Genomic DNA, 68273 nt, shown 5'->3' with positions numbered 1-68273 from the left:
ACCAAAGTTCATGCAATTCGATGGAAAGGGAAACCCGAAACAGCACGTTGCCCACTTCGTTGAAACTTGCAACAACGCAGGAACCGAAGGGGATTACCTCGCCAAGCAGTTTGTGCGCTCGCTGAAAGGAAACGCCTTTGAGTGGTACACGGATCTAGAGCCTGAGTCCATCAACAGTTGGGAGCAATTAGAGCGGGAATTCCTCAACCGCTTCTATAGTACCCGCCGCACTGTGAGCATGCTAGAGCTAACGAGCACAAAGCAGTGGAAGGACGAACCAGTCATTGACTACATCAACAGATGGCGCACTCTAAGCCTCGACTGTAAAGACAGGCTCTCGGAAACCTCTTCAATTGAGATGTGCATCCAAGGCATGCAATGGGGTTTGCAATACATCCTTCAAGGCATTAAACCGCGGACCTTTGAGGAATTGGCCACTCGCGCCCATGACATGGAGTTGAGCATCGCCCATCATGGGAAGAAAGAACCGATCGCCGACTACAAGAACGACAAAGTTCTTGGGACAAAGGTGGAAAAGGCTGCATGGAAACCCACCAAGGAAGCGATGACGGTCAACACATCTCCCGTCAAAATATCCACACGAGGCAAGGCGATTCAAACCGAAGCTTTTCGTGATCAAGAGATGCGTAGACGCACTTTGAAGGAGCTTGAAGAGAAGACTTATCCATTCCCCGACTCTGATGTGGTTGCCATGCTAGATGACCTGTTGGACAAGAAGGTGATCAGTTTGCCTGAGTGCAGACGGCCGGAAGAGATGAATCGTACCGACAGTCCAAGATACTGTAAATTCCACCGCTTCATCAGTCATCCAACGGAAAAGTGCTTCGTACTGAAAGATCTCATCCTGAAGCTAGCACAACAAGGGGAAATCGAGCTTGACCTCGAAGACACGGTGGCGGCACACACTACTACTATCGTGTTTGAATCACTCAATCCTGTGCATCTCCGAAGCATGCATGACCATTCCCGTCAATGTTCAAGTCACATGGCACCTCCTACACAACCATCACCGGGGGCAAACAACCAAGATGCATCTACTGGTGATAAGAAAGGGTGGACATCGGTGACCTACAAAAAAACGAGGAAGCCAAGACCACAAGCCATAAGGCCAAAAGAGGAGCCTAAACCAGCCCCTCGAACTTCAGTCTTCGAAAGGCTAAATTATTCAAAACCTAGAATTGCAGCACTTGATCGCATCAGTGGTCGAGACCAAACTTCTGTCTTCAAAAGGCTTGAGACGCCAACACCGCAAAGATCAGTCTTTGAAAGGTTATCAAAACCCAAGAAACAAAGCGGCACAACTAGATTTCTTCCGCAACGGTCGGCTTTGGACAGACTTGAAGAAACTAAGAAGCCTTCTAGAAACAGGAAGACAACGCCAATGGGAGAGAAACTCGACAGTCTAGCAGGAAAAGACGATGTTCAAAGCTTGATTCCTTCAAGGATGAAGCGCCAAGCAACTTTGGAAGTCGACACAAAAGGACCACTGAAGGTAAGGAGGCGCACCATCATCTACACCGGCCAATCTTCACGGCAACAAACCAAGAGGACCGCACTGAAGAGAAGGCCCAAGAAGACAAAGAAGACGAAATCCTGGAAAAAGACGTCACTTCCGGCTCTGTCAACTCAAAATTTTCACCTCAATCGCTGGGGGCATGCTCCAAAAACATGCCAGTCAAGCCGAGTGAATTCGAAGGATGGACTTATGTCACTCCAAAGAAATTGCACAAGAAGCATATGTCTTCTCCACAAGCTCACCAATGGGAAAGGGGGCAAAACAGCTCCTGTTTACCTCTAGAACAATGTGAAAGTGTTGGAGATAATGAAACTTTGACACGAAGATCATCCATCCCCATCACGATGCGTGACATCTTCCCAGAAGACTTCTTCAACTACTCGGTCAAGGCTCCTTGCTACGAAGATTGCGAGGAACGACTCTCTCAGATTGCTTGACGAACAAATGCTCCTTGTTCGCACGAGCCTAAACTGCATGGCACAACGCTCCTGGTCTGCACGAGCATAAAAGGCAACACCAAAGCTCCTTGTCTGTAAGAGCCTAAACTGCAAGACACAAGGCTCCTTGCCTGCACAAGCACAAAAGACGGCACCAAATCACTCCTTGCCTGCATGAGTTAAAACTGCAAACGGCACAAAAAAAAAACCAAAAAATATGTATGTATTTGAACTACGTTACGACTTGATCTCTTCTTTGGAGGGGTACGTAGGCAGCTCGAATGTTCAATTTTTCGAGTTCAGTCACATCAAAATAAAAGAAAAAAATGTTTTATTAAAGAAAATCAATTTTATTACAAATAAATACATATGTTACTATGTATTTACAAAAAAAAAAAAAAAAAAAACATATATATATATATATATATATATATGTCTTGGTCCAGCTACAAATCAGGCTTCCTTCATTTCACAGGCCCAGTCCACTCAAACTTGCAGCATGCCTCAAGCCTGCCCTCCAAAACATGGGTCACAGCCCATTCTTCCAGCCCACGTTCCTTGTCAACAAAAAGAAGACCTCATTCTCACCGCCCACTCCCTCTCCATTCTCCAGACCTCGTATCCGCCGTCCGCCGGCGCTTTCCGCCGAGATCTGACCGGCTGCATCACTCCGATCCTCAATTTCCACGCCAAAACCGGATCGCCGTTCCTGATCAATGCCTACCCTTACTTCGCTTACAAATCGAACCCTAAGCAAGTGCCGCTCGAGTACGTCATCTTCCAGCCGAACTCCGGCTCCCTTGATCCTGCCACCAATCTCCACTACGACAACATGCTGTTTGCCCAGATCGACGCCGTGTACTCCGCCCTGGGCTTCCTCGGTTTCAAGAAGCTCCCGGTCCACATCTCCGAGACCGGGTGGCCGTCAAAGGGCGACGAGGACGAGGTCGATGCGACGCCGGAGAACGCGAAGAAGTACAACGGTAATCTGATCAAGCTCATTTGCCAGAAGAAGGGCACGCCGCTCAGGCCCGGGTCGGATCTCAACATCTACGTGTTCGCCCTGTTCAATGAGAACATGAAACCCGCCCCGAGTTCAGAGAGGAACTTCGGGCTGTTTAAACCCGACGGGTCGCCCGCGTACTCAATCGGGCTGTCGACGGGCAACATTTCCTTTGGAAACTCTAATTCAAGTTTGGGTTCGGGTTCGGGCCAGGGACAGGTGAATCCGATTAGTAATGGTGGGTCTCCATCGGGTTCTTCCGGCACGCCATACTTGTCCATTTCCTCCGCCCCCGCCACGGAGAGATTCCATGTGATTGGTTGGATTTGAACAGCAACAGACTCACCAGAGAGATCCCACCTCGACTTGGGAGGCAGATTGGAGCTTGTGACCGGAAAAACGCCCAACAGACAAGGAAGATTTTGAGGACACCAACTTGGTCGATCGTGCTCTTCCTCAGCCTCCTTTTCACCCGGGACGTGCAGGAAGAAGCTCAGGCTCTTCAAGGATCAATCTCCGCTGTCTCTGCGACATCCAGCCCAACCCCTCTTCACCATTAGAGCTCCACATTCGAGATGCTGGAAGGTGGTGCCAACTCTGTCGCCGCGTCGTCTAAATCTCCACCAAACCCCACCTGCTGCACATGGTGCGCACACCCGGAGCAAGTTGGGCTGCGCTCTCGGCATCGACTCCTTCCACCGCAGCGCCTGGCCTCCCTCGAGCTCGTCACTATGACCACCATGATAGCAAAGAACTTCAAACGACCGCCGTCAAACGACTAGCCGGTCGTGAAGCTCGAAGCACCATCTTCTCCGTCCGCCTTCGTCCTTCCCTGCAAATCCCTCAACCTGTCATCCAAATTTATACAAAAAAAAAATATAATAAAAAAAGGGATGGTGAGCAAAGTGGTGCTGCCACCATGTGAAAAAAAAATGGGTGCATCAGGCACCATGTGCAAAGAAAAAATAATAATAATAATAAAAAAAAAATATATATATATAATAATATATATACATATAATGGTGCATCTGGCACCATGTGCCAGCCAAAACAAAAAGAAAAAAAGAAAGAAAAAAAAAATTTATGCTTTTGGCACTAAATATATATATATATATATATATATATATATATATATATATAATTTTTAAAATAATAATAATAATAATAATTAAAAATTAAAAAAAAAAATATATATATATATAATAAAAAATGTTTTATCTCTGGTGCGTCTGACACCATGATTAAAGAAAAAAAATGTTTGATGTTTGGTGCTCTGGCACCATGTGCAAAAAAAAAAAAAAGCATTAAGAGAAATAAAAGTTCATTTTATTTATTTTTCTGGAAATTTTACATAAATTTGCATTATACATACCTTAAAAAAAATAAAAATAAAAAAATAAAAAAAAATAAAAAAATCAAATCAAATCAAATCAAATTTACAAGAGGGGATCTTCAAGGACGATCAGGTGCCGCCTCACCACTCGGCAGAGCTCCAGAAATGAGAGGCGCCGGAGGTTGACTGTTTGAAGCCACACCACTCGGCGGAACTCCAGGAAGAGGAGGCACCAAAGGTTGATCATTTGGAGCTTCATTACGCGGTACAGCCCCAGAAGACGAAGTCAAATGCTGCTGGAACAAACCCACAAACCTCCAATGATCAAGTAAAATCTGACCATCAGATTCTTGCATCTGGTCAATCTTCCTCTTCATGTTTGTCGCATAGCTATGTGCGAGCTTATGCAATTGTTTATTCTCCTGCTTGAGCCCTCTAATCTCCTGTTTGAGACTCATCACTTCCGCCGCCAATGATTCAACTTGACGGGTTCGAGCAAATAGGCGTTGGGCCATATTAGACACAGAACCTGCACACTGCACACTGAGAGCCAGAGAATCCTTAACAGCCAACTCATCAGACCGTTTGGAAAGTAGTCTGTTATCTCTGGGAGTGACAAGGTTTCGGGCCACCACCGCAGCGGTCATATCATTCTTCACCACCGAATCCCCAACGGTAAGAGGACCAGTAGGGGATATGAAGGATGGGCGCCATATGTTGTCTGGAGAAGGCGGGACTGCCTCTTCACCAAGATTCAAGTCAAAACGACGATCGGAGGGTCCTGACATTTTCAAAGTGTTGAAGAAAGAAGAGGTCGGACGAATCAAGATCTTAGAAGTGCAAGAAGGGAGTTTTCACAAGTAAAATTCAAGTGTGCTTTGAAACGAACAGCGTGCCTCTATAAAAAATCAGCACTCGACGGGATTTCAGAGATCGAAGAGGCGAGCTCAGAATTCGAATAGGCCATTCAAAAATCGAAGAGGCAAGCTCAGAAATCGGAGAAGCATCTTGCTTTTCCAGACGCGTCGGCACCCGTCACACGCAAACTCAGCTTTGCGAAAATCACGGGCAATTTGTCGAAGCGCCGATCCCAGATATCGAAGAGGCGCCAGTCTTTTTCAGCCACGTCAGCACCCATCACACGCAAACTCAGCTTTGCGTAAATCACGGGTAATTTGTCGAAGCGCCGATCCCAGTTATCGAAGAGGCGCTAGTCTTTTTCAGCCGCGTCAACACCTGTCACATGCACACTCAGCTTGGCGGAAATTACAGACAATTTGTCGAAGATTTCTGATAAAGAAGAAAGCACGTGAAGCCATATAGATCAATCACGCATTGGTTGCCGACACGAGTGAAAGAATAGTACCTCTACAGGTATCAAAGAACTTCCTATAATTGTCTACATTCGCCTTCAATAGCAAGGCAGACATACAGAGCCTTTCTTCATCTCCAAAAAATGCTTTCCCAACGAAGCCTCTCGAGTCATTCAATGTTCCTTATTCCTTGGGGTACATCTGCAAGCCAATGACTTCAAAGCAAAAGTATCTCATATCACCAGGGTAGAAAGTAAGAGTATCTAATATCATGCGTTCTCCCTGTCATTTCCTTTGTCCTTGTTCTTACCTACAAAGACAAGGATAAAGAAAACAATATGCCGGAACTTCCACTCAAACTCGGGTAAGGAACCGACTGCTTGGAACCCTTCCTTGATTGCCTACCTAGCACTGCTCTCGAGTACATGTTTCCCACTGCTGCTGTACTTCCAAAGAAGCTGCCACATCTGCCTGGAGAACAGATAAGGCAAGTGAAAATGATACCTTGCAGCATGTGGAGACAAGGTGCAGAAGGAACAAGCAGAGAAGAATGCAGTCTGCACAGTCAACTCAGCAGAAGGAGTCCGAGCTGAAGAACTCAAGAAGCTGCCATATCTGCCTGAAGAAACAAGCAGAGAAGAATGCAGCATGCACAGTCAACTCGGCAGAAAGAGTCTGAGATGAAGAACTCGTTTTGACCCTCAAATTCTTGGGTCGACTTACTAGGCGTTGTGGGCTGCACGTGCCGATTCACCACCCTTGAATCAAATCCTTAAAGACCAAGTCACCAACTGGAAGAAGAGCCCATCAATCTTGAATATCATACCGTTGACCAAACTGCTCAGGTGTGAATTAGAAAGATTGAACAAAGCAACAAGTCGTCACCTTCACCTCGTGCCTGCTTGCCATGTGTTCGAGTCAACCTTCAAGAATCAAGCCTCAACGGCCCTTGAAGAAGCTTCCAGCCAAATTCAAAATCAAGCCTCGACGGCCCTGGAAGAAATCACAAGTCCGATTCAAGATTAAGTGTCTACCACCCTTGAATCAAAACCTAGTTCAAGAATAAGCTGTGGAAAATCAACAATTGAAGGAATCCAGAAAATCCTTCAACCCAGTTCAAGATCAAAGCTGTGGAAAGTCAACAAGTGCAACAAAATACGTGCCGATTCACCCACTACCAAAGCCAAAGATCATCTACCACATGAAGCTCCTTGTGGTCCAATTTCAACCTTTTTTTTATTATTATTTTTTATTTATTGCTTTCGGTGGTGTTCACACTCACCACCACTCATACCGCACCATTACTATTATTATATATATGTGTTTGCTGTAGCGGATGAATGGGAGAGCTGCAGGGAGCATCGACGGAGATGGACGGAGAAAGAAAGCCGGAGGTGTGGAGTTCGTGGCTGATCATCCTTGCTGGGCAGAAGGAAAGGTCTTGCAGAGGAGGACGAGGACGAGTCGGTGACGTGGCTGCTGCTCGTTGCTGCTCATTATAAGGGACACCGTTTGCTGCGAAGGGGAGTGCTGCTCATTGTTGATGGGCCCATTCATGTCGTCTGAAACAACACCAGCTTGCCCGTGAACACTGTTTTGATGAGCCACCTCAAGCCCGTATGTGCTTCAGCCCAACCGCAGAGACGGCTTGAAGGATCTGAGCGCTGGGAGGGGGAGAGTACGGCAAGCGAGGTGTCACTAGCAAAAATGATCCACGATCGCTGCATGTACACCCCTAACATCCGGATTTGACCGGCACCGTATGCTTGACTGAAAGTCAGTGATTGTGGCTCAACCGATATCTTCACTGATGGCGCCTGTGAAGTTATCGTGACCTTGTATGTTCCTGGGGTACCCATATTGGTCAGTGTCCTTGTGTATTTTACAGTTGTTGAAGCACCTGTTCCACCCCCTCTGCCAGAAGATGTTTCTAGGGGAGCAGCAAAAGACGGGTAGTTGAAATCTCCAAGCCTGTATTTCTTGCTTGTATCGTAAGTGAAGTCTCTGTGAGTGGTTAGTTTGATCTCAGTTGAGCTATAATTCAAGGCACAGAGGAAGCTGAAGTAGTCCTCGACCGCATTATCATAAACGAGGCCAGGGTCGAGGGCTGCCATCGGATCCACATGCCCAGCACCATAATCAAACGGCGTTGCAGGATTTCCAGATGCTACATCTATGATGGTTTCTCCAGTTTTGTATGCTGTGTAGGATGTAGTCATGAGGGGGCAACTGCTGTGAATCCCTAAGAGGACGGTTGTTCCGCTCCTCAACATGACCATCTACTGCATAGTCATGGCTGACGATGGATCTCAGACCGTTTACCATCCTATGCTTAGATAAACGATGTCGCAGATCTAATTCATCCATGTTCTCCGGACTCTCAGATTTGCGATAACCCCTCATCTTAAGACGAGCAGGACCCACTAACTGTTTCTCAGATGAAGCCCTGTGCTGGTCCCATGCGTATTGCCCTTGCATGCGATCATAAGGGTCATAGCCTCGTGGGTCACAAAACCTTTCTCGATCGACATGAGCCATTGAAGTGTAATCAACAGGACGGTCCAAATCATATTCGTTCATAGAATTCAAGTTCCTTCCCTCATGACCTCTTGTTCTTCCGAACGGATCTTCACCGTGGTAGTAATCAGAATCTCCGAGCTCATCATCTACAAGAACATCAAATCCAGGGGAAAGACTCCCTCAAATGCTCATCAACATCCTTCACATTTTGAAAACCATGATAGTCTGAAACATGAACCTGAGGTAAATGATTGGCCTGACTTGTTGAGCCTCCATTGATAACAGGGGGAACACTTGTTGCCTTGTATCTGAGAGCCCCATCATCCAATGCTTTTGTTGACTGCACATTCCTCTCAATGCTAACTCCATTTCTAATTGGTGCAGTCAGAATTTTTGGAGCAGATGAACAGTTTTAATGGAGGAGATGGTGACTTGGGGAGCTGCAGATGGACTCGGAGATGAAGATGAGGGAGATCTGGAGAGGATGATAGCCTGGTGGACGTGGGCATCGCACCCAACAATCTAATGGCGGCGCCGATCTGAGCACTCAGCAGCAACAGGTGATGGTGAAGATGGCCACGGGAGTCACATCTAGAACCATGTTGGTGACTCGGGACGAGCCAACTCCGGTGTGGAGAGTGACCTGGTCTTGCGGTGTGGACTGATATGGGCTATTTTCCTGGGCCGGGCCTTGAACTTTAAAAGGTGGGCCACGGGTTAGGATTTGATGGTGTGGATCTGGGAAGAGGAAGCAGCTGTGAAAATGGAGGAAGGCTTAGGCCTGCTGGAATTGCAGATGTTATTTGATCTGCTTCTGAGGCATATATATATATATATATATATATATATATATATATATTTTTTTTTTTAAGCTGTAGTATTTTTTTTTTTGACAAAATAATATTGTAATAACATCAAACTTTAATAAAATTTCTTATTCTTTATTTTGATGTGACTGCACTCAAAGTTGAACGTTCGAGTTGCCTACGTACCCTTCCAAAGAAGAGATCAAGTCGTAACGTAGTTCAAATACATACATATATTTTTTTTTGGTATTTTCTTTTGGTGCCGTTTGCAGTTTTAACTCATGCAGACAAGGAGTGTTGGTGTCGTTTGCAGTTTCAACTCGTGCAGACAAGGAGCATTTGGTGCCGTGCAGTTTCAACTCGTGCAGGCAAGGAGCGTTTGGTGCCGTGTTGCAGTTTCAGCTCATGCAGGCAAGGAGCGTTTGGTTTGTCGCCTTTTATGCTCGTGCAGACCAGGAGCTTAGTGCCATGCAGTTTAGGCTCGTGCAGGCAATGAGCTTTGTGTCTTGCAGTTTAGGCTCTTACAGACAAGGAGCTTTGGTGAATTTGTCCAGCAATTTTGGAAAGGCGTTCCTCACAATCTTTATAGCAAGGAACCTTGACCGAGTGATTGAAGAAGTCTTCGGGCAAGAAATCACGCATCGTGATGGCAACGGACGATCTTTGTGTCGCAATTTTATCATCTTCAACATGTTCACGTTGCTTTGAAGGTTGACAAGAGATGTTTTGCCCCCTTTCCGATTGGCAGACTTGTGGAGGAGACGTATGCTTCTTGTGCAATTTCTTAGGAGTGACTTGAGTCCATCCTTCAACTTTGCTTGTCTTGGAGGATGCCCCCAGCGGTTGAGGTGAAAACTTTGAGTCGGAGGAGCCAGAAGTGAAGGTGGTATAGTTTGACTTCACCACATCGTCAAGATCTAGCTCGATGATTCCTTTCTGAGCCAGCTTTATGATGAGATCTTTCAGCACGAAACATTTTTCTGTCGGATGACTGATGAAGCGGTGGAATTTACAGTACCTTGGACTATCAGTGCGATTCATCTCTTCTGGCCGTTTGCACTCAGGCAAACTAATCACCTTCTTTTCCAACAAGTCTTCTAACATGGCAACCACATCAGAGTCGGGGAACGGATAAGTCCTCTCCTCAAGCTCCTTCAAAGTGCGTCTACGCATCTCTTGATCACGAAAAGCTTCGGTTTGAATCGCCCTGCCTCGTGTGGAGATTTTGACGGGAGCTGTGTTGACCGTCATTGCTTCTTTGGTGGGTTTCCACGCAGTCTTCTCCAACTTTGGCCCAAGAACTTTGTCGTTCTTGTAGTCGGCGACCGGTTCTTTCTTCCCATGATGGGCGATGCTCAACTCCATGTCATGGGCGCGAGTGGCCAATTCCTCGAAAGTCCGTGGTTTAATGCCTTGAAGGATGTATTGCAAACCCCATTGCATGCCTTGGATGCACATCTCGATTGAAGAGGTTTCCGAGATCCTGTCTTTACAGTCGAGGCTTAGAGTGCGCCATCTGTTGATGTAGTCAATGACTGGCTCGTCCTTCCACTGCTTTGTGCTCGTTAGCTCTAGCATGCTCACAGTGCGGCGGGTGCTATAGAAGCGGTTGAGGAATTCCCGCTCTAATTGTTCCCAGCTGTTTATGGACTCAGGTTCTAGGTCTGTGTACCACTCAAAGGCGTTTCCTTTCAGCGAGCGCACAAACTGCTTGGCGAGGTAATCCTCTTCGGTTCCTACGTTGTTGCAAGTTTCAACGAAGTGGGCAACGTGCTGTTTCGGGTTTCCCTTTCCATCAAATTGCATGAACTTTGGTGGTTGATAACCCCTCGGCATCCTTAAGGCGTCGATCTTCTTTGAATACGGCTTTGAGTACAACCCGGAGGTATATGAGCTCCCTTCGTACTGTGCCTTGATGGTGTTGGTGATCATCTCTTGCAGCTGCTGGATAGAAAGAGATCCCATGAATGCCGCTGCTTGGTCTGGCTCCGGCTTCGCATCGTTTTTCTCCACCTGAGGCTCATCTTCTTCGTCATCTCTTCTCTTTAGTGGATCATTCTCTGGGTCGGGTTTATCGCCGTCCTGCGCCTCTAGTCGATTGACGAGTGCTGCAATTTGCAAGTCTTTTTCTTCCACAGTTCGGGTTAGCCTTGCGATTGCTTCATTCATTTGAGCCAGTTGTTCTTCAACGGAGGTAACGCCGATAGTCATGACTTGTGCGACCAATAGACGTGACTTTCCTTTAGACATCCAGGATGCTGATGAAGAACGTCGTTGGCTGCTTTGGGATGTCATCTTGTGTGCCCCAACATCGTGCTTCGGTGCCCCCAGCGAGGTCAGGTTGATGACATACTCACACCTTGGATGCTCCCCTTGCTCTTTTAGCGGCACCAATTTTGAAGTGGCATGTTGAGGAGCGGTTGTGGCGCCAATGGATTGTCCATTTGCGGCAGAAGTGCTTAGGATCCTTCCCTCAGTGGTTGCAAGAACGGCTTGTCCCTTGCTTGATGCCATTGACTTTGAGGTGTGCTTGGATTCCTTGAACGGAGAAAGAGATGAGAGGTAGAGATTGTCCCACTGGGCGTGCCAATTTGTGAACACGGAAAATTTCTGAAACGAAAGAGACAAGAACGAACGTGCACAAACAAATATTTGTATTTGATGATTTTGGGTTACAATCTCTCTATATTTTGATCCTCTGATTCGATCTCCGTAAGGTGTTGATTTGTGGGATGTGCGATTGATCCAAGGGCCGTCGAGGCTTGATCTTGGATGAACGAGGATGAACGGATCTTCGAGGGCTTTTGAGCTTGATCTTGAAGAATGGTGATTGACGGATCTTCAAGGGCTTTTGGGCTTGATCTTGAAGAACAGTGATGAACGGATTTCCGAGGGCTTTTGGGCTTGAACTCGAAGAACAGTGACCCACGAGGCTATGACCCTTATGATCGCATGCAAGGGCAATACGCATGGGACCAGCACAGGGCTTCATCTGAGAAACAGTTAGTGGGTCCTGCTCGTCTTGAGATGAGGGGTTATCGCAAATCTAAGAGTCCGAAGAACATGGATGAATTAGATCTGCGACATCGTTTATCTAAGCATAGGAGGGTAAACGGTCTGAGATCCATCGTCATCCATGACTATGCAGTAGATGGTCATGTTGAAGAGCGGAACAACCGTCCTCTTAGGGATTCACAGCAGTTGCCCCCTCATGACTACATCCTACACAGCATACAAAACTGGAGAAACCATCATAGATGTAGCATCTGGAAATCCTGCAACGCCGTTTGATTATGGTGCTGGGCATGTGGATCCAATGGCACCCCTCGACCCTGGCCTCGTTTATGATAATGCGGTCGAGGACTACTTCAGCTTCCTCTGTGCCTTGAATTATAGCTCAACTGAGATCAAACTAACCACTCACAGAGACTTCACTTACGATACAAGCAAGAAATACAGGCTTGGAGATTTCAACTACCCGTCTTTTGCTGCTCCCCTAGAAACATCTTCTGGCAGAGGGGGTGGAACAGGTGCTTCAACAACTGTAAAATACACAAGGACACTGACCAATATGGGTACCCCAGGAACATACAAGGTCACGATAACTTCACAGGCGCCATCAGTGAAGATATCGGTTGAGCCACAATCACTGACTTTCAGTCAAGCATACGGTGCCGGTCAGATCCGGATGTTAGGGGTGTACATGCAGCGATCGTGGATCATTTTTGCTAGTGACACCTCGATTGCCGTACTCTCCCCCCTCCCAGCGCTCAGATCCTTCAAGCCGTCTCTGCGGTTGGGCTGAAGCACATACGGGCTTGAGGTGGCTCATCAAAACGGTGTTCACGGGCAAGCTGGTGTTGTTTCAGACGACATGAATGGGCCCATCAACAATGAGCAGCACTCCCCTTCGCAGCAAACGGTGTCCCTTATAATGAGCAGCAACGAGCAGCAGCCACGTCACCGACTCGTCCTCGTCCTCCTCTGCAAGACCTTTCCTTCTGCCCAGCAAGGATGATCAGCCACGAACTCCACACATCCGGCTCCCTTTCTCCGTCTATCTCCGTCGATGCTCCCTGCAGCTCTCCCATTCATCCCCTACATCAAACACATATATATATATATATAATAATAGTAATGGTGCGGTATGAGTGGTGGTGAGTGTGAACACCACCGAAAGCAATAAATAAAAAATAATAATAAAAAAAAAAGAAAAAAGGAGGTGGTGGTGCATCTGGCACCACGTGAAAAAAGAGGAATGGTGGATCACTCCACGTGAAAATATATATATATATATATATATATATATATATATGTATGTATGTATATATGTATGTGTATATATATATATGTGTGTGTATAATATATATATATACAGCAAAGAAAAGAAAAAAAAAAGCATTAAGAGAAATAAAGGTCCATTTTATTTATTTTTTCTGGAAATTTTACATAAAATTGCATTCTACATACCAAAAAAATAAAAAATAAAAAAAAATTTACAAATGTGCAAACAAACGGGAGGGAATCTTTATTGCTCAGGTGGTGTCACACCACTCGGTGGAACTCCAGGAAGAAGAGGAGCCGGAGGTTGATCATGAGGAGCTTCATTACGCGGTACAGCCCCAGAAGACGAAGGCAAATGCTGCTGGAACAAACCCACAAACCGCTGATGATCAAGTAAAATCTGACCATCAGATTCCTGCATCTGGTCAATCTTCCTCTTCATGTTTGTCGCATAGCTATGTGCGAGCTTATGCAACTGTTTATTCTCCTGCTTGAGTCCTCTAATCTCCTGTTTGAGACTCATCACTTCAGCCGCTAATGATTCAACTTGACGGGTTCGAGCAAATAGGCGTTGGGCCATATTAGACACAGAACCTGCACACTGCACACTGAAAGCTAGAGAATCCTTAACAGCCAACTCATCAGACCGTTTGGAAAGTAGTCTGTTATCTCTGGGAGTGACAAGGTTTCGGGCCACCACCGCAGCGGTCATATCATTCTTCACCACCGAATCCCCAACGGTAAGAGGACCAGTAGGGGATATGAAGGATGGGCGCCATATGTTGTCTGGAGAAGGCGGGACTGCCTCTTCACCAAGATTCAAGTCAAAACGACGGTCGGAGGGTCCAGACATTTTCAAAGTGTTGAAGAAAGAAAAGATCGGACAAATCAAGATCTTAGAAGTGCAAAAAGAGAGTTTTCACAAGCGAAAATTCGAGTGTGCTTTGAAACGAACTGCATGCCTCTATAAAAATCAGCACTCGACGGGATTTCAGAGATCGAAGAGGCGAGCTCAGAATTCGAAGAGGCCATTCAAAAATCGAAGAGGCAAGCTCAGAAATCGGAGAAGCATCTTGCTTTTCCAGACGCGTCGGCACCCGTCACAAGCAAACTCAGATTTGCGGAAATCACGGGTAATTTGTCGAAGCGCCGATCCCAGATATCGAAGAGGCGCCAGTCTTTTTCAGCCGCGTCATCACCTGTCATATGCACACTCAACTTTGAGCAAATCACGGGCAATTTGTCGAAGATTTTCGGTGAAGGAGAAAGCACGTGAAGTTTACTGTTCAATCACGCGTTAGTTGCCGACACGAGTGAAAGAATAGTACCTCTACATGTATTAAGGGACCTCCTATAACTGTCCACCTTCACCTTCCATAGCAAGGGAGACATACATAACCTTTCTTCATCTCCGATAATGCCTTCCCAACGAAGCCTCTCGGGTCACTCAGTGTTCCTTATTCCTTGGGGTACCTCTGCAAGCCAATGACTCCAAAGCAAAAGTATCTCATATCACCAGGGTAGAAAGCAAGAGTATCTCATATCATGCACTCTCCCTGTCCTTTCCTTTGTCCTTGTTCCTACCTACAAAGACAAGGATAAAGAAAACAATATGCCGGAACTTCCACTCAAACTCGGGTAAGGAACCGACTGCTTGGAACCCTTCCCTGATTGCCTACCTAGCACTGCTCTCGAGTACTCGCCTTCCACTGCTGCTGTACTTTCAAAGAAGCTGTCACATCTGCTTGGAGGACAGATAAGGCAAGTGAAAATGATACCTTGCAGCATGTGGAGACAAGGTGCAGAAGGAACAAGCAGAGAAGAATGCGGTCTGCACGATCAACTCAGCAGAAGGAGTCCGAACTGAGGAACTCGAGAAGCTGCCACATCTGCCTAAAGAAACAAGCAGAGAAGAATGCAGCATGCACAGTCAACTCAGCAGAAAGAGTTTGAGATGAAGAACTCGAGAAGATGCCGCATCTGCCTGAGGACGGTGAACTCGTTTTGACCCTCAAATTCTTGGGTCGACTTACTAGGCGTTGTGGGCTGCACGTGCCGATTCACCACCCTTGAATCAAATCCTTAAAGACCAAGTCACCAATTGGAAGAGGAGCCCATCAATCTCGGAGATCATACCGTTGACCAAACTACTCAGGTGTGAATTAGAAAGATTGAACAAAGCAACAAGTCGTCACCTTCACCTCGTGCCTGCTTGCCGTGTGTTCGAGTCAGCCTTCAAGAATCAAGCCTCAACGGCCCTTGAAGAAGCTTCCAGCCAAATTCAAAATCAAGCCTCGACGGCCCTGGAAGAAATCACAAGTCCGATTCAAGATTAAGTGTCTACCACCCTTGAATCAAAACCTAGTTCAAGAATAAGCTGTGGAAAATCAACAATTGGAGGAATCTAGAAAATCCTTCAACCCAGTTCAAGATCAAAGCTGTGGAAAGTCAACAAAGCGCAACAAAATACGTGTCGATTCACCCACTACCAAAGCCAAAGATCATCTACCACATGAAGCTCCTTGTGGTCCAATTTCAACCTTCAAGATCAAGCCTCGACGGCCCTCGAAGAAATTTCAAACAAAAAATTCAAGAACAAGCCTCAACGGCCCTTGAAGAAATCTCAAGCCCAATTCAAGATCAAGCCTCAAACGGCCCTTGAAGAAATCTCCAGCCCAATTCAAGATCAAGCCTCGACGACCCTTGGATCGACGTCTACAGTAAGGGACTTCAAAACGCATCTCCTACACGCGACAAACACATGTACACGACGCGACTTGAAGTGGGGGCATTTGTAGACATCGAAATTTCGGTAAATAAATGTTGACCGATAAATCAAAGTTTCAACGCTCATGTATTACATAAATTTTACACGTAGCGTGTGACTCAACGAAAATTGAAATGAGTTGGAAAAGTCATCAAATAGGACACATGTCAACACCTGGCAGAAACGACTTATTTCATCTGGAATATTATATTCAAAATTAGGCCTTGGAAAATTCTATAAATACATGCCAATTTCATTCATTTAAAGGAGGGAACCAAAATCATTAGGCAAAAACTCGTGAAGCTCTGAAGCTCTGAAACTCCGAAGTTCTCAAGCATCCAGGTTCCCGAAGAATCAAGAAAGCCTTCTTCGTTCTTCGTTCATCGTTCTTCCAAGATCAAGCCCGACGGCCCTTGGATCAACAATCATCCACCTTCAAGCCCAAGCCTCAACGGCCCCTTGAAGAAAGCGTTCATCGTTCATCAACTGTTCATCCTCAAGGATCAAGCCCCAACGGCCCCTTTGGATCGACAACATCAACAAATCCGCTCATCCGCTGTTCATCAAGCCCAAGCCCTGACGGCCCTTGAAGAAAGCGTTCATCGTTCATCACTGTTCTTCGAGATCAAGCCCAAAAGCCCTCGAAGATCCGTTCAAGCCCAAAAGCTCTCGAAGATCCGTTCGTCACTGTTCTTCGAGTTCAAGCCCAAAAGCCCTCGGAAATCCGTTCATCACTGTTCTTCAAGATCAAGCCCAAAAGCCCTTGAAGATCCGTCAATCACCATTCTTCAAGATCAAGCTCAAAAGCCCTCGAAGATCCGTTCATCCTCGTTCATCCAAGATCAAGCCTCGACGGCCCTTGGATCAATCGCACATCCCACAAATCAACACCTTACGGAGATCGAATCAGAGGATCAAAATAGAGAGAGATTGTAACCCAAAATCATCAAATACAAATATTTGTTTGTGCACGTTCGTTCTTGTCTCTTTCGTTTCAGGAATTTTCCGTGTTCACAATAACGACTGATAAAATTTTGTATTTTCTTTTCTTTCATTCTTTTATCAACCAAAGAAATCATGAATTGATCAAATAGAAAACAAAAACGATAATTCAAATTGATACCAAAACAGTAATCATTCCAAAACTGTATGAATCCAAACCTGTATCTGCCTATTTAATACTCAGATTATCACCAAACTGTTTTCTCAATGAGTATTAAGACTGGTGTAAGAATAAAATTTACACTGGACCAATATTATCACTACGTGTCCAGCAAACAGTAGACATAGAGCAACCTTAATAGTGTCTGAGTTTGTTTATCTTGTTAAAGAAAAGATAATTAGATATAAAATTATTGGATCATTTAGTTATAGAACAATTTAACACGGCATCAAAGAGGAATGAGTCAGCAATTAAACATTTTGTATGAAACGGTGTGAAAACAGAACAAAAAAAGATAACAAATAACTAAAACCAATAATGAAATCAGTGTGCTTCAACATGACACACTATTCTACGGAGCCAGAGTAAAAAAAAATGAACAATTACACCAACAAAATTTTAGAGAAGTTAAAGAAACAAAGAAAAAAGCCAAAGAATACCAAAAAAAAAAAAAAAATCCAACACTTTATAAAGTAAGATAGTAACTTTACCTCCCTCCGACAATAGAAATCGATATTATAGCAGCTAGGTTTGTTAGGTGGCAGCGATGATTTCACTGCAAAAAAGAACTGGTAAAAAGAAACACAAAATTTTAGCAACAGGAACAACCAAAACCCAAAATCAAATAAGTCAAATTCAGTTTTTGATGATCATTGTGCAAAAAGAAAATCATACATCACTAACATGCAACAGCGATTGAGCAAACTGAGTTCAGTTGGGTTCAAAAACTTTGAAAGCAAAAGGAGCCTGATGACCTGCAATACACTCCACTCAATTAAGAAAAGCTGAAATACTCGTTTCATTAACCAAACAGATATGATCTTTGCCACACAAAACAAATTTGATACATCTATTTATATAAATTAGAGTTAACAGTTTCTTGTCTGGATTATCTCTGTAGTAATACTAAATTGTCCAAAAATTAGAACCAAACAGGGTGTTTGTTATTGATCTGCCATATACAACATAAGAAAGGCAATATTTGCACCACATAAAAAATAAGTTTTTAAATAAAAAAATGTAAAAGAAAAGCTTCAAACTATACACCTGAGTGATAAACTATTTCAAGGGTTGTGACAAAGCTAGAAAGAATATTCGAGAGCATTAAGAAAATGGTGCAATACATAAATAGTAATTATATACAGATGCAAATTGTTTTAACATATTATCAGATTGGAATAAAACAAAACAATTTTTAACATTGGCAAAATAAAATAAAGAGTAGCAACAAAAGTGACCTGATTTAAAGCATGTTTTCTATGTTGTCCTTGTACTGTTGACATTGTTTATTCTGCATGTACAAAAGACAAATAAGTATAACTATTCACAGTGAATTCAAAACTAAAAGTAAACATCATTTTATAGTTGTATGAATTGCACTGGATAAATATATTACCACTTGGATATGAAAAAATTAAATTAAAAATTTGATTGCAAATTTTGGAGAACATCTTTAAATACTATATTAGTAGTATAATTTTTTATATTGTTTTCTCCATCTGCTATTAAAATTTTTAGACCTTCTTTTGATGTCACTCTAGATAATGCAACATATAATTGACCATGAGTGAAAACTGGTTCCGGAAGATATAAACCAACACGTTTCAAAGATTGACCTTGACTTTTGTTAATAGTCATTGCATAACATGGTCTAATCGGGAATTGTCGCCTTTTAAAAATAAAAGGCCACTTGCTCTCAGTTGCTGTAAGAGTGATTCTTGGTATGAAAACTTTGTAACCAGTATTATGTCCAGCAAGTATTTTGGCTTCAATAATTCTATGAAATAACTGAGTAATAATTAATCTAGTTCCATTACACAAACCCAAAGATTGATTCAAATTTCGTAATAACATAACTGGCATTCCTATTTTCAAAGTCAAGTTATGTGTAGGTAAACCATTGAAATCTAGTTTATTCAAAAATTCAATAGGATATGATGTCTCTAAATTTTCAATATTCCCGCTAGAAGAACATAAAGAATCATAACTCAGAAACACATGTTGTTCTCCAGGTAACAAATCAATTATATGATTGTTTATGTCTGTAACAGTTGTATTTCGAGGTGTTATGATAGCACACTCCCTTAAATAATCAAAATTGTTAAAAAGAACTTCAAAATTGGGATAAGTTGCAATAAAGATTGAAGAAATTGGATTTCCAGAAGAATGAATCAATAAATCTTCAGATATTCTAACCAAAGATGTGTCCTTATCGTCCAAATTATTTTCATTACTTATATCACTAATTTTTCCATCTCCTATTTGTAAAATCCACTTTGCGAAATCACTGATTTTTTTCTTTTCTTCAATGCTTATTCCATTTCTTGATAATCTCATATTCTCTTTTAAATGAAAATTTTTAAAATGTGACCACAAATAAGAACTATTTAAAGAAGCATTTATTATATCTTCTTTGGTTCCTCCAGGTATAACAGGTAATATTTGTCGAAAATCACCACCCAATAAAACAGGTTTACCACCAAAAGGAATATTTTCTGTACCATGTAAATGTGACAAAAGATCAGAAAGCGATTTATCCAAAGCTTCAAAACAATGTTTATGGTTCATAGGTGCTTCATCCCATATAATTAAATCTGTTTTTTCAATTAATGTAGCAAGATGTGTTTTCTTTTTTATTGCACAAATTGAAGACTCAGTAATAACCAAAGGTGTTTTAAATCTGGAATGAGCTGTTCTACCACCTGGTAATAATAACGATGCTATTCCTGATGATGCAACTGCTAAAACGATTTTTCCTTCGGATCTAAGCCTACTTATGATAGCATCCCATAAAAAGGTTTTTCCTGTACCCCCATGACCATAGACAAAAAATAGGCCTTGCTTTTTGTTATTTACAGTGTCTATAACAGAATCATATATATGTTTTTGATCTTGATTAAGTTGCAATTTTAAAATTGCTTGTTTTTTTGACAATTCTTCACAATCAAAATTTAATTCTTCTCTTAAAAGTTTATTTTTAATTTCCAACATTCTATTTGCATCAGGCATAGGTAAATGATACTCATCAGATGCAGGATGTACATATGCTATTCTACCTATTGAACCTCTTTGTTTCCTTGGTTGCCAAATTTTTTTCCGTGTATCGTATAAAAATTTTGATGGAAACTGTGCATAAGTCAGTGAACGTGCTTCATTATAAATTTTGTTAGCTTCAAACCAATTTGTTAACATTGTATGGTCAGAAGCATTCTGATTGATAATTGATTGCAATGATTGATCACCACTGAAAACAATATTTTGCTCTAATGGTAAATGTACTGGTAATCGCTCTACAGAAGGTTCTCTATGATGTATGGAATACTCAAACAATCTCCAAACAGCTTCATAAGGTGATATATATCTACAATTTAGATAAGTTAATATTTCATCATTTGGATGTTGTTGTAAGACTAACCGTGCTCTATCTGAACCTTTGGTTACATACTTGAACAAATATTTTATAAGCGTTGATTGACAACAAATTTCAACGTTTATATGAGCATTATATCTTAAAAGCAATTCAGGATTATAAGGAACCACAAAACTGTTATCAATTTTGACTCCATTTTTTATAACAAATTTTGTATCATCATCACGACGCCTATAAACAGGAAAACCATTGGGTTCAAAAACAGTTTCATTTTTAAATGGCTTAGGAAAGTTTTTGGAACATTTATTTTCCCTCATGCAAGAACAGTTTTGATTGAGATAACCACATGGACCATGAATCATAAATTGATTAACGATTTCATAAAGTTGAGGATTCACAAATTTGTTTGGCAACTCAGCTGAAATGATGGAATCTATATCTGATGCAGTATAGCACTTAAAATTTGATTTCAACCATATTAACATATGAGAATGAGGCAAACCTCTTTTTTGAAACTCAATTGTACAAACATCTGTTTATAAAAAGAATCAAAACAAAACAAACAAAAACAGAAAAAAGAAAAAGGTTAGGTTGATGTACAAAAAAATGTGAATAAGATAAAGATAATAACGAAAAATAAGTTTTTAGAACTTACTTGCTTCAACCTGACCGAAGGGCCTTCCAGACTTGATAAAATCAAGCATATCATTAAGTTTCATTTTAAATATTCTAGAAATTATATCAGGCCTGTCTTCAGGTTTGAAACCCGGTTTTTTTTCAAATTCTCTAATAATTTCTGGCCACTTTACATTGCAGGTAAATGTTATGAACAAATCAGGATGACCATATTCTCTACAAATTGCCATAGCATCTTGGTAATTGTTAATCATATATCTAGGACTTCCTATATACGAAGCAAGCAACACAATTTTTTGTCCTAAATTGTTAGCATCGTTATCACCTCTTGACATTGCATCATATATTCCCTTGTAAATTTCACTTCTCAAATTTTTTTGATTTTGTTTAATGTAATATAATCTATCTTCTTCAAGTGTTGCATAAGAATCAACCAAATATTGTTGAAAAAGTCTACCTCCTTTTAACAATGTAGTTAAGCACATCTCTCTTTCTTGAATTTGATAAGCTATATAAGCTCTCATAGGTACTCTCTGTCTTTTTGTTTTGGGGCCTTTATAATTTTCATTCCATTTTAAATCTAGCCTATATCCATCTTCACCGTACGGAAAAAGAATAGGATACTGAAGAGCCATAAATTTTGGATTCAATTTTGTCACACGCTTTAATCCTTCGTTTTTACAGTCTATAATGATATCTTTATTAGAGTCAGACAAACCTATATCACCAACTATTAAACCGCCTATTTCATCACTTGCTGGTTGATCATATTGTTTGCTATCTCTTGGTTGCCTGCCTAATAAAGTCATTGTTAAATTTATGAGACCATCAGTTTCAAATTTATCTCTAGCTGTTCGGAAAAATTTAACCAACTGATTGCATTCATCAAATATTTTGATCAACTCTTGAACAATTGATGAATCAAGGTTTCGATTGTTTCCTTGAGAATTAAAAGCTCTTAGACGATTTTGTACTTCATTATATGTATCATAAACATACAACTGAGCAAATTTTGGAGGCTCGTTATCAGTAGGCAAAAGGGATCCCATCAAATGACAAACTTGACCACTAATTTTAAAAATGTAAGGACTTGATCCGTCATTAATTGAGTGATCAATTTTTGCTCCCATCGAAGTAAATGAGAACATAGAGTTGTAAGCTCTAATATTTTTTCGAAATGATAAACTCTTTTGACGTCCATTTGGATCAAGTAAGCAATTTAGAAAAGTCGGTGTTGGTTTTGGAGCTGGAAATATAATTTTTCCTTGTTGGCAACAAACAGTGAAAATTGGTTGATTTTTTTTCCTGCTTTGTTTAAGAGACTCTTTTAACCAAAAATATGCACCGCAGAAAACACATTTATAACTTTTATCACCCAAGTCCGCATAATCTTTCGTAACCCCTACAAAAAAACATATGCAGAGAAAAAAAAATGAAAGTCAAATATAATCACAATATGTAATTAACTAAATCTTAAAGTTAAAACCTAAAATAAAAAATTATTGTTCAAAATTTAAAACGTACCGTTTCTATTTTTTTGGAAAAAGGCTTGGCCCTTATTCATAGGAGTACAATTGTCAGCATCAGAGGTTTTTTCAACTGTGTTTTGATCATTATTTGAGAAACTAACAACGTTTTTCCCTTTTTGATCATCTCTGCACAATTTCTTTTTAAGAGGGGTCACATCTAGCATTTCACTTTCATTAACAGATGCAATGTCACAGTGGTCAGCAGAAGATCTGCTGGTGGAGCACTGATATTCAACCGACGAATTTTGAAGAACAAATGTGTTAGTTCTAGAGTAAACATCTTCAGAATTATGCATACGATTGATTCTACACACTTTTTTTGGCCGCTGATCAAGCTCAAACAGTGTATTATATTCGCTATTAGTGATGTTTTGGTTTCGCTTTGTAGCATCATTTGATTGACCATTTATAGACTTTTTAGACATGATGGAAACAAACTGTTTCACCTATTTGAAAAACAAACGACTGCAAAACAAATTTCAAGAAAAGAGCAATAAATAAAAAATTAATCAAGACATGAAATATGTGCAAAAGCAATATAGCTCAAATCAAATACAAACAGTAAACCAAACTTGATTTGAATTATAAAAAAATTAAACAAAAACTGTATAATTAAAGTTTCTATTAGATAATTCCAAAATTTAAATTACTTACTTTGAGTGCAAAGCGTCTTGGAAGCTAGAAACAAATAGCTCAAAAACCAGGATAGCTAACTGTTTTTCAAATCCTGTAAAAAAACAGAAAATCTTTGCTTATCTTTGGCTGCAAAAAGTTAATTGCATTTCATAAATACCATTGTACAACACATGAAATTCATAAAAAATAAAGCATGGTTTCTCTATTGCAACTTGCAAGCATAAGTATTAGAACTCAGATTGATTTGAACTGTAAAAAACGAAAAGCGCATATGTAAACTTTTCACAAATAATAGCGGGGGTTTGATTGGTTACCTTGAGGATAGAGCGCTTTGGAAACCAAGAATAAATAGCTTGAATTCCGTACTAACCAAGATTTTTCAAAGGCTGCAAAAAAATAAAAAAATCAGCCTTAGTCACATATTTGTATTCAAGACGACACCAAATTTGTATAAGCATTTTTACTCAGCACAAACATAAAAAAAAAGGTCGTACTCAGCACAAACATAATTAATTAAAAAAATATTAAGTGAATTAGATATAGAGAGCAGCAACAAAGTGGATACGCTTGGTTATCTTACTTAGCCAACCATTAAAAAGAATACAATTAACATGAAACTACCAAAGTAAATCCCAACAAATGAAAACGCTCGGCTAACCAAGCTTAATAAGCACTCATATAAATCTATTAATCACTATTATTGATTGTATATCTTTAACCTCATTTTCCATTGGCTCTTTACTTTTCCAATTTCTTTCACACCATAACCTCATTTACGACCAACGAATTCACATTTTAGAGAAAGACAGATCACATCTCATTCCATTTAATCCTGACAAAGCAAAGAGGCTTAAATATAAATGTTTAGTTGAAACTAAACGAATTGTACCCTTCAGTTTCATCATTCTTTGTCCAATTTATCACCTAAGCAATCCAATCAAAAAATCCAAAGAGAAAAGACTCCATAAATAATTACATATATATTACTTCATCTTTCAAAATTTACACCAATAATGCACACACGAAGCTCAAGTAACGACAGCAGTTTAAATCAGTTAGATTTATATACCTATCTATCAATTGGGGTAACAAAAGATGTGTGTTTCAAAGTCCAATTTAAGCACCCTATATCACTGTGCATCAATTGTCTCCCGGTTTGTTTTAAATCAAATGTAATGGACCGAAACCAAAAAAAAAAAAAGAAAACATCATTTACTATCTCTCTCTACAATTTAATCCACATGGTGTTATGCCAAATCTAGATCTCCACAGATGACTCAACCCTGTTACTTTAACACGACACACTGTCGACGAATACAGTCCCATACCCGCTGCAGGCACACTGCAAAGACACATAAGGAAAAAAAAACAAACTTTATATTTGGGGCACAAACTGTTCGTCCAGTTCATGGACATGATGGTTTCTGCTTTTATTTGAGCCATGTTACCACGGCACAACCTCCCTTATCACAAAGCTGTTAAAACATCAGGAATAATGGAATTAAAACATGCATTAATCGATTAGTTCCCTGCTTCATTTAAATAGGAAATCCATATACAATTAGGAAGGAACGAAAGCAGGGAATACATACCCAAACCAACAGTAGCCTTCAAGCTCCTTTTAAATCTCAGATTTATCAGCGGAGTAAACCAAATGCAAAATCCGCTCTTAGCCAACAAAGCCTCGACAAACTGCCACAACTCAGCATAAAATCAAATTGTTAGGGTTTCGTTCAAATCAATGCAAATTCGAAATAACAACTCTCATATAAGGGTTGCAGAACTTACCTGAGTTAAATAATTTTTTTTTTTACTATAATCTGAACAAAGATCGCACCCAGACCGCACCAAAAATTGGTCGGAAAGCCGGTGACAATTGGGGAGAAACGATTTACAGAGATGCAGAACTTGTCTCAAAACAGAGAACCCAAACAAACTCCCCAAAAAAAAAGAACACGACGATCTTTGCGATGAATATTTTGCAAAACGAAAAGCACAGGATTACAGACGAAAGGAAGGCGAGACGAAGATGGAGAGAAGCAGAGATTGCCGACACACAAAAGGCAAAGCAAATGGTAAACCAACGAAAACCTATTCGACGCATAAACTGAACGATGACAGACGCGTGGCCATGAGGGCCAAAACAGACTTTTCACTGCACAAAATAGCAAAAGACAACAGCAAGCAAAGAAGAATCCGAGGGCAGTTTCGCCCTTTCACTGCTGGTGAACAGTGTCGGGGGAAACTGAGTTTTAGTATATATGATTTTAGGATCAATTGATATGTTTATAAAATAAGATGTTAAATTTAATTTAAGATGAGTCCCATTGGAATTGGAAAGGAAAAAGAGAACTCTTGTTTTTAACTATTGGTGAATAAAATTTAAAAGTTTTTTTTTTTTGTAAATTAAAAGAATCATAATACTAAGTTTACCACACAAAAAGAAGTATAATACTAAATTATATAGAAAGATAGAAGAGTGAGGGTAGGCCAAGGCCTATGCTGGGCTATAGTTCCTCGGCCTATGTTGATGAAATTATTGATTTTGGGTTTCAAAATGAAAGAAAAATCAGCTTGCAGGTCGTACTTTAAGTACTATTTTAGGATCTACTTGAATTTTTACTAAGGATTGATTTGGAAAATATTTTATCAAAAGCGTTTTCAGTCATTTTAAAAGTATTTCCAAACGAGTCGTTAGTGTTTGAAGAATAGGGGACAAAATTGTTCAAGTCCACGTGTATAGAGATGAACTGTGAAAATAAATGCAAAATACATTAATCAATGCATGTTATAGCATGTCCATCAAACTACTCCCTTAAGCAAAATTATTTGTATTCCCATATTAGAATACATAGATTGGTTACATCCACTGATAGAGCCAATGAAGGTTCATTGAAAAGTATTATATTTTGATTCTTTGACCCTATCTTCAGATATATAACTCATGAATGAAATTTCCCATTTGGTTTTTTTTACTCTGTTGTGTCAATGTCAATGATTATCTAATCACCAACCCTAATTATACATTTTAAGTCTAATCATGTCATATTAAAAATGTAGAAGTTAATATACATAATACATTTAAAATTGTCTTCAATGAGTTTTCAAAGTATGATTTTATGTTAGGGAAATTTTATTCAGACCCATTTATTCTTTTTTTATACCCAACTTATAGTTTTTAATCTTGAAATTCCGAATCTGCCCAACAATTTTCTTTCTACACCCATAATGAAAAAGAACAAAAATATAAAATATAAAATTCCAGCACTAGAAATCCAGGGCCATGCCATCACTCCAAACCCTAACCACCCCCAATTTCTACCCCTCCCCAACCCCACACCACCATCTTCTTATCGCCCACAATGAAACCCCCAAAGATCTCAGCCATCAATGTCCCTTTCCCGACCTTTCGCCGGCCACACAATAGCTCCCTCTTCCATGCAATCCTTCTAACATGTCCAAATTATGCCAAAATTGTCGACATGTCGAATCTAATTGTGTTGGACCATATGTTAATAATACCATTAATTTTTCCAAAAAAAGAAAAAAAATATATTGACATGTTTCTTTTGGGTTTTTTAATTGGGGGTTGTTGGGAATAATGTTATAATTTCCAAATTGTTGTGGGTGGTAAGGGAGGTGGCGGTGGGGAGTTGGGGACGTTAGAAAATGGGTGGTTGAGGTTTGAAGAGATAGGGTGGCGGGAGTTGCCTATTGCTAAATTATTATTATTTTCTTTTTGTTCTTGTTGGGTGTAGAAAGAGAATTATTTGGCACATTTGAAATTTCAAAATAAAAAATAATAAGTTGGGTGTAGAAAGAGGATAAATGAGTCTAAATAAAATTTCCCTTTATGTTATTATATAAGTTTTCATAATTTTATTTCATTTTTCACTTTAAGCTTATCGATATTTAAGGTTCATCTCATGGTAGAATTTCTGGTTGCACCACTAGTTACATCACATGACGTTATTTTAGTAGAATATGGACACGACCCAATGATCACTACTTCTCTTTCTACGTGCATAATTGTAACACAGATTTGGGTAATTGTGAATTATGTTGAAAAATAATCGTAGCATCGATTTGAGTAATTGTGAATCATGTTGAAATGTAATAATAAGCAACTCAAAAAAGGGATGTCAAATGTGTGTTAAGGCAAAACCAACTTTATAATTAAGCTTAATAATTGTTGAAAGACATTAAAATGACGGAAGTAGATTGAACAAGATGAAACGTTTCTGAACGAGAGTAGCCACTTGACTCTAATTCATAGGACTATAGTTGCTGGGTTCATAGTTCTTGATTACCCTAACTGGGAAGGACATGTAAATCGATTTTATACCTAAAGCATAACAATAACTAATAATAATCAAGCTTGTCGCTAACTTAATTGGCCTTGAGAATATTAGATAGTTGATACTCTTAAGTACCCTAATAGGGAGGCCAGTAGTTATCAAGATCAACACAAGGCTCCATGTTCATAAACCTGTTTCCACTCCCACCATTTGCGTTGTTGTTGTTCATGTCTATTGTTCCATATCCACCTTGATGATCTGGACCGTTCATCATGGCTGTATTAGTAACATCTTGCACTTGAGGATGATGATTCATAGATGGAGGGCCTTGATGATGCAGATGTGGTGGTGGCATTGTCCTCAACATAGGCTGTGATGCTGGGCCACCAAGATTCAAGTTCAACCCAGATATTGTAAACCCTCCTCCTCCTCCAACACCACCACCTCCTCCACCAATTGGGTAATTGAACTGGGGTTGGATTGGTAGGTTAACAGTGCTACTTGATGATCCGCCGCCGCCTCCGCCGCCTCTTAAGACTCTTGAAATCTCTGCCATCTCAGCGCTAGTCATGTAATTTCTGCCATAGGGGAACTGATGGTGGTTTGGATCACCTAGCTGCATTAGGGGTGATGGTACCATACTTGGACCTATTTCTAGGTTGTAGGGATTGGCCGCTCTTGATTGGTTCGTTGGGTACTTTTTTATACCTGCACTCTTTTGGAAGACTCGACAAATCACCCACTCATCCTGCTAGTACAACATTAATTTAGTCAAATCAGTTAATTATTCATTATTTGATCCATAATATCAAATCTATATTCATGGAATAATATAGAGTGGAAGACATAAATCACAGGGGGCAAGAATATCTATATTATTTTACTTTCGATATATATGGACTATGGACGGTATGTCGTCTACGAACATCGTTTCACAAATCTTGCATGGAATCATGCTGTATATAAATGAAACTTGTGCTCAACTCAATGTGTTCATGTATTCACAAGTTTATCTCAGAGAGAGAGAGAGAGAGAGAGAGAGAGAGAGAGAGAGAGAAAGATTGGAAGTGTAATTTCAGTTTCACAAGTTCATCAGCCCTAGTCCTATTAATATCAAAGGTGATTTCCACTAATTATAAGATTACTTAAAATGGAACTTAAAACTAGTTGTTTTAGATCCTTAATTCAAATTCATACTTAGATGTTATTAATCAAGGTATACCTTGGATGTTCTAAAGCCGGATTTAGAATGAATCCGATATTCGTGCATGACCCAGTTGGATTTTTCGCCACGAGGAGCTCGGCCTCTGTAGAAAACAAGGGTCTTTTTCATCCCAGCTAGCTCAGATGTGACACTGTTGAAGATCTCCTTGTCTTTTCCTGTGGTCTTCCAGTAACCTATGTTTGTTGCTCGGTTTGTTCTCACTCCCGTTGGGTACTTTCGATCTCGTAGGCTGAAAAAGTACCACTCCTTTTCTCCCATTTTCGCTTTTGCTACAATATTTGATCCAAGAAATACAATTGTTCATCAACACTACTAAATTAGACAAGAAGCTAATTTGTCTATGCTAGCTGGTGAGAATATTGATATATGTGTGTGTGTATATATATGGGAAATTTTTTAATTATTTTCCATTATCAATGCTACAAGAAATGTTTTCAGAACAATATATCTTGTGAGTACAACTAATTTGAAGAATATATACTTCTGATCGAAGAAGAGTATATACGATGAAACATGTAATGTTCATATGCAAAGTTCACATGAGTTAAATACATTTTATGAAATACTTGGTCTCAATTAAAAATTAATTAATAATATCAATAAGCAAAAGAAATTAAATCCAACAAAGAGCCGAGAAAAGTAAGCAAGATTTACCCACTAGCTACTGCTCTTAATGCTATTTCTCTGTACAAATCCGAATCCCCCCCTTCCCGCCCCCTCAGATCATATTATACGTATAAAACTAATAAAGATCTGATGATCGGTGAAAATATTTGGGGTTCTTTTAAAGGGTATATATATGTAAAGAACAAGCTGATTGCAAAAAATACAAAACTATGGATATATAGAAATAGATCAAATTTGTGCATGTGACGGATGACCTGAAAACAAGGGTTAGATTGGAAAAACTATATATATGTGTACCAGGAAGTTCCCAGGGTTCGCATTTGTTGAGATCAACATCGGCGATCGCCCTTCCAGTAAAAGTGGCATCATTTATCTTGTTCATGAGATAGAAGGTGATAAGTTCTTCATCCGTAGGATGAAATCTGAACCCTGGTGGCAATTCCTCCTTTGGCTCTGCTGTCATGATGTGATGATCTTTCAAATTTCCTTTTTAGGGTTTTGCCCGGCTTGTCTGGCTTCTGCATATATGACAAAGATAATCATATGAGATCGATCGATCGATCAAGAATACAACTTGAATTACTCAATTTGAAACTTGCTAAGTTTGAAAAGCTATCTAACTTTTCTTCATCTCCTAAAAATACTCAACAACATAAACCCTAGATGGGTACTGAAGACTTGTAGGTGCCAGTTAATTAATTAGCTAGCTCTTACAAAACCAAAAGAAAAAAAGAAAAGAAAAAGAAACTAGCTATCTTCCTTGCATATATGGAGAGCGATATGTGTTCATACATATTGATTAGGTCTTGACACTTTTCAAAACCTTTTTGTTTTGGGGATAAAATAATATCAAGAGATCCGATGCACGAGGGGTTACGATGGATGAGTGATGAAGGTGCAAGAGAGATCTTGAGACGTTGAGCCTAGCTAGGGCTTTTCTTGCTCAGCATGCACAAGAAATTTTGGAATTTAAACTTTCTAGTAGCTGGTGTGAAGAAAAGTAATTGGGGGCAAACTCTGTGTGAAGGTGAAGTTCCCACCTACTATGGGTCTTGAGATACAAGGTTTTACAGCTTTTAATATTATCAAAGATCATGGACGAAATCCTTGTTTTGGGATTATTGCATTATAGTCTACCTGCACTCATGAAGTGTGAATTGACAGAAATGACCTTTGTAATTGATGGCCCCGTGCGCATTCATTTTTGTTGGTTTTCAAGTATACATCCTACAGTTACTGAAGCTGGGATCTTCCTTTTTGGTTATATATACGAGAAGTTTGAATTTGATTTTACAACTATATTCTTAGATATTTTTGGAAATTTTTTTAGCTCAGATTGTGTGATATCACGAATACGTACGTACTTGCATGTACAGTACATACTGAAGGTTGGAGGGTTATTTTTGTAACTGTGATTGGATTGAAGCTTAGACGAAGAAGTTGAATAAGTGAATATATATATATATATATATGTATGTATATATATATATATGTATGTATGTATGTATGTATGTATATGCAGTGCAGTAAGATGCAAATGATAACAGATTAAATTATAATTATAAGTTACAGAGACTTGCTACATGCAAATAAGACAAATCATGCTGAATACCATTGTATACATATCCAATGCTTCACGTAAACTCCGTTCAAATTCAGACAGAAGCAGCCAGCGTGATGGCTAGGTCATATTTAGACAGAGGGGTCCAATTTATGCCCTTCTATTTGAGTATAATTTGCTTTCACTAACTAGGGCATGGCATGTATCACTAAGTCGTCCCATGACGACTAAATATGAGTTCAGACGTAATTGCTAAATTTTGTTTACAAAATGATGTGATAGTTGTATGTTTGATCGATGATTTATTCAGTTTTTTGATCAATTTTTATCTCATTAATTAATTTGTTTTTAATATATAAGATGCTAACATGTACGTACAAACCATAACAGAGGCGTCTACCCGAATTGGAAGGACTCGGAGAGTCACATGCTTGAAGAGTACTGAAAAATAGGAGAGGAATAGGGTTTGGGGCACAAACCAGACACAACCCCCTGGATTCCCTTGCCCTCGGTTCCTTGTGTTTTGGCTCTTTTATGTTAATTTATATCCATAATTCTAATTAGTACTCATACAATATGCTTCTTTAGCAGAAAAAGTTAGTACAAATCAATATATATCGTCTCGGAGAACGTACGGCCGGAACCCCCGGCTCATGGCACCACCCCAAAATGTTCTCATCCTTATTTTGTCGAATAGCAATTTGGTTAGACCAGCTCAAATCTTTTATTTATTCCTAGAAGGCTACCTATAGCTTTTCATGTCCAAAATATATTCATGCATATGTACGGATGATGTATATTGAGCTCATTATCCTCAACCAAATATGTACAATCATATCTGCAAATAAGTAATTATGATGTTAATTATGCCTGAACCAAGATAAATATTAAATACTTCCACGATGCATGATGCAATGCAGAATATATGAATTGACTATTACAATTCTTCGATAATTGACATTTACCCTATAATTATTGATCTCAACTCAAGTGATCTTTAGAATGTATGTGCATTATCACTGAAGAAAACCCATCAATAATAATTACAACTTGGATCCCTTTCTTTCTATGTTTTGGCTTCTTGCTTGACAATTTATCATGGGTGGTACTTTCTTGTTTGACAATAGCAAAGGGTCCGTCTTGTGGTTGCTAATAGACAAGAAGTCGTAGAAAGAGCAACTAATATACTTGTCCAACACCAGGATAGTAATATATGATATCCTTTTATACGTTATACATACATACATACATACATACATACATACATACATATATATATATATATATATATATATATATATATATAACCCTAAACCCTATACATATCCTTCATGTCCTTCAAGTGCTTAATATAACAAACCAATATGCTTGTGGAGAGGCCCTGTAGATGAAAGTGTTTGGCAGAAAGGAAAGTGAGAGAAAGCAAGAGAAATGCTTCTGCAGTGGTATATACTTACATGAAATTGAATCTATGTACTATCACCTTTTAACCAGTCCTATATAACAAATTCTTAATTTTATTTGATTTTCTTTTCCAATCACCCAATATGTCGGTCAATCGCCCATAATATCCTCGTAAATTATTAGCAAGTTGTGATCTGTACAGCACTGGATGGAAGAACAGGTGAGTTTGATCAAGAGCCATATACCAATTTGATATTTGAAGTGTCTGTCAAGTAATCAAGAGAGAGATGTGATGGATTACTACTACATACATATTGTGCTTAATTAAATTCTCGTAAACCTGATGGACCGAAATGCTCAATAATTCTGTTCTAACCTCTCAATCTTTCCATAATCATAACTAACCTCATCACTAAAATACAGAAGAGTTAAATTTACAATTGTGAAATGTTCCATAGATTAGGACACTTTACAGATTACAAAGGAAGACTTGGGCACTTTCAACCTCGCTTCATGGTAGTCCAATTTTGGGACAATTTTATCATAATCTGTGTCAAAGAAGATTAGCCAGGATGATGATCAAAGTAGTTGTTGGAAGTTTGTCAGTGTAACTATCAACATATATGGTAGGCAAAGACAAATTGATTAGCAGAGACGATTACCATCTGTCATCCCCTTTCCAAGATTATAAAACTGTTTTAAGGAGTTTTAATTTTGTTGAAACATTTAATTATTTAAGTCTATATCCATGGAAGTTTTATATTTATCCAAACTAATTTATCTGCTACGTACGTACTCAGATTAAAATTAAGAGATATATTTGATTATGTAATATGTTAGTTTGATCATGTAATATGTTAGCTTGCTAGGGTTTTGGATGACTACATTAATTAAGCTACTAGTCAGAGTAGCTTTCACAACTAACATGATTAAAATCACAGCTTTTGTATCAATAAAAAATATCACACATTTTTATTCAATAAATTGGGGATGTGAATGAATGATTATGCTTTTGTTATTTACTCTGTTGTTTCTCTGGTAATCACATAAATATTTATTCAAGGAACAAGTCATCTAGTTATGTAACCAATTATCATATTATATATGTACCAAAGCTAAAAGATTTATTTAAGTTTGCGTGCATCTACAAATAACGTAAAAAAAATATAAATCGAGCGACTTGATAGATACATGATTAATTGTAGGATGCGTGTTTGATCAAATTTAACGCTCAACGATTTACTTTTGAAAATTGAAATTTTGAGACGACTTTGTCGACTTTGATAACATTAAAGTAGTAGTTGATAGGTTTATATCAAAGAAGACACTCTAGAACGATGAAGCCCTACCCCTAAGCCAGTCTCACAATGTTCATGTCTGACATGCTACTTGTCAAACACTTCGAAATAAAATACCAGGCTGCTGTAAATCTCACTTGCATGTGTTTGCATTCTTCCTGCAGTGTACAAAATAATTAAGCAAACTTTTAAATTAATTATTCGGTATAAATAGATTTAAGTTGTTGGGGATGGAAAGGGTACAAGAAAGATCACGAAGACAGCATAAGGGTGAGATAATATTGTTCCCAAAAGGGATGCAAATTTTCAAAAGAGTAGTTGCATGTAAAGATTTCATGAAGCTATCTAGCCAATGTTTTATATGCAGATTAAGGGGGAATCCAGATTAATGGCTCATAAATGACTGAAAGGCTTTTGCGGTGAAACTATTTTTGTAACCAATCCTTAGTAAAAAATTCAAGTGAATCCTAAAACAGTACTTCAAGTGTTTTTAGAACTAAAAACATTCTCTCTAAAAGCACTACTTTCAATTATTTTAAAAGGATTTCCAAACGAGAGCTAAGTCTATAATTATGATCCTTGTTACAGTTAATAGATAGTTTTGTGAACAGTACTGTCCTTACTTAATCATGTGCTTGATTATACGTGCGTATGTACGTAAGTTAGATGTAATGGTTAATTTTATTGGCATTTCTTGTTCAAAATATGTCAACACAGGATGCTTATTGGTCAAGTTAGGTGAGAATTAGACCTTAATTAGAACTTAATTAGAAACTCGAGCCATGCATGCAGACAGACCCATCAATTTGCTATATTAAGACTTTGTACCCACAGCAAGCTAACTATGGCGAGAAACATTAAAGGACACGTTTTGCCTGATTTCTGTTGAGAACTGAGATTGTGTTTTACTAAATTTAGATATCCTGTTACATATAAACATGCGTATAATTACGACAAGAACACATACGATGGGATGTAAAAATATTTACATACGACGGGCAGTAAATTGCTTCTGCCTGCATATACAGAGGTGTCGAGAGTTAGTTATATACACTTAGCAATATATGTAGAGATCTAATTAATATCTTGAAAAAGAAGTACAAGGAAAACTCAGATCAAAGTTTGTTCAAGGCACGAGTCGATCATTAGATATCGTCTTGATATACTAGACTCTTATTAGCATGCGTCAATGCACTAAATTACACTAGGGTAAATGGAGACTAAATTTGCAAATTAAATGATGTGTTATCAATAAGAAATGAACACGTTTATTAATGCTTAAGTAATAATCAAATCATGAGTTTCCATGCCATTTTTTTACAATTTTGTCTACAAATCTGGTCTTCCTAGCATTACCCATTACACTAAATTCTGTTGAATCAGATCTTTGTAATGTAGTGGATTTTTTTTCTAGAACAACTTCATATTTGAAGTTTGACTTTGGAGTACCAGATGGTTTCGGCAATTTTAGAGCTAAGAATTTGGGGCTTGAATTTTTCTTTCTTAACTAAATATTTTAGTCTTTACAATGGGCTTGCAGCGAAGTGATTAAAGAACATTACTTCGACACCGGCGATATATTGTTCGATTCTTGCACATAACGTCATGTGTTCGATTTCTCCACCACCAATATTATAAAAAAAACAATAAAATTAATTGGATAATTACTTTAAGGATATTGAAGAGAAATGCATTCCACGTGTTTAGTGATTATTTAAGTGATTTTATGAAAAACCATTTCTCAATGCTTCTTTTCATTAGTTATTTTGTCCCTCCTCATTAATTATTTTTATATGAGCTATTCGACACACAAAAATAACGTACTTGTATGTAAGATTTACAGGTATTGCAGAGTGGGCCAACAAAATGTGAAAATTTTGTGTGCCAGAAGAGCGTCACCTCGAAAAAATAACTGGGTCATCGGCCATCAAGTCGTGGCCCGTGGACCTCGTGGCACATTTTTATTTACTTGTATCAAAATGGGCTTGGATATATTAACCCTGAAGAAATTGGGCTAATTGAGTCAACCCGCATACACCAGAGCCCAAACCTAAACGAGAGCCCAACCTTAGTGTCTCCTTTTCGTTTCTCTCCGACCTGTCTGGCTCTGTAAATTAATTCCAGTTGCTCAGTACTTTCCCTCCCGGCCTCCGACACTCTGTAGCAGAGCTCCTCCATCTTCCAAAAAGCTTCAAATTTTGTTCCCAGGTCTGTGTTTCTTCTCTTTGAACCTTCCTTCTCTGGTTTTCCATTGTTGTTGTGGTTGTACGGCCATCTGAGGCTTCTTCTGAACAATTCAAATGATTTAATTTTGTTTTCTATTGATTTTTTAGTCTGTGGTAAACATTCATCTTCTTCGTTTTGTTGAAATTGGTACGTGTTACATACGCCCACCACCTGTTTGCTGTAATGCCGCTATGAAATTGTTTTCGAATTTATGCACCAATAAATTATTTGGAATTTAAGAGAAGCGGAAAAAGTCAGATATCCGAAACAACCCTCTTTCCTTACAATTTGGTTTGTCTAGTTAGAATCCAAGGAATACAGATTTCGTTAATGGTTCATACATTGCTTGCAGTTTGGCATTTTATGATTCCCAAGTCAACTGGCCTGCCTCGGAAGCGCTTCTACCGAGAAAGAGCACACAGCAACCCTCTGAGTGACTCCATCTTTCCAGTACCTGTCTCCCCGCGTCACGTAGATTATTCTCTTCATTACCAGCAATACTTACCCTCATTTGATCAAGTTGATAGCTGTAAGAAGGTTCAGTTTGCAGATATCGGTTGTGGTTTTGGGGGGCTTCTGATAAGTCTGTCAACCCTTTTCCCCGAGACTTTGATGATCGGAATGGAGCTTAGGGATAAGGTGACAGAGTACGTGAAGGAAAGGATCTTGGCATTAAGGGTGACAAATCCGGATCAATACCAAAATGTCTCAGTCGTTCGGACTAATTCCATGTAATACATTCCAAACTACTTTGAGAAGGGGCAGCTTTCAAAGATGTTTTTCCTGTTCCCGGATCCTCACTTCAAAGAGAAAAATCATCGGCGTAGAGTGATCAGTCCTTTCTTGCTGGACGAGTATGCTTATGTTCTAGAAGGCGGTGGGATCATATACACAATTGCGGATGTTGAGGAACTTGGAGACTGGATGAAGGCTTGCTTGGAGAATCACCCCATGTTTGAAGCTCTCACCGACGAAGAGCTCAAAGCAGATCCAGTTACGAAGCTCTTGAGTTCTGCAACGGAGGAAGGACAGAAGGTTGACAGAAATGGGGGACAGACTTTCCGAGCGGTTTACAGACGCATTGCGCCATCTCTATGACTCGGGGTGTTCTATCTTAGTCGACAGATGGATTGATTAACTGAAAAATACTAGTGGATTATTCTTTCTTTTGAAGGAGTTTTCTAACTACTCTTGAGAAGATCATCTGGTTTTTGAAATCTTTGATTTACAATTTTTTGTTGAACTTATATTTTACAAAGAAGCACGTCATTATTCATGCTATTTAAGAAAGCAATTTTGCAACATGCACTCCCGCAATGTGTCGGTCATAATAATTTCGTTAAAATCACTTATAGGTAAAGAGAAATATCACTAGACCGGAGTACTAAATGACATTCATAGTTAATACTTATCAGTTATCAAAGTTGGTAATTGGAAAGGAGGAGGGCTGGTGTCATAGTGGGAACCAAGCACCATTGTGGCCTTCTCATCCGAATTCGAGGCTCTCCCATCCCACCGAAATCGGTAATTGGTAAGAAAAAATTAATTAGTTGTACTTTTGAAAAGAGCTCATTTCTCACTCTTTTGTAGACGGTTGTGATTAGGTTATTGAATCGACAATTATCATTGATGACTAGTTAATAAATATTGACTATTTCGTTTAGTGACACTCAATATTCACTTTGTGAGACACACTCATTCTCACCTCCAATGAATAATTTTGATTAAGTTTGAACAAAGACATTGCCGATACATAATTAACTATCGATAACTGTTGTCAGTGAAACTCAGACTCCATTGTATTGAAACACACACTTATTCTCATTTTCAATCAATGTTTTTTATTAAATAATTGAATCAAGGAATTGTTGTGGAGTCAAGTAATAGCCTATAACCATTGTCGGTGAAATTCAGTCTTTATTTTGTTGAAGTCAGTTTTTGAGTTCAAATTTCATGAGATATATAAATGAGAAATAGAAAAAAGGCTGGTTAATAGACGAGGTCAAGTTGGGAATTTACTACTATCGGACTCGGGTCCGAATCAAAAGCAGAGAATCCAAAACCAACCGACCCAGAACTAGAGCTGATATCACAGACTTGTATGAACTGCAGCCTTTGCTGAGAAGCAAAATACGAAGCGGTCATCGATTGATTGAAGGAAAAAATGACCACAAACAGCCGAGAAGCCCGACGGAGGAAGATCATGGAGCGAGGGTCCGACCGCCTTGCCCTAATCACGGGTCGGATCCAAACCCTACCCCCCTCCTCCTCTTTTTCTTCTTCACCACCGCCAGACCCAGCAACTCACAGCGAAGATACAGCCCTGCCATCCCGGCCGTCGATTTCCCCGGATCAGATTCCCAGAACCCACGTCCCAGATCAAATCCCAGGTACCCTTTTTCTCTCTATCTCCAAAAGCCTTAATCTTTAGTTGCTTTGTTGTTGTAGTTGCTAATGGCGGTTGTGGGTCTGCAGTTTTCACTCCTGAGATTGAGGAAATGTGGTCAGCACCATCAACGGTTCAGAATGAATCACCGACGTCCCAGACCGAAACCCACGTCCCTGGTCAAATCCCAGGTACCCTCTTTCACTCTTATCTCCAATAGTCTCCATCCTTAGTTGCTGTTGTTGTGTTTGATAATGGCGGTTGTGGGTCTGCAGTTTTCACTCCTGAGATTGAGGAAAGACGGTCATCATCGTCAACGGTTCAGGATGAATCACCACCATCAACTGTTCAGAATGAGTCACGACCATCAACTGTTCAGAATGAGTCACGACCATCATCATTGTCATTTGAGAAGCCTAGACTTTTCACTGCGAGTAGAATAAGTGGCGCCATTGAAGTATCAGAAAGGATCCGAATTTACATTTCCATGGCGATTGCGGTACTGGTGGTTTTTTCCCATCTGGGTTTTCCTCTACTGGGTAGTAAATTGGTGAAAACCCTTATGGGTTTTAGGCCTCTGTACCTGGTTTTGGTGACCAATGTGACACTTGTGCTTGCTCGAATTTTTGACAGCGGTCAACAAAGACACCACAGAGTGCCTGCCGGAATTGGTGAGGGTCAAACTATGAGTGGTAGCGAGTATGAGTGGGCTGAGCGGTTAGGCAAGGCTTTAGGGATAGGCTTGTTGGGGAAGAAGGTACTTGATGCTCTGTTTATGGATTGTGCTGTGTATGCAATAATTGTTGTTTGTGGCCTCTCTTTTGCTCAGTAGTTCAGCTAGGAGTAGGATTTGTACGTTTGTTTTTCTGTGGTATGGGAGTTTATATCAATGAAACTGATCAACTTTGCTTCCGAATTTCCGATATTTTTGTTGTCCTTGTGTCATTTTGTATTGGTAGGAAATCTGCAGTTGGAGAAATATAGCAATGTTTTCTTTATGTTAGCACCTATATATTCATTTGGGATTAACAAAAATGATTGAAAGAAGAGCTAGTACCTTTCGTCTTCGCCAGTTTCCTACTTGTCTTGATAGTTCTAGCACCATTTTCCTCTGGCCGTTAGCCTCCTCATCTGCAAAACCAACTTTGGTCAAGTCATACAGTTCAGGTAAAACTGCTAATGGAATGCAATGGGTTGCAACTTGAGGGTAACCAGCTATGAGAAAAAACAATTTAGATTCCTGAAAGAATAAGTGAGGTTTACAGTTTTGTTTTCTGGGCGTTTCTCAGCCCGATTGTCTCCCGATTTTAACACAAAAGTTGACTGCAGTCCTCTGGTGTAGCCTCCAACTTATCATCTGGTATGTTCTGCTCCGAAAGAAGCAGCTCTAGCATGGAAAAGATGTCTCTCGCAAATGGTTTTGAATCATCACCGGCTACGAATTCCATAACCACATTGTCAACCTCGATCGAACTGCAACCTGGGGTTCTCTTCATGCTCTTACTTCTTATAAGTTTCCTCATCCTTGACACATCCTCCCACTTCCCTAGGTCTGCATATATATTGGAAAGTAGCACATAGTTCCCTGCATCATCTGGTTCAAGCACCGAAAGGTGCTCCATAGCAGTAATGGCAATCTCGAGATTGCAATGAGTCCTGCAGGAACTTAACAACGAACCCCAAATCTTTGAGCCTGGATTCATCGGCATCTTGTTTATTCTGTCAAGAGCCTGATCAAGGTGTCCGGCACGTCCCAGAAGATCAACTAAACAACCATAATGCTCGATTTCCGGTTCTATATTATGACCTTCTCTCATAGAATCAAAGTACTTGACTCCCTCATCCCATAAACCAGCATGTGTGCAGGCTGATAAAAGACCTAGAAATGTAACGCCATTCGGTTCAACCTTCAATATTTGCATCTCTTGAAACAGTTCAACTGCTTCGCGAGCTTTCCCGTAATTCGCCAGCCCTGCAATCATGGTACTCCAAGAAATCACATCCCTCTCCAACATCTGATCAAACAAGTGCCAAGCCTCATCAATGCAGCCACACTTCATGTACATTTCAATCAGGGCATTGCAAACACAAACCGACTGCAATAGCTGCTTCTTTTCCGAGTACATGTGAATCCATTTCCCAACCTCAAGAGCTCCAAGCTGTGAGCAAGCCGGCAAAACAGAAACGATACTAATCTCATCAGGTTCATTATCCAGCATTTGCATTCGCCGGAACATATCCAGAGCTTCGGCGTAGCACCCGATTCTCGTATACCCTGAAACCATTGCTGTCCAAGACACAATAGTCTTGGTAGGAATTTCCTCAAACACTGCCCTTGCCCCTCTCATCTTCCCCAATCTAACATACCCAGAAAGGAGACTATTCCAAGAAATGACATCCGGTTCAGACATTCCGTCAAACACCTTGTGTGCATCTGCTAAATTATCACATTTCAAATACAAATCCATCAAAGCATTCTCAATCAGCAAATGCGACTTCGGCCCAAATTTACACACTTGGGCATGAACTTGCCTCCCCAGAACTTCACAGAAAATCGCCGCGCAAGATTTGATCACAAACGGGAACGTGAATTTGTCAGGAAGTTTTTGGTTTTCTGCTTCTCTCAGCATTTGCTTATACAAACTGATTGCTAAATCATATATTTGATTATGCGTATTAGCTCTGATCATGGCGTTGAACAGAAAGACGTTTGGCTCCATAACTTGTTCAAATAGCAAGCCAGCGTAGCGCAAATCCCCACTGTTGTCACACACATCCACCATTTTTGTCACCAAGAAATTGCTCTGTGACAACGAGAGCTTCACAATCTGAGCGTGAATTTTCTTCAACCCTTTTGTGCTTTTGCAATTTAGTAACTTGGGTACGAAGGAATTCTCCAGTTCTCTGACAGATAAGGCGCTGATTCTCGTTGCCATTAGGGACTAACAGGGTTGCTCGGAAGGATGAATGAGCGGCAGAGGTTGGCGAATATCCTTCGGAACTGCTCGAAGAATTTGCTGCTTGATCAGGGACTGCAGGCTCATGGGATGGTGATGAGATTGGGATTTGGGCTTGACTTAATGTTGAACAACGATCTTATAGATATGTATGGCAAATGCGGGAGAATGGGGATTGCCCTTGAGGTGTTTGATAGAATGCCTGAGAGAAATGTTGTTTCGTGGACGGCTTTAATGTGTGGATACTTACAGAATGGTAATGCCAAAGGCTCACTGTCTCTATTTAGTCGAATGGGATTTTCGGGAATTAAGCCGAATGAGTTCACCTTTTCGATCAATCTTAAGGCGTCTGGGTTTGTGGGCATTGTTGAGAATGGAATGCAGATTCACAATATGTGCACCAAATCTGGTTTTGAATGGGTTACGGTGGTGAGCAATTCTATCCTCGACATGTATGCGAAATGTGGAAGATTTCGCGAAGCAGCACGAATGTTCGATGTTATGCCAGTTAAGAATCTTATCAGTTGGAACGCGATGATAGCCGCATTCACACTTGAAGGAAATGGGGAGAGTGCTTTGCTCTTATTTAGGAAAATGCAAGGGCTAGGAGAAGTCCCCGACGAATATACGATTACGAGTACGCTGAAAGCTTGCAGTGGTATTGGAGCAGTCCGGCAAGGAAGCCAAATACATTCCTCCTTAATCACAAGAGGATTCCTGTGCTCAGTTCGGACTACTATTGCTGGTGCTCTTGTCGATCTGTACGTAAAATGTGGGCACTTAACTGAAGCTCAGAGGGTATTCGATCAAATTGAACAGAAGAATTTAGTATCCTGGAGTTCCCTTATTCTTGGTTATGCCCAAGAATGCAATCTACTACAAGCCATGGATTTGTTTAGGCAGCTCAGGGTTAGTATCGATCATCGAGTAGATGGGTTTGTTCTCTCAAGCCTTATGGGCGTGTTTGCTGATTTTGCCCTGGTTGAACAAGGTAGGCAAATGCATGCTTTCACCATCAAAATCCCATCTGGTTTAGACATATCAGTAACTAATTCGATTCTGGATATGTATCTCAAGTGTGGATTAACAGACGAGGCAGAAAGACTGTTTAATGAAACTCCGGCGAGGAATGTAATTTCTTGGACGATTATGATCACAGGCTACGGCAAGCATGGTCTTGGAAGGAAATCTGTACGTCTGTTCCAACAAATGCAATCGGATGACATAGAACCCGATGGGGTGACTTACTTGGCCGTGCTCTCAGCCTGCAGCCATTCTGGACTAATAGAAGAATGCGAAGATTACTTCTCAAGATTGTGTCTCGACAAACGGATCAAACCAATTGTAGAGCATTATGCTTGCATGGTCGATCTCCTTGGCAGAGCCGGACGCGTAAAAGAAGCCAAGAATCTCATCGACAACATGCCTTTGAAACCGAATGTTGGAATACAGCAAACTCTACTTAGTGCTTGTAGAGTACATGGGGACTTGGAAATTGGGAGAGAAGTGGGCGAGACGCTTCTGAAACTGGACAGCAATAACCCGGTCAACTATGTGATGCTGTCAAACATCTACGCTGAGGCCGGCTACTGGAAAGAGTGCGAGAGAATAAGAAAACTGTTTAAGATGAAAGGGTTAAAGAAAGAGGCAGGACGCAGTTGGGTGGAGATCAACAAGGAGGTCTACTTCTTCTACAATGGGGATGAGACACACCTGCTTACGGAAAAGATTCATCAAGTGTTGAAGGAGATGGAAAAGAGAATAAAATCCCAGCTGGGTTATGTTCATGGGGTGAGGTTTGCGCTGCATGACGTGGAAGAGGAGTCGAAGGAGGAGAGCTTGAGATTTCACAGTGAGAAGTTGGCAATCGGGCTGGCATTGGTGTGTGGTGAAATGGAGAAGGGAAACAAAACGATTCGGATTTTCAAGAACTTGAGAGTGTGCGGGGATTGCCATGCTTTTGTCAAGGGCTTGTCGAAGGTTTTGAAGGTGGTGTTTCTGGTGAGAGATGCAAATAGGTTTCACAAGTTTGAGGACGGCGTGTGTTCTTGTGGAGATTATTGGTGATAACCAATTGACATGTAATTCATCTAACTTATTGGTCTACTTTTTTCTTTCAATGGCAGTGTTGTGTACTTGTGTGATATAATAAATTGTGGGTGATAAAAAAAAAAAAAAAGCGATTATAGCAGTTTTATTTCTGACCTTCTGGCCGTCGAATATAATAGATCAAGGAAAATCACGGGACAAAATTAAGAGCGGAATGCAAGAGGTAAAAAGGAGTGTGAAAATATGAGGCAAAGCGCGCCTAAAAAGTACGAAAACTCCATGCATTTTAGGATCACCAAGACTAATTCAAAACGGGTAAGGGAAAAGTTCAGTATTTCATAGATGAGGCCACTAAACTACTTGTACATATACAAGTGAAGCTCAACTTACTATTTGAGCTCTCTCTCTCTCTCTCTCTCTCTCTCTCTCTCTCTCTCTCTCTCTCTCCCTCCCTCCCTCCCTCCCTCCCTCCCTCGATCTCTCGCCATCGTTAGATGAGCTAGCTTTGCTTTCTTCGAATCCTAACATAGGGAAACTAATTATATCTCGCGATGGGGTTCCTCAGGTTGGAATCTTGAAGAAGGGGTGATCAAGTGCCTGTCGAGCCATGAGGCGTTCAGACGGATCATATTTCAGCAACCCATACAACAAATCAGTCAGGTAGGAACTGGCTTTCGACGACCCTACAAGTCGCAATATCAGATCCTGTATACAAAATAAATGGCACCATATCAACTAACAAATCAAGAAATTCCACAAGTTATCAAATCATGTAAATACTTTTTGGAACCGAAAATAGAGAGGAAAAAGGTAAAAACCTTTAAACAGTCGAGCTTCTTTACAGCTCTAATGCTCTCCCTTGAAACTGCTCCTAAAGGCCAATTCAGTCGTGCACCCCGCCTAAAATACTTTTCAGCACCATGGCTACACATGGATAAAAATTGAATAAAATTATCTCATCCAATTTCTAGTTCAATAAAATAATCAAAACTCAAAAGTGCTCTAGATCCAATACAAAACTTGTTCAACCATGTTCTAGTAAAAAAAAAATAGCCAGAATCAGTATATTTCAATACATACTTGGCCTTTCGGGTCATATGTTGCGGCAGAGGTCCCAATATCCTCTCCATCATTGCCAAATGCTCCAAGTTCTCGTGCGTCTGAAATAATGCCTCTCCCTGACAAAATTCCCCATCTTAGAAATTCCTGACCAGAAGAATCCATATTCGGAACAGGATAAAGTAATGTAGGACTAACCGAACAAAGCTCAATAAGAATGCACCCTATACTCCACAGATCACAGGGGTAAGTCCATCCTAGACCTGCAAGATAGACATACAGCAATGATGAGAACAATTTACTGGTCAGTACCTGAGATGTACGCAAGATAAAGCTTGATCATTGTAACAGAATAATTATTACCAAAAACAACTTAATGATTTTTTCTCTACTTCCATAATAAGTTAAAATGACAGGAGAGAATAAAGTTAAAACAAAAATTAGGTTAACAAATAGCTGGTAAAAACAGCTATAATCTTTACAAACCAACACACAAAAAACGATTACACTCTGCAGAAACAGGACAAGTAAAGGATGACCATGCTGGAAATGTCACCAAACTCAATTCAAAACAGACCCAAGAAAGAGCTTAGGGGAAGGAAAAAAGCCATGAATATCCTATGCTACGGATGCATCTTAATAAAAAGAAGAAACCACACCACTACGGTAAAAGCTAATAAAGATTGTTATAAGTCTCCATCAATGCCATACTGAAACGTGCCCTTATTATGTGTTCTTATTGACCATGTTGGGGGATCCAGCATAAAAAAACGTGACTAATGCACCACAATGACCTTCTATGACTCTGTTAAACACTCCCTTTGAAAAAACTTGTTTATAGATGTACCAGCCTCAAGTACTTTTCTAAATCACCAATAAGATAGTCCTTTTCATCAACCACCATATTGCTTAGTATGGTTTCAGTGAAGATGGGAACAGAAGGTGAATAAAAAAGGAAATGATATCACATTTTGGCTGGCCAGCACCGTAATTAGTTACCTAGAATAATCTCAGGGGCTCTGTAATGCCTGGTAGAAACAATGGAGCTATGGTTCTGATCATCAGACACTGTACTACCAAAATCAATCAGCTTAATGGCACTAGACTTGGGCAAGCACCTGTAATTCGTTTCATCTGAAGAAAACCTCTGTACCATTTTCAAGCACCTTTATTAACTGAGTCTGTACCCAAATATGAAACATGGCATGAACTTTAAATTGTAAAAGTCCAAGATACCTTAGAACCAGGAAGCTTTACATATTCAGAGGACACAAGAAGAATATTTTCTGGCTTCAGGTCAGTGTGAATTAAGCGTAAGTCATGCATATCTGTTGGAAGTATTGAAGAAAAATTGTAAGTTAAAAACAAAAGGACTGAATTAAAACACCCTGTTACAGCCATGGACAAAGACAAGAGGCAAATAAACAGATTTGCGTGACTGGTTACAATAAAAATAAAAAAGAGAATGAGACTAAGAACTATCCACACACATGCTACAGATTCCAAAAGCTGTCGTCCAAATTCCCGAACAAGATCCACAGGGAATGGGCAGTATTTATTTCTCTTTATAAAATCAAATAAGCTTGGTCCAAGCTTCTCAAACACCTGAGAAACCATTAAATTCATCCAAATGAAGGTTTCTGTTTAGTTCCCAGTTCTATAAATAAAGTCCATGGACATACTAATATCAAACTGTAAGTCAATCTGAAAGCTCGATTGGTATTACATGCATATGAGAATCGATCATCTAAACTACTTGTAGGAAAATAACCAGCATGGTAGAAAAAATATTACACAGATTCACAACAGCAAGCAGAAAACAGTCAAAGAGTACAACATAATGGAGCAAAAGAGTAACATGAAGGAATTTAATTGGGATACTTACAATGCAAATGTGATTGCGGTAATCAAACCAAGTGCGAATCTGCACACAGCTGCATCAATGTATTAACATGCTCGAAGTTAGACGACATCACAATGATTGAACCAGCAATTCTATCATCTAAACCCAGAAGACATGTACCGTGAGTTGCCCTTATCATGCTTAGCAAGCTGTTCAAGCACATCAACCTCAATCATAGCTGCTTCCCGATATTTTCGTATGCTTCGAACTACCTTGATTGCCACATACTCTCGTGTTTGACGGTCCCAACATTCCAAAACTCGGCCAAATGTGCCTACAGCACTAGCAATATGCTGAATGACACAAGCAGAATGACAAAAAAAATAAAATCTTGTAGACAGCAGGACACTTGACATCTAACCTTCACCCATCTTGTTAAGTATTTTATCTGCCAAATCAACGTAAACAACCCCGAAACAACATCATTACCCGGTACAAGCATGTAATTAACAAAAAACAAGAACAATGCGCTAAATTTTCAGGAAAAACTCACATCTTGAAGTGAGATTCTCGCCGAGATTGTAAATATAATGCCCTTCCCGATCATCGTCTCGTTTCGGAGGCGATCCACGCCTTCCATTCCCTTCATTACATGCCATCACAGCCCGTTGCGCCTACAAAAACAAGATGCATCCATCAACCATTTTCATCCCTGTCCGATTACCATTAATCACTGCAAACCCTAAATCCACATGCCGCACAAAAAAGCCCCAATCTTGTCGTTTCTTCTCATTTGGAAACCCTAACCCTAGCAAATGAATAACCCAAAACCAACCTCCGGTTCCGATTGCGATGGACCGACGTCCCACGCCGACCTCGGCCGCTTCCTGATTCGATTCTGCGAGTTCTCCATCCTAGTCTCTACTCCCACCGTCGACATCATCTGAATCAAGTTCGCTCCCCGGCCGTCTGCAACCAAAATTCTCACAACAAAAATTTGGGAAATTTTCTATGGTTTCTGAGACGAAGCTCGGAGGAATCGGTTACTGGAGAAAGAAACGGAGAGAGATTAGCAGCTAACAGGCACCGTACCGACGGAGGAGGTTAGGGTTTGTTAAATGTTAGTTATATAAGGATGTTACAGTCTGCGCCTTTTTGCTTTGTATGCGACGGTGGAGATTGGCGGTTTAAAGATAAGATTAGTCGCGCCGCCATTTTTCTTGCCTTAACATTTCCCATTTATTGATCTAAAGCCCAATTAGGCCCATCTTAAACCTCACACCATGTTCGGACCCATCTCACATTGTTATTTCATGATTCGTAATATTTTTAATGTTCTTTATTTTTTTCCAACCATTAAATTAGAAATCTGTTATTAGCATTTTAAAATTTTCATTCTACAAACTTCGCAAGTGTATTTTTCTTTTTAATTATAGAAAGATTAAAATGTCAAATGAGACTTTTAAGTGCTAATAACAATTCTCTTACATCAAATCTCAATCTTTGAATTTTGTGTTTTAACGCGCAGGAGCCTTTCAAGTTTCTACCATCATCCTTAGCTATTTGATTTATCATTGTAATCTTTTTCAATCTGTGTTCATTTTATCTACTGAAACTAAAAAATAGACAATAATGAAACCAAAAAATGTAACAACGCATGTTACAAATGTAATTTCATTTTCGTTCCTTGATCCTTAAAAGATTATTTTGTCCAAATATATCTTCTTTTGCCACATCGCCATATGAAGTTGTCAATTCAGTATCACTTTATTATAAAAAATGCATTTACATTTTAATAAACTAAATATAAACTGATAGAATATAAACTATCAGATCAATACTGTTTGTCTTGCTGTTTAGGCTTACAATTTGGAGAGATTTTTCAAGGTTTCCGGCACTTGTCCAGGTAATGTTCCCCACAAGTACCGAGAACCAAAAAATTTCTCCACAATTTTGCATTATATATCTCCTATACAACCGATCAAATGATTATTATGTTCGAATTGGGATCATAGGATATTTCTGTTTTTTCCTTTTGAAAAAGAAAGGGTATTTTGTATTTGTACGCAAATTGTAAGTGACAACATAATTAGCTCATAGTGTCACATAAAGAATAAAAGAGGACAAAGGGGACCAACGTGTCAAATCCACCATTGCCCATAGTTTCGAGACCCTCGACTTCCCATTGGTCAGCAAATCAAATCCGGCAGCGTGCAATCCACGCGGGCGGCACGAGTCCCCTGTATAAACTAAACAGCTTCCTCACGAATCTCCAAACTCACACTTCCTCGAACAAGCACGCGGACTCCGCCACCAACCAGTGAGCAAAAGAATGCAGAGCCTGCAAGCCAAGGCCGCCGAGTGGAGCGGCGTCGACTCGGCCGACGCGTTCGCCATCGACGAGACAAACCTGTTTCAGAAACTCGGCCTCCAGGCCTTCATCAACCTCTCCACCAATTTCTACACCAGGTTCGTTCTCTGGTTCGTCCTTCTTCAGTCTTCATCGATCTCATCGTATCATATGCTGAATTGGATTGGATTGGTAGTGAATTTACGATTATGCCCTTGATCGGCAGGGTGTACGATGACGAACAGGAGTGGTTCCGGTCGATTTTCGCCAATTCGAAGAAGGAAGACGCCATTCAGAACCAGTACGAGTTTTTCGTGCAGAGAATGGGAGGCCCAAATCTCTTCTCACAGAGAAGAGGTACGTGTGTGGGAAGTTTTTCGGTATTTCCATTTTATAGTCCAAATTTGCATTTGGTTTGTGCTATGGAGGCCCGAATTTAAGTCCGTAACATTATTTTTGTGTGTGACGATAACTTTACGTGACATTCTTATGTGGCGTATGATAAATTTAGTATTCATAATTCACAATTTTGGAAATACTGTTGTTTGTCATATCATGTTATGTGTCGGTGAACGAGTTTGATTTAGTTTACTTAACACACGAGTTTGAATTAGTTCGAAAAGGGAAAATTATTGAAAAGGGCTTGAAAACTTTGAGTTTTAACAATAATGACAAAATAAAGGGTAAAGTGAATAGTATCAGGATTGACTTTTTAGTGTAAAAATATGGTTTTTCGTTAAAATGAATAGTATGAGCTTTTCTTTAAAGTTTCTTTTTGAAAATTATAATTTGGATGGACTTGTAACACCACACGACATGGTATGTTATGCTGGCACTACACACTGAATAATTTCTCTGCTTACCGTGCTATTGTCCGATCCAGTATGTTACGAGATTTTACTGTTACACTGAATATTTCTCTGGTTAAAATTTAGCAAATGCATTGCATTGCAGCCCGTGACATTTTGATTACCAATCTGAGTCCTTATGTTGTAATTGGAAATTGGCAGGCCATCCTGCTCTGATTGCACGCCACCGTCCATTTCCCGTCACGCACGAAGCTGCGGAGAGGTGGCTGCATCATATGCAGCAAGCACTGGACACTACTCCAGACATTGATGCAGAGTCCAAGGTCAAAATGATGAACTTTTTCAGGCACACTGCGTTCTTCCTTGTGGCCGGAGACGAGTTGAAGAAGAGACAGAATCCGGCACAATAACCTCTTAGTAAGCATCGCCAGCAGCAACCACCGCGCGTGCCAAAGATTTTAGACAGAAAATTAATCTCCATATTCAGAGCTCAATTGTGTTGTGTTGTGAAGACGTAGGAGAAACAAGATTGTATTACTTGTCAAACCCTCTTCATTTTTGTGCTTAAATGAGCACAACTTGATACATTATTAGCCACTTATGAATATTTATGAAGAAATAATACATTTCGTACCCTAAAGTTGAAACACCTCAAAGGTTTCTCCTTTTGCACTTGCGTTTTTGCTTCCGTTGGGGACGAGCATACAACATTGAGGATGTCACTGCGGCAACTTCTCAAGTCAATAAGATTTTCTACCATGTGGAGAAGTTACATAATTATGTTTGATTGGTTTGGAATACCGTTACAGTAACATCCTTGTTGCACGAAGGTTGTTCTTCTTGCATTGAGATAACAAGCTAAGTTCCAAACACCAAAAACCTAGTTGACAGAACAAAAACAAGAAAATGACATAATAGCTAGCAATTTTCCATGAATTATTGTCCAGATGCATCCATTTTACATGGATTTTCTTTCCATATATATATATATATATATAGAGAGAGAGAGAGAGAGAGAGAGAGAGAGAGAGAGAGAGAGAGAGAGAGAAGTCTGAATATATAAGCTGTTTGTTGCAGCTAGCAGGACGAGATTAAGAAAACCAGGATCGATATGTAGTTTCTGCAACTTATAGAGTCCGTAAAAGGAGGCATGGGTCGTGCGAAGGTGCAGCACATTCCTGATTTCCATGCCTTCTGCAATGTATACTAGACAAGCTTTCGTGATGCCTCCTTTTATGGACTCTTTAAGTTGCAGTGGGACAAGCCTCAAATTCAGTTTTCGATGTTGAAAAAAGAAATCGAGACTCTGGCAATGTCTTCAATTCCACATCTCCGCATCTCGTCACTTGCATTTTTACATTTGTAATGCCTATCCTTGTAAGTTGGATCATATTCCAGACGACTATAATGATCTGTCCTTTTGAGTCAACGCGTGATGGAACTTGTAGTTTCTTCAACTTGCTAAAATTTGATCCCATGTATTATCTAAACACATACCAATCGCTGATGTAATGGTACACGATCATGTTGTAGGCTGACTAACTTTGAAATGGCTCTTGGAAGTGTCTATATCCTACTGTCACGGGATGTTCAAAGCTTCAAGTTTGCACATCCACTCTATGGATTCCGGAAGCTGCTCAATCAGAGTATCCTTCAGATTCAAATATCTCAAATCGGATAGGTGCACTAGTTCATTCGGGACTCTAGCAACTGGGACGTCCTCCAAATCAAGAATTGTCGGCAACTTGAATCTAGAAGGCAATTTCTTAAACTCATACAACATGTTTGTGGCAAAGATCGGCAAGAAGCAACCGAAGCTTTGACATACTTGTGCAAGAATTAAATTCTGTAGTTATTTGAATTGACAATCTACGCATTCCAACTTCTTTGCTACTTCTCTGCCAACAAATGCAGCACCAAATTTTTCCTTTCTTGACATCGACAGAGCAACCTCGGGTGTAAGATCATGCATCTTACATGTTTTTGCTCTTCCATCTTCATTCGTTTGCATAATTTGCAGCATGCTACGCGCAGTAAATTCCGTAAGATAGTCCTCTGCAACTTCTTCTGGTGTGACCCCGTCATTAGGTTCAACAAATTCTTCAGCTATCGACAACCTAATCACCCATTTAACATTGCAGTTCGTGGTTAGGATGTGGACAACTTTGGCTTTGTTCTTTCGGAAGGCTGTGCAAACAAAGTGGAAAATTAAGTTCGATATTCTTAACACATCCAAGTAATCACAGAAAACTGTACGAAATATAGATATAAAAGGTTGAAACTCAAAACACTCGAGGTTCTCTCTTTTAGTCTTGTGTTTTTCCCATCCATGTGAGCGAAACGTACATACATGGCTACACCAGAATGTCACTGTGACGATATCTTAAATCAATCATGCACTACCACGTAAAGAAGTTAAAACACATAACAATGTCTGATTGATTTAGAATACTGTAATCGTGACGTACTCAATGTATGAAAGTTTTTCTCCTTGTAAGGTCCAAAGACTAAACTTTGGCCAAATTCAATCATTTTACATGTAATAATGAACATGATTAGCAAAACGAGCTTAGAAAAACCGGAACAAGTTATCCGGCTCCATCCATCCCATCCCTCCATCAAAATTCTTCGAATATATTTTTGGATCACAAGACGCTTGCGACGTGACTAAAACCAAAAAATTTCTTCATCTCTATCTTAAAGTTTGATTCTTCATTCTCAACTATCACTTGTGTCAAAAACAATGTTCGTAATTGGTAATCGAGCGATTACCAAATATGCTCGCTTAAAATGTAGTCTAACAAAACAAAAACATAAATACAAGAACATTTTACGTTGAGATTAAATTAATCAGAGCCAAAGAATAATGTTTCTTCGTTTTCGTGTCGAAACTGTCACATGACATATCGTATTAATTATGCCAAAGCATCCCAGATCCTCAGTCAATCACTTTAGCATGTTTGTTTTGTCGTATATTCTCAATAATTTGACGACATTTTTCTCTCTCTAATTTTGGCACGCACGTTGGCTGACAATGTCACTCGGTCATCCACAGAGATTGCTTTTGATAGATTCTGTGTTTCACCAAGAAATTTCGTAGGCAGATTGCCTGCCCTCTTGTTTGGATGTTCTTTTTATTTTTTTTTAATTTGTGCGGTCACGATTAAGTTACGTCAATATTTTATATTTTTATTATTTTTTGTTTTATTATCTCTATAAAAAAAAAAAAAATGTTAACGTGACTTAACCGTGACTGCACAAAATAAAAGGGAATAAAAATGACACCTAAACAGGAGGGCATACAATCTGCCTCCAGAAATTTCTGCGTAGGGCCGCCCCAATGCACATTCTCTCATAAAAATGAGATTATCCCATGTCATGATTTATTATACCATGGTTATTTATTAAACGGGTTATGGAATTAGGTTTTAGTCTATGTAACGTCACCGTCCAGTAATCAATTGCCACGTGTTGAAAAAAAATGCAATGTCCGTCTATTAAGAAGTCGTTATGATGACACGAGAGAATCTAAACTGCATGTAAAAATCATTCGCGATTTCGGCTCACCATTTGTGTAAATGCTACCGTACACAAAATCAACTCTCATTTTTACCCCAAAACAAAAAAAACTATTATCGACACTCCAAACATATCAACACTGTTGTTAAAAAATACCCGCCAAAGAGCAAAATATAACTATTTTGTAGTGCTAATATCAAATCCACCAGGAAAAAGAACAAGCCAATAAGTCACATGAAATTTCCCACGAGTCACAACTTCATTGCCTCCTGTGCATGATTTGCATGTTTCAGCAAAATTTCCAGAGGACAAAGATATCACTAACCGAAACAAGTTTTCCGCATACAAAACAGTACAAAAGCCTCCTACTTCCTAGCAAAACAAATCATACACATATTAGGACATCACCATTTCATACTCGTGCCTCTGTGGTGGACCTCAGTTTTCCATAAGCCTCGGAACAGGCATTAGCGTAGTCTGTCATGGAGCGGAAGATCTCAGGCAGGCGAGTTTTGAGACTCCCAAGTGACTTCTCCCTCACCTGGATACAGTGTCTCTGGTGATCTTCATATTCCTCTTCCATTCTCTTCTTCAAGCTCTCAACAATGAATTTCTTCTCTGAGACCGGATCCTTGGGAATTGCATCTTCACCTCTCTCCTGATCCATTTCCGCGTGTCTTTGCGCGTACTTTTGGTACCAGTCTTCGAAGGCCTGACTTTTACGCAGAAACTCCTTCCGTGTCTCCTCAAACTTCTCTTTTAGCTTCATCTCTTCCTCCTGATTAAGTATGATGGTCTTTATCACAGCCGCAAAGGACGATATTGCAGATTTTGCAAGTTCATCAGGAAGCTTTTCAAGAGAATCGTGCCATGAATGGAGGAGAGCTTGGATTGGTGGACGCTGAACTCTTGGCGGGGATGAGATTTTCTCTTTTAAGCTGCTCTCGATAGGTATGAGATTTAGCTTCAACCAACTATTAAGAGCTTGGATGTATTGTTTTTGATGAGTCACGAGCTTTTCAAAGTGAGAATGCCATTCTTGGAGAACATTCCAAAGCTGGACAGTGCGGTCATGGTGGTGCTTGGTTGTTTCCATCGGAGTATGGGGAATGTCTAGGGACTTTAGGTCTGTAACAATCTTCAACTGGCTGCCGTGATGTGTGCACATGTTCTCCCACATTTTTGCCATCCTGTGATGCAGATGTGATGAATATATTTGCAGAGGAAACCTTTTCTCAATAGCACAATAAACAAATGGGGACATCAACTACGAAGGAAGCAATAACTTCCACAAAATTCAGCACATAACCTTACAGAAGCGGAAACCATCAGTTCAAATTTTCCACTGATAGAAATGGTGCTTTTTAGACGCATGCCAAATGATTTTAAGACAGAATAAGGATAGTCTGAGCAATCAAGAAGACACTAGGGGCAACAAGAACAAAACAAAGAAATAGCAAGAATTCTCAATGCACAAACTTACCCATCAGCTAGAGAAACAAGTTTAGGGTACAGCTGCTCATCCCGTAATTGATTTACTTCTGAAGCTGTAGAATCCATGGACTGCATGTCAACTATGTATCTTGTATGCAAATGACTTACAGCTGCTTTTGTTTTTTCCAATGTTTCAGCACTAGCACTGCGTTTCTTCTGCTTATTCAGCACCGCAACTTTTCTCTGATACTCAACCTTCATAAGCTCCCCTTGCTATCAACACAAAGTAAGATTAAAAAAAAAATAGGTTCAGCGTAAGAAAAAAAATAAGTAGGAAGATACATTTTTGTGCTGGAATATTATTCTCCCGATTAACCGAGTAGAGGATGTGTACTTTTTGTGATATCAACAATCCAAATACAAAAAGGACCGCCACCACGAACAGTGTTCATGATGTGGAATGACACTAGTGAATCAAGATGAAAAGCAGCAAACAAATAAAATGAAACAAACTAATGCAATATACCTTCACTTCATCATAAAGTTTCTTTTCCCATGCCAACATCTTATCCAAAACAGTGGCATGAGTTTCATAATCTTCTGAGTTTTCATCCTTCCCATCACCGTTTGGCATGCCTCTGAAAGACTTATTCCACGTAATAACACGCATAACCCTTGCAGAGTGATCAATGTGTCCTGCACAACATCACGAGAATCAGTACCGCATCCAACAAACGATTCAAAAGATATCTCACAAAAACAAATGACAACAATATTTAAAATTCAAAAGATGTTTTCGGTAGAACGGCCATTCACATAGTGGTTTCCGAAACTAGTTTAACGATTTCCAAGTCCTGGAACAGGAAGATTCAAAGCATCAACCTTTAAACAGAAAAGGGTAAATACCGACAACTAAAGAGGAATTAGTTTTAGATGTCACAAGAGGCAACATATGGGCAAAGTGCTTATACAAAGTGCTTTTTCTCACTTTAATTTTTTTGAAAGTGTAAATATCTAAGGTTGAGATCAGATCAACAAAAAGTAATATGAAAACCAAAGATTTATCGTTTTGATATTTAAAGGCTTAAAGCCCGAGTGAAGTCAAGATGTTTGCCCACATGTTTTTTATAGGACAATTTGTAGACATTTTTGAAAGCTTTTGAGAAGAAAATAAGGTCTCTTTCAAACTTCGATATCAACTTAGCCATTACATTACACCTAAGGATCAGAACAAAAACAAGCACATCATATAAAGAACTTGGCTTAAGGGGAATTCATAGAACTCGTATACCTCGATTATCTGCGAAATTCGAGTGATAGTGCAACCGAGTGGCCTCGAGCATCTTCGAAACCTCCTGAGCACTCTCCGAGGCCTTCAAGAAATGATCGTCAATCTTATTCAATATGTCCATCAAAGTCACACCAGGAATCACATTAGCTACTCTCCTGCTAAACTCCGGTGGCGCAGTCTTCGAATGCTCGATTGCCACCGGAGTTTCCTCTTCCGCCTTCTCCTCAATCTCCTCCACCTTCTCCGGAGTCTTGGGCTCAACCTCATCACCCAAATCAACGCCGCCGCCGCCGCCGCCGCCGCCAACCCCCATATTCTCATCTTCACCAAATTCCTCAGCCTCTTCATTCTCACTCAAAGATGGTCCCGGCATGTTATCCACCATAAAGAAATAGTCCCAAGCCATGCCCTTCGACTCCGGCATCGGAGGCACCGCCTTCATCTCCGGCGTCCTCGGCGGCGACGATGTCGTCTCCGAAGCCCCATTTCTCGATCTCCTCTGAAACCCTTTATGGCTCTCATCCTCATCATCATGTTCATGGTCCTCTTCTTCCTCATCCTCCTCCGCAATGGCCAGCCCAACTCTCCGACCCCCCATTTTCCGAGCCTCAGAGCTCATCACTGGCATGCTGGTGGCCCGCTTGATCGGGCTTGGAGTGAAAGTGGGCAGAGGCGGCGGAGGCGGCGGAAGGTTCAGGTTCTCGAGATGGGGCGGCGGAGGCGGCGGCGGCTCAGATGCGGGGTCCATCGGCTGATGTTGGCTGTGAAGGATTTCCATCTCCGGGGTCACTTGGGTTTCTCCATGGCCGTAATCACTCAACGCGGCACCGGCGTTCTTCAAGGCCACGGCGTAGCCAGAATGGCCGGAAGCGAAGGCGTTCCTGGCCACCACCGCCTCTTTCATCAGGTTCCGGCGGTCCTTGCATCGCAACACGGATTCCTCGTTTTCGATTCTCGATTGGGCGCACCCCATTTTTCGTGGGTGTCTTGAAAAAACGACTAAAAACTCCTTAAAGTTGTGTACTGTTTGACATTTAAGAGCAATGGGTTGAAAAAAAATACAAAAAGAAGATGTGAGCTTTGGGTTTGGAGCTTCTGGGTGCGGCTAAAACGGCGCCGCTTCCATGGAAATGGCAGAGCGAAGCTTGTCGGAGCTGGGTTTTGGGAGCTCTGGTAAGTCAGAGAGATTTGAGAGCAAAGACGGGGGCTTTTTTGGTTTTCACTTTTGAGAGAGGAGAGGGTTTCAATGGAGGAGGAGGACAATGAAGTGAAATGAAAAGAGAGTGAGTGCTGCCAAAACAGGTGCAGAAGTGAGCAGACAGAGCAGAGAGAGAGGAGAGAGAAAGCAGAGAAAGAGGAGAGAGAGAGAGGGAGTGACTTTTATTGTGTACTCGCACGGAACGGATGAATTAACGTCTACTCGCGCGCTTTGATTACTCGGTGTCCCTAATTATGATTTTTTAAAGTAACGGTCACATTTTTTGAGGCAGCTGAAACGGCGTCGTACTTGTTGATTAGTGAATTAAGTGGTGAATCAGTCAAAAATTGAGTAGGTAACCAGATAATTACCAACCCAATTACTTGCTTCATTTGAAAAAGTAAAATAAAAAAAATTACTTGGTGTGAAATGGAATAAACGTTCGGTTGGGGTGAATTCGGTAAAAGGAGATATTATTGTGGCCACCACGAGAAAAGCTCTTAATGGCAATTTGAAATTTTGATCACCTCCAACAAAAACTTTTCTTTTTGTACCGTTGTCAGGTGTTACTCCCCGTTAATAGAATCTATAATTTTAAAATGTGTTTTACGAAACATTCTTGTTTACCCTCTTAAATGATAGTAATGCTCATCATTCTACAATTATTATTAAATGAGTTTAAATTTTAAGAACCGAAAAAGTAAATCAACTTTTTTCAATGGTTCAACACTTTTCTTGCTTTTGCTGGGAGAAATGTCAAATCCATTAGAAAAGTATTATACATCCCCACACTATCCATGGAATAAGATACAAATTTGAATATCTGGCCATTGATTAGAAATTAAAAGCAAAGGGCAAGGCCTTTTTTGTTTTTTTTTTTTGAAAACAGGGCTAGGCCTTTTTATCCTTAATTAATTGGATAAAATACCGAAATTCAACAACAAACCCCATGCCAAAGTGGCAATGCATCAAACCTATCCCTCGACCTCAGTCATCATTTGTTCCAACTTTCTCACATGGCAAAACGTGATTAATTTAGAACAGACACTTGCCATCCCCTTACTTCTCCCATAGAAAGAGTGAATTCTACCAGTTACCCCACCAAGAGAAACTTCTCATTGGTAAATCGAGTTTAAGAAAGAGTAGATAAGAACTTAGGGCTGTTAATTTTTCGACTGGGATAAAGCACTTGTTTAACCTAAACATTAACCGTACAAACAACGGCATTCACTATCTGAAGATGATACAAAGGAATTTACACTTTTCTTCGGTGATGATGCTCATATGAAGCAGACCGTCCAGTTATTTCCTACCGCCAAAAACTTCACATGAGATTCACAACAGCCGGAAACTGGTCCTGAACAAAAGACTTGCACCTGCGCAACCATGATATTGCCCGATCCTTGAATTACAGCCCAACCATATCAGTTCTTTCATCACCCTTCTAATAAAAATGGAGGAAAAAAGGATTGCGTAAATAGACTGAACTCAAGGAGAGAGAGAGAGAGAGAGAGAGAGAGAGAGAGAGAGAGAGAGAGAGATGATACAGACTAAACAGAATACGCACACACATGATTTTAGAGTTTCTCCTACTCAAGGAAACGATGACGAATGATGCAAGTATTTAACTGTAACTTAATATGTTGGATCTACACTGTACACAGGAATACATCATATGCATGCCCAAAGCCTTTAAAACCTTTGAATTGAACTTTCATGAGTCACTTCCGCACAAGTAGATAAAGATAAAAAATAAAAAAAAATCATTCACGAATGTCTATTATAAAAGTGGCAGATCCTGTTAATTTGACAATTTCATAAAGCTCCAAAAGAGGAGAAAAGCTTCTTTTGAATCACAATGCATAGAGCCCACGAGAAAATGATTGCCAAAAAAATTCATTGAGCAATGCAATTAGGTAACTCAAAATGAAAGTAGGGATCTTTCTTTGTTGTAAAACTTACCAATGGGAGCAAGTTCACCCAGCCGCATTGCTTATTTCTTCTTAAGTGCAGGTTTGAGTTTAAGTTCCGCTTTGAGTTTTCTCAACTCCTTTCCTTGTTGCTAAAACAAAAAATGAAAGGAGAAAAAAGTCATTTGAGATAGTTTGGCAAAGGAAACAACACCCAGAAACATTAAATAGCATATTATTCAAACACAATACAATATATTGTAAATGACAATGAATATTTCCAAGACCTTATATAAGTTCCTCCACAAAAGATCTGATCTTTCTTGTTGTAAACACCACTCCATGGCCATATCGTATTCAATAGTGTTGGGCTGGGAACAATGTGAAGTAGATATGGCTTCTTTCTGGATCCAAAAAGGTAAAAACATAAACATGTAGATGAGAAGGCTATGAAAACAGAAACAAACAATACCAGCTTTATACGCTTGTGTTTCTCGTATATGTGTTGATGCTTGTAGAGAGAGAGAGAGAGATGCAACTGTACCATTTCCCGTGCATTTTGGTGCCGTAGTTTCTCAATAGTAAGATGACCAAAAAAGGGTGCCTTCTTTTCTGAGGAACAAGGAGTTCCAAAGCTGCCAACAAGAGGCCTATAAATCGTATAAAAACTATCATCATGTGAACCACCCTATTTGCAGAAATTAGCTGTATATAAATTAAAAGTTGATAATCACATTGAAATTGACAGAAGCTCGTCTCCTTCGTCAATCAAAAACAGTTAATTAACAGAACCTAGAGAAAAAAAATACCACCTAGTGAAAACTTCTTACATGTCAACTGCTTTGAATTGATAAGACAGAAAAATAGGATACAACAGAAAAGATTACCAGTACGTCATAAGAAAGGACTTCAAAATAAAAAACTTGGTATGCGGAGTATTCTAAATTATTTAATGGGGAGTGGAACAGAGAAACAAGGAGAAATAAAACAAGATATAGAGAGTAAATAGCAAAAAGATGCATCATGCTGTAGAGGCTGACACGACTTATGCTAGAATATTAGCCAACTACAAACCTTCCATTTGACAACAATAAACATCTCTTATCCAATTCTCTAACAACCTTTTGTGCTGCTTCCCTAGTTTTGAGAATAACAAGAGCTTGTCCTACAATATGAACAAACAAATAATTTAGAATTAGACTATAAGCGTAATTTCATCCATGTTGTGTTTACAAATAAATATTATCATCTGAAAACAAGATCAAGTCAATTTTTCTGAGAAAATAGATAGGAGAATAAATATAAGATTTAAATACATTATCCATACCATAGTGAGGACTAGAATTGGCGGTCCGCTGAATCATCTTAGCCGTGCAGCTCTCCTTAAAACCATGCCATAGTATGTCCTGAAATGTAATACATAAGATCAAATGAGACGTTGCTCTAAAGTAGAAAACCCAACACATAAGTGGCAGCCTAGAGTTGACAAAGATGAAAAATTGGACGAGTAAACACACAACTACATACTGCATTAGTACATTTAGTTCAAAATCTATACTCCAAGTAATAACAGTGTTTGCAACTAAAGCTCCAATGCGACTGTTACCTCCACTTGTGCTGAAGTGTATGCTGGATCCAAATTCTGGAGCAGAACAAGGGTGCCTTGCTCATGTGCAGCCTGAATTCTATCCTCCCAAGGCTGACATTGATAAAAGACATTTCATCAGTCCAACATGGCACCCACTACCGTCCACATAAAAACATCCATTAAATGTCAATTTAAAGGAACTTCTCTTTTAACTTTTTTGGTGAAAGTAATTACTAATTGAGGTTCAAATTGAGAACACCCCATTATGTTTCCTTGCCCCTAGGCAATAGAGTGGAAGACAGTTTCGAGGCCTTACAGGTGCAATGCACTAGAATCAAATTCAACAATAAACAAAAACTTGAGATTCACAAGCAAAATTAACAATTAAAACCAAGAATAGAAGTGAAAATGAACAACTCACAAATCCCTTGAACCATGTTCTTCTGTCCTGCAAGAATGAAGATGAGCAACTGTAAGAACTAAATCCAATGTTAACTTTTTTGGAATCTTTATGTTATCATTTTGGAAGAACTAGGCATTAATAACACAAAAGAACTAACAGTAAACCGGACTACCATACCCTCAACTGGTGTTTAATAAGCACTTGTAGCCAAAGCGCTTTCTAAACAAGTAGTTCCAAGTGAGCTTTAAAGCGCTTGCGGATAACCAAAAAACTTCTTCAACGCTTGGTAGAAAAACTTAAAAATGCTTGTGGCTTATAAAAGCACTTATGAGCCTAGTATTGAGGGTGGACGTAGGGTGACTTGCACGAGTAGGCTAGGTCCATAGTTTGAAACCATCTAATGTGAAAATAAGAAAAGATTAATGAGTATAAAATCACTTATGAGTAATCGTGCTTCCTAAAAAAGAAAGTGCCCTTGGTTATCTAAAAATGCTTTTATCCATTCTAAAAGAAGTTCCAAATGAGCCCTTCCGGTTTGTTTGGCCTCCTTAGCTAGGATTGGCTTAGTTATTGTCCTAGTTCCTTGTTTGGCATGGTTAAAGGACTAGCTTTAATGAGATTAAGTGGGACGAGCCTTCGCGCCTCACCTCTAATACCGTGTGAAAAGTTGGGATTAGCAGTCCGTGTTCATTGTCCCCATCGTTTTCACCCATTTCAATGAGAATCCTCTCCATCGAACTTCCACTCAGTGGTGAAGGGCTGCGCAGGATCTTGAGTGCCTCGTCGTCCCCGCCACTTAAGAGCTTCTGCTACAAAAGGGCATCGATGGCTTCTGAATTCGAACCCATACGAACAAAGGCGATGAGGATTGGTTGTTCTCGTTAGGTGGTTGTGGGAGTTACCTAAGAAAAGGGTGCGGTGGTGCTCGGGTAGGGGGAGACCATGATGTTGAGGGATTGGATCTGGGTTTCAAATGGGATCCAACAAGTAAATGATCGAGCTCAGCTTTCGTCTTGACTTCTGGGTTTTTCATCTTGATCTTCCAACTTCCAGAGGGATTCGATTCGAGTTTCAAATGGGATTGGAGGGATTTGATTTGTCGTGCCTTCTAGAGCTCTCCAACTTCTTGAGTTGGAGGGAGAAAAGGAGGAAGAAGGGAGAGAGAGAATGGCACAAAGAAAAAGAGGGAAAGGTTTAAAGAGAGAGGAAGAGGTTTCTATAAAAAAGAAAAAGATAGAATTAATATCAAAATACTAATAGATATGGATTAAATAATATAATATTAGAGTCTGTATAATTATCCTGCACCAAACGCTTAACTAAGTCAGTCCAGCTTAGTCTATTCTAAGTCAGTCCGGCTAAATCCATGAAGCTAGTCTAGTCCGATTTAGTCGATGCAACAAACGCACTCTTAGTGTTCTAATGAAAGGAGCACAATGAAGAAGGAAACAAGTAAAAACTACTTTCAACCCAATAAGGGTTTTACCACGTGGACACTAATCAAATTTAGCAATGATGAGAACAAGGGAGATACCTAAACTACAAATAAAATAGTGGAATATTGTTGCCATTACTATAACTACTAGCAAAATAATTCATGACATAAACTTGCACGCAACATTTGGGAATAGTTCAACTTTATATATTTGAACTCCATAAGTTTCAAAATTTACCATAATTCTGCATGGCAAGAACATGAAAAAAAATTGACGCGAATGGACAATTTGGTGAAGAAACATTGTTAAGTCATGAAAGAAGCATTGCAAATTTGAAGTTTGGTTGATGATTTGAATATTCCTTGAAAGCTTTGGTAGTTTGTGATAGTCTTGACATTATTCATTTAGAAAAGTAACCAATGTTGGCAAGGCATGAAGCAATTCTTGTGTAGCACATGACACACAATGTCCACACCACAATTAAGTACAAACGAGAGTCAACTCGCCACAGGTGTACAATGAATGAGTGCCAATTCTTCGAGTAGAACTCAATTATCGAATGCTACAATCAAGTGCCAATTTGTGCCTTAACTACAAAAGCCTTAACTCCAACATCCTACCTCTCCATAATTAGAGCATCTCCAAGGATATGCAATTGCGAAAACATAACTATCAACCTTCTCCAAAGTATTTAACGTTCCAAAATCAACGCTAAAAGTAGTTCCAATTATGACAACCTAGGGAGTCGCCAAAATTTCGCATTGGAAAAACCCTCATCCATGAGAGATAGGATATATGGACACTCCACCATATTAAACAATGCATGGTATTTGTAAGACCCAAAGAAAAAAACATGCTAGAAATGACACCAATATTCGACTTAATGTGGGGAATAACGACAACTCACACTTTCAATAAGGGAATCATTTGGACTAGAATGAAAAGAGGAAAGAATGGCATTACTTACAACATCGGGACGTCGAGTAACTTCTTGGCCATCAACCTTTTCGGCCATACTTTGAGATTGTGTAGGAGGTACTTTAGGCAACTTGCCATCAGAAAGTGCCATGGCTTTCTCATCGAGCTTTATCTTCTTGCAAGACTCTTCATTTGCTCCACGAGAATCCTCTACATGTTTGACTTTACGTTGAGATGCTTTAGGCAACGTACCATTGTTGCCTTCGGAAATGGTCATTGCCTTATCATCAGGCTTCATCTTCTTGAGAAGGGCATTGTTTGTTCCAAGAGAATCCTTTGCACGCTTAAGTTTGGATTTATCATCAAGAGCAGAGGTAGTCGATGATAAAACTTTTGTAGCATTCACACGCTTTAGGTCACTACTTTTGCTTTTGTCATTGGGCACTTCAATCGAAGATTCAAGCTTCGGCTTTTTAGATTGTCCATGGTCCACTTCAACAGGAACCTTTGGGGATACAGCCCTTGTAACATGCATACAACTTAGGTCACTACTATTCTTTTTGTCATTGACCGCTTCAATTGAAGTGTCATTCTTCGCCTTCGAATCACAAACATTGGTACATTTTTTCTTTCTTTCCACCTCCGCAAGTATTTGCTCACTACCTTTACCATTATCAAGCTTCGCCTTCTTGGTTGGCCTATTATCCGAATCAACGTTATCCTTAGTGAACATCACTTTTTCTTCCACTTCAACTTGTTGTGCATGAACTTTATCACACTTAACCTCACCTTCATCACTTTTAACTTCAGAACTCAACAAGACCTTGGGATTTGACACATGTTCCTGTTTTTCATTCATTTTATCCTTTTCATTTGAATTTAAACCTACACCATAAGCAGGTTTTTCTACAAGTGATGGTTTATGCTTAACCAAATCACCCTTTTCTAGTGTTGACGAATCAACAATATTTCCATTTGTCTCTAAAGTGATATTTTCTTTAAATGAGTTTTTGTTTGATTGAACCACTGTTTCATTACTTGCTATGGAATTCCCACAAACTTCATTTTTTCCTAAATCAACTTTCAGAACGCCACCAGGCTTCTGAATATCCTTTCTGTTAAACATGAATTTAACTGCAACAATTACATAAACAAAGATATAAGACTCAAAATATGAAAATAAACATGCAACTATAAGTCAAACTACAAGGGTCCGAGTTGATAGATATACATACCATCAATCCCAGCAATTGCTCCCTCTATCTTGTCAGTGATTTTTTGCAGCCCAACATCAAAGGTTCGACGAAACACAAATTCGGCCATTTGAAGCTCTTCGTCTGATGGTTGAGGATTTTCCTTGTCTTTTGAAATGCAAAGAACATTGCATTTTCCAGCAATGGCTTCCTGATTTGATTATAAAACTTCAGCAACTAGACCATTGATCTTTAATAGTAGAATATGAAACAATTGTTGATTTATATCCTAACAACATAAAATTTTATTATGGTATCAAAGCATGAGATTTCAATGTTGAAGTCTCTGCAATTGTACCTTCCAACAAAGCTTGAAATCCACAAATGAACTCTTGTGATAAAGAGAGTCCCAAGATTGGGGGGCAGTGTTAGAACATAACATAACCGTTGGTCCACATCTTAACTTGTTAAGATTGAGCTACAATGCTATCATAGTATAAAGTCTAAATACAATTCCTACTAACCAAGACATGCATATAATATATTTTTCTAAGTGCTTAGTTTCATTTAGCGCAAGAATATTTACAATCAGTTACCAATTGAAACCATTTCTCACTTGTCATATTACCATGTCTATTAGGGATATAACATCTATCAAATACTACCAAAAGTTCAAAACCCAAGTTCAGCCTTAGCATGTATTTGTAATTGTGTGTGTGCGAGAGAGAGGGGCAACATGTAATCTGGGAGAGAGAGAGGGGCAACATGTAATCTGACACAATTGAAATGTCATCACAAGGGGAATGCAAATCTTATTGTATTGCTGGAAATCAAAGTTGTAAGGATTGCCAATTAGAGTCTTTTAAGAAATACAAAAAATAGAACACTAAGAAGCTTAACAATGTTTCACGGTCCTACTTTATCAGAGCAGTAGAATTTGTTGTAAATTATATTCAAACACGTCAACGAATCTATAAAAGAAACTGCACGGTTTAGTCAACTCGGTGAAAAATGAAGTGAAAAATTGAAGACAAACTTGGCAGCAGAACGAAGAAAAGAAACAATAGCATTGCAAAGACATATAGCATGGAAAGTTCCTGCATCATTATTGATTGAAAATCAGAAAGACTATTTTCATTTAAGCTAACAAACTATATACCACACCTTTACGTAATCAATTAATCATTCCATTTCTAACAAATACAAATGATAAAATTAGTTAAGAGCATAAATCAAAATGTAAGTACCAATGGATTAAGATTCGCAAGGCCCACACCATCACCGGATGCCAAAAACAACTCATTCTCAAGTACCTCTTCACATCCAAGAAAATTTGAAATCTCACAAGGACGAAAAAACCATAGAACTTTAACTTTCCTTGCCTTCTCACCAGTTTCCCATATTTTTATTAGCTTTCCAATCTCAGGCTCAGGTTCATCTTCCTTGTAAAGATAAACGCAATCATACAGCGTGTACTCTTCACCATCAAAAGTAAAAGATTCATAAAACTGAACGTCCTTATTTTTCCCTCCCTTTCCTTTCTTCTTTCCCCATGTAAATTCAAGCTTTTCAGTCCGTGTATCTTGTTCCATATTCCCCCACCAGGCCTCTTCAAAAGCAGACTCACAGTTAACCTGAAAAAGTAGGAAAAACCTATTACCAATATCTTGATAGAACAATTGCCAGTCAATAATGTAAGAAGATAATGATTCCCGAGAACAATTTACACCCAAAAAATCTTTTTTTTTTTCCACTACGGTTACCAATCCCGGTTTTTCTTAAGCAGAAAACACTACTGCAGTTCAAAGGAATAAAGAGGAATACATTCAAGCGAAGTGAAACTGATTCAGGACAGTACTAAATTTGTCTTATCTTAAGACTTAAATAACTGTTCGATAACAAATCAAGACCTTCTTTCCATAAATTAATAAAACATCTTTTTTTTTAATTAATAAAACATCTTTCAATTGATACAAAAACAAACCCTAGAATCCCAGACTCCCAATATCCTGGAACACTAACACTGCACTATCTTGTGCCTCTGATTTAAGCAATCAAAATTACATCCCGAAGACCTCCGAAGGGGGAAAAAAAACTAATTAAATGATGAAAACCACAGATAATTACACATAGAACAATCCCCAAATGCATGAAATTCCAAAACTTTTCAACCAACCCAAAAAATCTGACAATTAAATCAAACGAATAAAACCCAGATACAACCACCAATCAAAGAAACAATTCGCGAGTGAAAATTTAACGAATTAAAACAATGAGAGGGGCAAAATCGAACCTTACAGCGGCTCTCTGCAGAGCCGAGGACAGTAATCGATGCAATGCTGGTTCTCCAGAGAACAGGAAGAGTGCGAACCCTAAGCCGATTCGCTTTGTTTGTGAACTTGTAAGCCGATTCGCTTTGTTTGTAAACTTGTTCTGGTTTCTGATGAAAACCCCTAAATCGATCGCGCGCTGAGATGCCGCGCGGGACTCTTCCTCCACTCTCCTCGCTCCAATTTATAGAATTTCTCGACTGTACTTGTCTCTCTGTAATTCTTTTTTCTTTTTTACATTTTACTTTTATTTTTGAGCGAGAGGCTAGTGCTATATTCTATATTCCCCTCTAATCTAACATATGTTTTTAAATGCTATATAATATAAAAACATTTGTTTTTTGATGTCTCTATGATTCTTTTGTATTTTTTGGAGAATAATGCTCTTATATATAGAAATGTTTGATTTGATCAGTTATTGTGTTTTTTTTTTTGTGTCAATTAGTTTATTTTTAAGGCATATGTAATTACTAAAAATGAATATAAGAGAAAAAAATCATTTTGATTTCTAACTTTGTTATATAATTTTTTTTTAAATAAAGGAGAGAGGATACGCTTAGCCTCACAATGTGTTAGCTGTAATGTGGTTCAAAATCGTCTTTAGTGAGAATCGAATATAAGGTCTCACTTACAAGTGAAGAATAATAACACTAGATCATAATATTAAATGTTCTTATTAAAATTTAATTAAGAATACAAAAATGTGGATTCTATTAGGGGGCATATATGCTTTACTTTGAGCGAAAGAAATCATGGAATACTGTTTAGTTGTTCAAGTAAGGACAATAAAGCTCGGTTGTTTATATATGGCATACTTAATTGCAACATGTTAAACGATAAATATTAATCACACACATTTTTTCTCCCTATTTCTCATTGAGGCTTAAAATATAGTATCCTCATAAAGGATAAAGCCTCTATGGGTGATACCTTTATTATAGCTCGTTTACTAATTTATAACTAAAATAAGAGAAAGGAAAGAGGAAAAATCATAATTGGATTTTCACATTGGTACTACTCACTAAACTTTATAGAATTAGAGTAAATAATATTATTTTTATATAAACTTTCTACTTATTCACCTAAATCGAAATGAAAACAATATAATTGTAGCATCAAATCAACTTTGACTTCACCTCTTCAATGAACTCGATATAACGAAATCAACCATCTATACACACGCACATGGGAGGTGACATGCATTTTGTTCCTTTCGTCTTGTCATTTAAATTTTTGTTCTTTTTCTTTTTCGAGTATCTATCAGTTTTACATGGCATGATTCTTCTTCGATGGTTGTTCATGCTACTATGTTTTTAGACTATGTTGACTTGTCTGATTACCACTTCTCAAATTAATGTGCATATCAGCATCTAGATTTGTCTCACTTTCTTGTTTTCTCCTAACTTTATGATGTCATTTGACTTGTTTTGCATGTTTAGATCTTTAGGTTTGATTCTAGAGGGGTTAGGTTTCATGTCCGCCCCTTTTTTTCTTTGTATCATTCTCGTTTTTTGTTTATAGAATGATAAGGTTTATGTCCCCCCCTTTTTTCTTTGTATGCATTCTCTTTTTTAGAGGGCTTGGTTTGCAAGTTCCAAAATCGTGTTTCATTTGGAGTGAGAGCAGAG

At 39.3% G+C, this 68273-nt stretch overlaps 10 protein-coding genes and 1 pseudogene across 17 annotated transcripts; 5 read left to right on the top strand and 6 right to left on the bottom strand.

Moving 5' to 3' along the window:
- The first annotated feature begins 2473 nt into the window (after positions 1–2473).
- Positions 2474–3307, top strand: LOC139192228 (glucan endo-1,3-beta-glucosidase 11-like). The gene has a single exon (XM_070813879.1). The coding sequence runs from the start codon at positions 2474–2476 to the stop codon at positions 3305–3307; it is 834 nt and encodes a 277-aa protein (XP_070669980.1).
- A 12749-nt stretch (positions 3308–16056) lies between these two features.
- Positions 16057–25592, bottom strand: LOC108169539 (uncharacterized). 3 transcript variants are annotated; one of them, XM_070813213.1, is made up of 11 exons: positions 25122–25592; positions 24926–25025; positions 23648–23719; positions 23352–23424; positions 22693–23162; positions 21188–22570; positions 21035–21064; positions 18401–18453; positions 17838–17917; positions 17654–17731; positions 16057–16891 (listed from the first exon to the last, which is right to left on the bottom strand). In XM_070813213.1, exons 5-8 carry the CDS (start codon positions 23120–23122, stop codon positions 18449–18451), a joined length of 1848 nt encoding a protein of 615 aa, XP_070669314.1. In that variant the 5' UTR covers positions 23123–23162; positions 23352–23424; positions 23648–23719; positions 24926–25025; positions 25122–25592; the 3' UTR covers positions 16057–16891; positions 17654–17731; positions 17838–17917; positions 18401–18448. The 3 variants fall into 3 exon arrangements, with proteins under 3 accessions (XP_070669314.1, XP_070669315.1, XP_070669316.1); XM_070813214.1 differs by having other exon boundaries at positions 17847–17917; XM_070813215.1 differs by having other exon boundaries at positions 22693–22921.
- A 1894-nt stretch (positions 25593–27486) lies between these two features.
- On the bottom strand, positions 27487–30553 carry LOC103456046 (NAC domain-containing protein 92-like). 4 transcript variants are annotated; one of them, XM_029095085.2, is made up of 4 exons: positions 30307–30553; positions 29781–30001; positions 28854–29125; positions 27487–28382 (listed from the first exon to the last, which is right to left on the bottom strand). In XM_029095085.2, exons 2-4 carry the CDS (start codon positions 29944–29946, stop codon positions 27768–27770), a joined length of 1053 nt encoding a protein of 350 aa, XP_028950918.2. In that variant the 5' UTR covers positions 29947–30001; positions 30307–30553; the 3' UTR covers positions 27487–27767. The 4 variants fall into 4 exon arrangements, with proteins under 4 accessions (XP_028950918.2, XP_008393898.3, XP_008393899.3 ...); XM_008395676.4 differs by having other exon boundaries at positions 30276–30552; XM_008395677.4 differs by having other exon boundaries at positions 27487–28379; positions 30276–30549.
- Positions 30554–35844: 5291 nt separating this feature from the next.
- LOC103456048 (tRNA (guanine-N(7)-)-methyltransferase-like) lies at positions 35845–37274 on the top strand (annotated as a pseudogene).
- Positions 37275–37913: 639 nt separating this feature from the next.
- Positions 37914–39274, top strand: LOC103456051 (uncharacterized). Its single transcript, XM_008395681.4, has 3 exons — positions 37914–38362; positions 38448–38549; positions 38634–39274. Exons 1-3 carry the CDS (start codon positions 38137–38139, stop codon positions 39188–39190), a joined length of 885 nt encoding a protein of 294 aa, XP_008393903.3. The 5' UTR covers positions 37914–38136; the 3' UTR covers positions 39191–39274.
- LOC103456050 (pentatricopeptide repeat-containing protein At2g20540) lies at positions 38993–41294 on the bottom strand. Its single transcript, XM_008395679.4, has 3 exons — positions 39622–41294; positions 39416–39489; positions 38993–39322 (listed from the first exon to the last, which is right to left on the bottom strand). Exon 1 carries the CDS (start codon positions 41292–41294, stop codon positions 39666–39668), a length of 1629 nt encoding a protein of 542 aa, XP_008393901.3. The 3' UTR covers positions 38993–39322; positions 39416–39489; positions 39622–39665.
- A 27-nt stretch (positions 41295–41321) lies between these two features.
- On the top strand, positions 41322–43519 carry LOC103456049 (putative pentatricopeptide repeat-containing protein At3g15130). Its single transcript, XM_008395678.4, has one exon. It carries the CDS (start codon positions 41322–41324, stop codon positions 43380–43382), a length of 2061 nt encoding a protein of 686 aa, XP_008393900.3. The 3' UTR covers positions 43383–43519.
- A 112-nt stretch (positions 43520–43631) lies between these two features.
- Positions 43632–47507, bottom strand: LOC103456052 (serine/threonine-protein kinase AFC3). The gene is made up of 12 exons (XM_008395682.4): positions 47102–47507; positions 46820–46940; positions 46688–46714; positions 46447–46600; positions 46309–46357; positions 45914–46028; positions 45660–45751; positions 45423–45570; positions 44622–44686; positions 44445–44542; positions 44183–44288; positions 43632–44069 (listed from the first exon to the last, which is right to left on the bottom strand). Exons 1-12 carry the CDS (start codon positions 47207–47209, stop codon positions 43926–43928), a joined length of 1227 nt encoding a protein of 408 aa, XP_008393904.3. The 5' UTR covers positions 47210–47507; the 3' UTR covers positions 43632–43925.
- Positions 47508–48381: 874 nt separating this feature from the next.
- On the top strand, positions 48382–50074 carry LOC103456053 (group 2 truncated hemoglobin 3-2). The gene is made up of 3 exons (XM_008395683.4): positions 48382–48735; positions 48843–48973; positions 49627–50074. The coding sequence occupies exons 1-3, from the start codon at positions 48599–48601 to the stop codon at positions 49833–49835; spliced, it is 477 nt and encodes a 158-aa protein (XP_008393905.1). The 5' UTR covers positions 48382–48598; the 3' UTR covers positions 49836–50074.
- A 3034-nt stretch (positions 50075–53108) lies between these two features.
- LOC103456054 (protein ALTERED PHOSPHATE STARVATION RESPONSE 1-like) lies at positions 53109–57093 on the bottom strand. Its single transcript, XM_008395684.4, has 4 exons — positions 55670–57093; positions 54905–55074; positions 54428–54651; positions 53109–54134 (listed from the first exon to the last, which is right to left on the bottom strand). Exons 1-4 carry the CDS (start codon positions 56640–56642, stop codon positions 53357–53359), a joined length of 2145 nt encoding a protein of 714 aa, XP_008393906.3. The 5' UTR covers positions 56643–57093; the 3' UTR covers positions 53109–53356.
- A 928-nt stretch (positions 57094–58021) lies between these two features.
- LOC103456055 (protein ANTI-SILENCING 1) lies at positions 58022–66921 on the bottom strand. 3 transcript variants are annotated; one of them, XM_070813211.1, is made up of 12 exons: positions 66609–66921; positions 65563–65949; positions 64358–64526; positions 63172–64256; positions 60787–60813; positions 60384–60476; positions 60105–60183; positions 59852–59942; positions 59322–59427; positions 59065–59181; positions 58830–58929; positions 58022–58308 (listed from the first exon to the last, which is right to left on the bottom strand). In XM_070813211.1, the coding sequence occupies exons 2-11, from the start codon at positions 65905–65907 to the stop codon at positions 58861–58863; spliced, it is 2181 nt and encodes a 726-aa protein (XP_070669312.1). In that variant the 5' UTR covers positions 65908–65949; positions 66609–66921; the 3' UTR covers positions 58022–58308; positions 58830–58860. The 3 variants fall into 3 exon arrangements, with proteins under 3 accessions (XP_070669312.1, XP_070669313.1, XP_028950537.2); XM_070813212.1 differs by having other exon boundaries at positions 58022–58269; XM_029094704.2 differs by having other exon boundaries at positions 58022–58311; positions 66609–66889.
- Positions 66922–68273: the final 1352 nt, after the last annotated feature.

The sequence above is a fragment of the Malus domestica genome, chromosome 15 (assembly GCF_042453785.1).
Source record: "Malus domestica chromosome 15, GDT2T_hap1".
Lineage (NCBI taxonomy): Eukaryota > Viridiplantae > Streptophyta > Magnoliopsida > Rosales > Rosaceae > Malus > Malus domestica.
Note: the sequence above shows the minus strand (reverse complement) of the source record. Positions and strands in the feature narration are given on the sequence as shown.

Coding starts and splice junctions, on each gene's coding strand:
- LOC103456055 (XM_070813211.1), bottom strand. CDS start 65,907: ATGGAACAAGATACACGGACTGAAAAGCTTGAATTTACATGGGGAAAG. Junction 60,814..63,171: donor TTACTCGACGTCCCGATGTT/GTAAGTAATGCC, acceptor TCATTCTTGCAG/GACAGAAGAACATGGTTCAA. Junction 59,428..59,851: donor TTATTGTTGTCAAATGGAAG/GTTTGTAGTTGG, acceptor TACGATTTATAG/GCCTCTTGTTGGCAGCTTTG.
- LOC103456054 (XM_008395684.4), bottom strand. CDS start 56,642: ATGGGGTGCGCCCAATCGAGAATCGAAAACGAGGAATCCGTGTTGCGA. Junction 55,075..55,669: donor GAATTTCGCAGATAATCGAG/GTATACGAGTTC, acceptor GATGTTGTGCAG/GACACATTGATCACTCTGCA. Junction 54,135..54,427: donor CTTGTTTCTCTAGCTGATGG/GTAAGTTTGTGC, acceptor TCTGCATCACAG/GATGGCAAAAATGTGGGAGA.
- LOC103456053 (XM_008395683.4), top strand. CDS start 48,599: ATGCAGAGCCTGCAAGCCAAGGCCGCCGAGTGGAGCGGCGTCGACTCG. Junction 48,736..48,842: donor TCCACCAATTTCTACACCAG/GTTCGTTCTCTG, acceptor CTTGATCGGCAG/GGTGTACGATGACGAACAGG. Junction 48,974..49,626: donor TCTCTTCTCACAGAGAAGAG/GTACGTGTGTGG, acceptor GGAAATTGGCAG/GCCATCCTGCTCTGATTGCA.
- LOC103456051 (XM_008395681.4), top strand. CDS start 38,137: ATGACCACAAACAGCCGAGAAGCCCGACGGAGGAAGATCATGGAGCGA. Junction 38,363..38,447: donor CGTCCCAGATCAAATCCCAG/GTACCCTTTTTC, acceptor GTGGGTCTGCAG/TTTTCACTCCTGAGATTGAG. Junction 38,550..38,633: donor CGTCCCTGGTCAAATCCCAG/GTACCCTCTTTC, acceptor GTGGGTCTGCAG/TTTTCACTCCTGAGATTGAG.
- LOC139192228 (XM_070813879.1), top strand. CDS start 2,474: ATGCCTCAAGCCTGCCCTCCAAAACATGGGTCACAGCCCATTCTTCCA.
- LOC103456049 (XM_008395678.4), top strand. CDS start 41,322: ATGAATGAGCGGCAGAGGTTGGCGAATATCCTTCGGAACTGCTCGAAG.
- LOC103456046 (XM_029095085.2), bottom strand. CDS start 29,946: ATGACAGCAGAGCCAAAGGAGGAATTGCCACCAGGGTTCAGATTTCAT. Junction 29,126..29,780: donor CGAACCCTGGGAACTTCCTG/GTACACATATAT, acceptor CAAATATTGTAG/CAAAAGCGAAAATGGGAGAA. Junction 28,383..28,853: donor CCGGCTTTAGAACATCCAAG/GTATACCTTGAT, acceptor ATGTTGTACTAG/CAGGATGAGTGGGTGATTTG.
- LOC108169539 (XM_070813213.1), bottom strand. CDS start 23,122: ATGTCTAAAAAGTCTATAAATGGTCAATCAAATGATGCTACAAAGCGA. Junction 22,571..22,692: donor TTTCCAAAAAAATAGAAACG/GTACGTTTTAAA, acceptor GTTTTTTTGTAG/GGGTTACGAAAGATTATGCG. Junction 21,065..21,187: donor CTTCGGTCAGGTTGAAGCAA/GTAAGTTCTAAA, acceptor TTTTATAAACAG/ATGTTTGTACAATTGAGTTT.
- LOC103456050 (XM_008395679.4), bottom strand. CDS start 41,294: ATGGCAACGAGAATCAGCGCCTTATCTGTCAGAGAACTGGAGAATTCC.
- LOC103456052 (XM_008395682.4), bottom strand. CDS start 47,209: ATGATGTCGACGGTGGGAGTAGAGACTAGGATGGAGAACTCGCAGAAT. Junction 46,941..47,101: donor CATCGCAATCGGAACCGGAG/GTTGGTTTTGGG, acceptor TTGTTTTTGTAG/GCGCAACGGGCTGTGATGGC. Junction 46,029..46,308: donor ACCGCAATCACATTTGCATT/GTAAGTATCCCA, acceptor ATGGTTTCTCAG/GTGTTTGAGAAGCTTGGACC.